The 62481-nt window shown below is 36.9% G+C and overlaps 1 protein-coding gene across 1 annotated transcript; it reads right to left on the minus strand.

The window, feature by feature from the left end:
• Positions 1 to 29711: 29711 nt before the first annotated feature.
• On the minus strand, positions 29712 to 58161 carry LOC140835776 (uncharacterized). Its single transcript, XM_073201186.1, has 7 exons — positions 58143 to 58161; positions 34287 to 34463; positions 33988 to 34069; positions 33616 to 33778; positions 32811 to 33006; positions 30328 to 31043; positions 29712 to 29741 (listed from the first exon to the last, which is right to left on the minus strand). Exons 1-7 carry the CDS (start codon positions 58159 to 58161, stop codon positions 29712 to 29714), a joined length of 1383 nt encoding a protein of 460 aa, XP_073057287.1.
• Between the last annotated feature and the right edge of the window lie 4320 nt (positions 58162 to 62481).

Below are 62481 nucleotides of genomic sequence, written 5' to 3' on the forward strand. Positions count from 1 at the left end.
TTGTTTTATGAAAATATTTTGTAGGAATTAATCCTTCATGTATAACATTTAAATCTGCACCACTATCTATCATAACAATAAAATTCTCTATAAGAATTATCAGTTAATAAGGTAATTTTAGTATACCATTTTTGAGATATTATCATACTCAAAACAGATAAATGTTTTTTATTAGAATCAGGAAAAGAAATATCTTGAATATTTTCAAAACTTTCAGAATGATGAATTGAATTGTTATTATTTTCAATAACTGAAATACGATAATTTAAACTATTATTGTTATGTTGTAAAATTTTTTCTTGTTCTTTAAGATTATCTATTTCTTTAACTAATCCTGTATAGTATATTATATTATTTTATTAATATAATATAATATAATATTTTATTAAAAAAGAAAATGGATTGAGTCGATGCCGAACTCAGCAGAAGCAATAGAAAACAGACGAGAGGTGAGAGAAAAGAAGAGATAAGATTTTTGATTTTCTTTTCGATCTTGCGGCTTATCGGTTTATCCAATCGACAAACTGACTTCACTTCTGGGATCTTTTACACGAGGTCTTCGATTTGAGGTATAAATTTTATATTTTTTGGTGATGTTTGAAATTCGTCAATTTTTGGAATAAATCCGATAAATTGTTAAATCATACAGAAATTGAAGATCGTTGAATAATGTATGATTTTAACGAAGTAGAGAAGATTATAGCGGTGTTATTTTGAATTATTCCTAATTTATTATAATTAGGTGTTATTTTGAATCATTCCTAATTTATTATAATTAGGGGTTTATAATCGTTGGATTGAGATTGAAGAGTTGTTTGTCAGTTGTTATTAGTTCTGATTATATATTCGGAGTCTACGAAGTATAGGCTATACGTTGATATAAAGTTTTCGTAAACTGACGGATGTTGTAAAATAGCCTATTATTTGAAGTTAATTAGTTAGTGTGTATTTAATGGTAGTATTGTGAATTAAATAGACCAGAATATTAAATTGTTGAACGATAAGAATTTATAATTGAGTTTTATATTTTTTTGAATTAATTTTTGTTGGGCTATTTGATGTTATATATATTGAGGCTGTTATGATTGTGTTGATACAGTGACAATGGTCTGATAATTGTTGTTGAATTATTTAGATACACCACAAGCCTCGGGATCAAAGAAATAGCCAGATTTTATATATACTCGATTATCAGGTACGTGTTGATGTACAAGCATATATTGTTATTTTTTAGTATTGATGAATAGTATTGTGTTGAACGATGATAAATCACTGGAATTGGGTGATTTGATATTATATCTGTTGTTGTTTAGTATTGTTGATGTTGTTGGCTCTCGTTTTTGGGAGACATCACGTTGATGTTGTTCGTTCAACGATATTGCTGTCACCGGAGTTGGGGTGCGACGTACAATATCGTTGGTGTTGTTGTTCGTTATTGCTGTCGCCGGAGTTGGGGTGCGACGTATCGTTGATGTTTTTGTTCGTTCGACGATATTGTTGTCGTCGGAGTTGGGGTACGACATATCGTCGATATTATTGTTGCAGTGTGATGTTTTTGAGGTTGTTGATGGCTGATTGTCCAGAAACGACAAATGGGGTATTTCTGTTATGATTTCAATTATATTTTATGTTGTTAATATAACTGTTATGTATTACGATGATGATTGTTGTGTATGTTCACTCATTAGGGGTTATTTCTGTTGGAAATGTTACAGGACTATGCTGTGCGACATGATAGAGGTGAAGGACTAGGTGTGTCTAGTTAAAGAGTCCTGTAGTTGAGAGTAGATAGAGAGAGTATAGTTTATTGTCTTATTTGAGTAGTGTGTATGTATTTATTACACTGTTTCTGCTGCACTGATGTAGATAGTGTGATGGTTGCACTATTTTATCGTATATGCATTATATTATTACGTCGTTGAAAAGAATTTTTATGCATATGACGTCACATGTTGTATGATTACGTGGCGAGGTTTGGGGCGCCCTAATTGGTGGTATCAGAGCATATGTTAGATGTCTGGGATGGTTTGGAGTTGGGTTTGTGATGAGGGAGTTGGATGGAGATATTATTTGCGTGTGCTTGTCCAGTTGATTTGTTCTTGATGATTTCTTGGTATGATTGATTGTTCTTTAGTTGCGTGTGCTTTCGTGCGAAATGTGTGATGATGATTACTGGATTATAATTGTTAAACTAGTATTTAACCCGTGCGATGCACGGGCTGATATTTTTAAAAATCGGTGAAAAATAATTAGATATTTAAATTGAAAAAAAATAATATAATTATAAAAATAAAAATAAAACTATTTTTTCGCTAATTTTAAAAAACTTTCTTAAATACAACGCATGTCGATTAATTTTTTTGCCAAATAAACACTATCATATATCAAAATTTTAGATTGTGTTAGCTTAAGGCAATGAAATGATGGTTATCCTGTTTAATATATTGATATCGACCACCAACCTTAATACATATTTAATTCTTTAATTTTCGAGAAGCTACATAGTATTATTGTTTAACATGTGACAAAAAATTATTTTTGAATCATATTCATTAAAATTAATGAAAATACTTTTTAAAAAATTCAGTAATTTCGTCTAAATCCACATTCACCAACAATTTTGTGGCATGACACGTGTTTGACACATTTGAATGATAACAATAATTGTTTCATCAATATCTTTATCCAAATGGGTTGTGATTTTATTTACAAAATCTCTTCAAAATAAACACAACAGCCTATTATTTCGAAAGAAAAATGAAACGTGTGATCATAAGAAAATTATGTATAAATCAGAAAAGTTATTTTATTAACATTTATTATGTGTATTCCAAAACAATGTCAATATATTTTATGAGGTGCATTCTAATAAGATGTTCACATTCTTTAGAATTGGTTTAATAATTTCCATTACGGGAATTTTATATTATCATGTATCCGTGAACTTTGTAATATAGAAGAATATCACATTAGTAATACATAATAATCAAAATTTTATACAAATAGATGAATAATATTTTTTACTTCTCGATAATGAAATTAAAGATATATTTCAAACTTAATGTCTTGTTGTTCTCGTTGTTTCTATATGCAGGTAATTCATAACAACGAACAAATCTAAATTTAAATGAACATTACATCTTGGTAAGATTCAACTCAATTTTGAATTAGATAAATTTAGTAAGATAAATAGAATAAAAATAGTTCTAATATAATATACAATATTGCATTATTTATAATTTAAAATTCTAATAAGACATCCCAAGGGACAAAAACTATACATTGGATGCTCTTGACGGAATTATACCATACATTAACTCTTTTAAATTATGAAAATCTTGAATTGCATGCATTCGGTGTCAAACATTTCTGATTATTGAGGGTAATATACATGTTTATTGAGAGTAATTTAATGTCAATTTGAAACTATTTTGAATCTATCTCTTTTAGTTTTTTTGTGCTATCTTATTTGAATTTTTAAGAAAATAATTTAAATTATACAATATACATATGGTTTTGGAAGAAAACTACAACGCATTAATTCTTTCAAATTAAGATAATTTTGAAATAATATGTTTTTGGGATAAAAAAATTATGATTACTAAATGATAAATTAATGTTAATTAGAAACCTTGTTGTAGTGATAACTTTTAACACTCAAACAATTTTATTTTTGAAAAATTAAATAAACTAATTAGATATTGTATTTCTTTTTCAGTAAGTAACTTGGGCAGAAAATTACTTAAAATTAAAAAAATTATTTTTGAATGATTTACCTCATGAGTGATACTGAACATTGCAACCATTTGTATTTTAAATTTATTTATGAAGTTTTTAATTAAACTGATTGATATAATCAATGCAAAATTTTAATCTAGTTTATATTTTCAATAAAGTTTAGTTTTAATTTGAGTAAAAAAATAAAAAAAACATATCATACATAAATTCATTTGAAGTAATATAAAATTATTTAAATTTAAAATTGAATTAAATGAAGTGATATAATCAATCCAGACAATAATTGGAGTGATCATTTATTGCAGTACACATATGTCAATATTCATGATAAATATTTCCTTTTTTAAAAATGATATTTTTGCGAGAAATTACTATTTTTGACAAAAACTCTGTTTATATATATATATATATATATATATATATATATATATTTGAGTAAAAAAAATAAAAACATATAATACATAAATTAAATTTGAATTAATATAAAAATTAATTAAATTAAAATTTAATTAAGTGAATTGATACAATCAATACAAACAATAATTAAAGTGATAATTTATTGTAGTACACATATATCAATATTTTCCTTTTTTAGAAATGACATTTTGGCGGGAAATTATTATTTTTTGCAAAAACTCTGCTTTTATATATATATAGATGTTATGATTGACAATTTGATTTCCAGTGATGGCAGCTAGAGAACAGGTACATCCACACGAGGAAACAAAAGAGGTTGACAGTGGGTTTGGACAAATGAATCCATTGCCACCTCCTCCTATGGGAGATGCACCTGCAGATCATCCTTATTGCATGGTGAGTTGACTTTGGCATAGTTTAGCAGATATCTTCCGTCGAGATTTGACAGATTTGAACTGGTGAGCAAGCAGAGGAGTCATTTGAGAGGATAGAGCAGATATTTGTGACTGCTCCATGTTCTAGGTCTGCTTGGTTATGATTGGCTACATTTCAGCTTTCGAGGAATGTACTATTGTGGTGGCAGACGAATGAGGCCGGATTTAGAGCCCAGGGCCGTACTGTTGATTGGGAAGTGTTTCGGTCTCGGTTTCTTGATAAGTATTTTTCTATAGCATCCAGAAAAAAGAAAGAGAGGGAATTCGAGGATTTGAGACAAGGAAGTATGTCTGTTGCTGAGTATGAGACTCGATATTCTGCATTGTTGAAATACGTGCCACATGTTGCTACGAATGTTCATGCTAAGATTAGGCATTTCTTGAGAGGGTTGAAGTTAGAGTTATTTGATCGTGTGGAGTCAAACAACCCAGTATCATTTGAGAATGCAGTGACGAGGGCTGAGATGGCTGAGTTGGTTATGCAGGAGTATGAGGCTCAGGGACGATTATCAGAGCCGACTAGGAAGTCATTGCTACCACAGGGACAGTCTTTTAAATATCAAAATGGTTCATCTTCTTCTTCAGCATCATCTGGGAAGCCTCGATTTGATTCACGACGTGTCGAGAGTCGTGGGGGCAGTTCTCGGTCTGTTCAGGGCAGAGAGGGGAGTCCAGAGCTGTGAGATGTTTTCGTTGTGGGGGACCTCATTTGATCAGAGAGTGTACACAGACCGAGATCACCTGTTTTGAGTGTGGCGGTGTGGGCCATATAGCGAGGTAGTGTCCTAGTAGTGAGGGACAGCGAGAGCCCAGGAGTGATAGAGGTAGATCCTCAGGGAGAGGAGGACGACAGCCTCAACAGTTTACACCATGACCTTCTGGAGGACAACCACGTATGCAGGGTGTGGGGCCCCGGGTCGATATCTAATACTAATAATTTTAAAAGTATCAAACCAAACGATTTAATAAAATACATAATTTCTTGTTCATAAACTGACATAAAACATCGTAAGAATAATTTAAATGTCTCAAATGTTTGAAATAAAATTTTCAACATGCCAAACTAAAGTAGTGAACCAAAGAAATCCAAACATCATCACATAGCTCCTAAGACCCGAGAATCCCACTCTAACTCGTATCTCTTCGCCTGGAGCTGGACTCTGGCATCCCAAGCCTCGCCTCACCTACCGTCAAGCACATGAAAACAAGAGGTAGCCGACATGCCGGTGAGTATAAACCCAGCATAATACAATCAATAACATATGAGAATTAAAATTTTAAATATCTCATATACAATTCATAAAGATGCAATATAATGCAATGCATGATCAGAAGCTGTGGGCTATCAATAAATCTCAAGATCAAGTGAATCATCTGGTCATAGGGTACCAAAGGGAATAGAATCACCCAACAACAACCACCGACTCATCCGCTCGAGGTGGTGTGTTGTGTTCTACAATCCCAAGACTATGGTGCGCCTATAGAGAGTGTTCAGGCCATAGCAGCGACCTCCGCATACACTATGCCAACTCAACTATAGCCTCATACGTCTAACAAATCAATAAATCAAGGCGACCTCCGCCATATCAAATCTGAATAGACAAGTGGCTCAATATGCAATGTAATGATGCAAATCAATATCATCATTTCGATATAATAATAAACTCATCTCAAGGCCACAATCATCATCAAATCACAAATAGTTCATCGAGTCATAGAGTTTTCAATTTAAAAATAAAAATGATACTTTTACCTCGTATGTTATCGACCGTAACATACCTTTCTAATATTACCAAAAGAAGATCGAAATGTGTAGATGAGGAGTCTTCAACCTCTGAATTCTACTATAACTCAAGAACTCGGATCATTTATCAAAACAGAGTAGTTTCTGTTCCAAAATTCATAATCAATTCAAATCAATATCCGCAATTTAGATATTCAAGAAAACTCAAATTCCAACAATTGCGTAAAGAAATAATCCATATCATTTCTTAACCGTAATATGAGATAAAAATATTCATTGAATCATTTTGTCAAACACTTGGCGTGCATGTTAAAGAGTTAGCTCCTCTTCAATTCCATTTCTTATCAAAAATATCAATACATACAATGCCATCAACATCTCAATAATCATCAACACATATCAATTAATCCATAAACCAACACCATCAACAAACCCATAACATCTCCAACACCAAAAACTAAGAACAACCTAGACCAAAAGCTTACCTTAGCTTCCTTGAACCCAAAACTATCTTGATCTCACTTCAATAATCCAACAAAATGCTTGAATCAAAGGAAGGAAATGAAAGGAAAAGGAACCCTAGCTCCCTTGCTCTGAAGAAATCGAGAATGAGGGAAAGAAATGAGGGAAAAATGAACCAACTCATATATTTAAGCACTTAAATCCAAAAACACGACTTTACTGTTCACAGACCGCGGGTGCGCTAAGCCTTGGACCGCGGGTGCGCTGTGCTCTCGGCATCACAAACAAAATTCCAGGGCAAGGACCGCGGGTGCGCTCCTACTTCGGTCCTGCCACCGCGTACTCTGCGCACAGCTTCTTCAAAGATCGCCTCCGAAACACCTCTTCCCGTCCGAATTAGAAAAAGTGGTAAACTATAAAGTTATAGCTCTATGTCTTATCTTGACTCCCTCAAAATGTCAGATCATTTGGAGGTCTGAGTAAAAAGGTATGCCAATTCTCCCAACATGTGTCATTGTAGGAACGACGGTACGCACGACACACTTCGGGGCGCTTTTGGCTCGTCTTCCCTAATGATTTGAACAAAACTCAAAACTGGAAAGTTATAGCCTTATGTCTTATCTTTCTAATGGAAAAGGCCTAACATCAATTGGATCAATATACAAAACATTATGCTGAAAACCACAACTACTGCCACATTTTTCATACCGTTTCTGCACGTCCATTACCTATTTAGCTCAAATTCAACCTTTGATTCTACCCACCCATTATCTATTCCATTCCATAACATCATTATCATTCATACCATAACATAAAGCCAAGAACCATCCCAACTACTGTCATATTATATCAAAATTCGGGCATTACAATTCCTCCCCTCTAAAAATATATTTCGTCCTCGAAATCAATGATCTCTTTCAAGTCTAACATATAATAATCAATACTGAAATTAAAATCGAGAATAGAAGCGTACTTCATTTGAATAACTCCGGATATTTGTGTCTTATTTTATCTTCTAATTCCCAAGTTGCCTCTTCGACACCATGTCTGTTCCACTGTACTTTAATCAACGGTATCAATTTATTTCTGAGTTGTTTATCTTTTCTGTCTAGAATCTGAATCGGTCTCTCAATGTAGCTCAAAGTCTGATCTAATTCAACCTCATCTGGTGGAAGTACATGAGAAGGATCTGGATGATATTTCCTCGACATAGACAATGAAAAACATCATGAACACCTGATAATGCAGGAGGAAGAGCTAATCTATAAGCCAAATCACCAACACGTTCCAAAATCTCATACGGACCTATGAATCTCGGTGATAATTTACCCTTCTTTCCAAATCTAATTGTACCACGGAAAGGAGATATTTTTAGAAAAACTCTGTCACCTTTCTCAAAAATCAACGGCCGTCTCCTGATGTTCGCATACTTAGCCTGCCTATCCTGAGCAGCTCTCATACGACTCTGAATCAATTTCACTTTCTCTGTCATATCTTTTATCATATCAGGTCCTACAATTGGTGCTTTAGATAAATCGTCCCAATATAGAGGAGATCGACATTTCCTGCCATATAATGCTTCAAATGGTGACATTCCAATGCTCACTTGATAACTATTGTTATAAGAAAACTCGACAAGTGGTAATGAATCCTGCCAACCAATACCAAAATCCATCACTACAGCTCTCAGCATATCCTCTAATGTCTGAATAGTACGTTCTGACTGTCCGTCTGTCTGAGGATAATATGCTGTACTCAAATCCAAACGAGTGCCAAGGGCCTCTTGTAAACTCTGCCAAAAATGAGAAGAAAATCTGGGATCACGATCTGATACAATTGACTTAGGAACACCATGCAATCTCAAAACTTCTCTGATGTACAATCTGGCCATCTGATCATGCCTATATGTCATCTGATAAGGAATAAAACATGAAGACTTGGTTAATCTGTCAACGATAACCCAAATTGAATCACAACCCTTCGACGACCTCGGAAATTTCGTGACAAAGTCCATGGTGATATGGTCCCACTTCCATTCTGGAACTTTAAGGCTATGCAAAAGACCTCCTGGTTGCTTTATTTCTGCTTTCACTTGTTGGCAATTCAAACAATGAGATACAAATTCTGCTATATCAGATTTCATTCTTTTCCACCAAAATTGTTTCTTCAAGTCATTGTACATCTTTTTACTTCCAGGGTGTACACTGAACTTACTGCAATGAGCATCACGCAAAATCTGCATCCTCAACTCTGAAATATCAGGAACTACAATACGATCATTCACAAACAAAATACCCTCATTGCTGACCTGAAATTCTGATTGATGTCCTGATTTGACAAGTTCAACTGATTTCTGAATGCTTTGATCTAACCTTTGTGCCTCTTTAATTTTTACAAACAACTCGGGCTCTGCCTGAATCATAAATACTCTTACAGGTTGAGTATTTACCACAAAATCCAAACCAGAAAGACAACATTCTTCTACTAGATCAGATACAGTGCTAGTGATCAAAGACATATTACATACTTTTCTGCTGAAAGCATCGGCTGCTGCATTAGACTTTCCTGGATAATATTTTATTTCGCAATCATAATCTTTCAACAAATCTAACCAACGCCTCTGTCTCATGTTCAACTCTGCTTGTGAAAAGAGGTATTTCAAACTCTTATGATCAGTGAATATCTCAAATTTCTCACCATACAAGTAGTGTCGCCAAATCTTTAGCGCAAAAACCATTGCTGCTAGTTCCAAGTCATGCACTGGGTATCTAGACTCGTGTGGCTTCAACTGTCTTGAAGCATAGGCAACAACACGACCATGTTGCATTAATACACAACCCAATCCTTGAAGTGAAGCATCAGTGTGCACTGTAAATCCTCCTACACCTGATGGAATAGTTAGAACTGGAGCACTGATCAATCTCTTCTTAAGTTCAACAAAACTATTCTCACATGCCGATGACCAAATAAATGGTGCATTCTTTTGTGTCAGTTGGGTAATTGGCCTTGAAATCTGTGAGAATCCTTCAATAAATCTGCGATAATATCCTGCCAAACCCATAAAACTACGTACCTCAGGAACTGATGTCGGTCTAGACCAATTGATGACTGCCTCAACTTTACTCGGATCAACTGATATACCTGCACTTGAAATCACATGCACAAGGAAAACCACTCTATCCAACCAAAACTCGCATTTGGATAATTTAGCATACAACTTTTCAGTTCTCAAAATTTGCAAAACAGCTCTCAAGTGCTCGGCATGCTCAGATTCAGATTTTGAATAAATAAGAATATCATCAATGAAGATCACAACAAATTGATCTATATACCGTTGAAACACACGGTTCATCAAATCCATAAATACCGCAGGTGCATTGGTCAACCCAAAAGGCATAACCAAAAATTCAAAATGCCCATACCTGGTATGAAAAGCAGTCTTAGGCACATCTGCCTCTCTAACTCTTAACTGATGATATCCAGATCTCAAATCAATCTTAAAATATACTGAAGAACCCTGCAACTGGTCAAAGAGATCATCAATCCTTGGCAAAGGATACTTATTCTTTATTGTGGATTTATTCAACTGTCTATAATCGACACAAGCCTCATAGACCCATCTTTCTTATTTACAAATAGAACCGGAGCACCCCAAGGTGAAACAGTTGGTCTTATATATCCTTTAGCCAATAGATCCTCAAGTTGTTCCTTTAGTTCCTTCAGTTCAATTGGCGCCATCTTATAAGGAGCTCTAGAAATAGGCTGTGTACCTGGCATCAACTCAATGTTGAACTCAACCTCTCGGACTGGAGGAAATCCTGGAATCTCATCGGGAAATACATCTGAAAATTCACTAACAATTGGAATATCTGCCAATTTAGGTACTGACCTTGAAATATCAATCGCATAAACCAAGAAACATTCGGCTCCTTTCTGCAACAAACGAGTCATGGACAAAACAGATATCAAAGGAATCTTAGCTCGAGAACCCTTACCATAGAACGTCCAGTGATCTGTCATATCAGGTCTAAACTTAACAACCTTCTGAAAACAATCTACAGTAGCCCTGTATCTTGTCAACATGTCAATGCCAACTATGCAGTCAAAATCAGACATCTCCAATACAATACAATCAAGCTCAATAACATTATCCTCATAACGAAATTCACAACTATTTATCATTTCAGCTGACCTCATCACTTTGCCCAATGGAGTAGAAATAGATAATGTAGATGATAATGGCATAGATTGCAACGAATGCAATGTAACAAAGTGCTCAGCTATGAAAGTATGTGATGCACCAGTATCCATCAAAACATAAGCAGGATAACCTGAGAGAAAACAATTACCTGCAATGACATTATCTGGAGCATTATGTGCCTCATCCTCAGTGAGTGCAAAAACTCGAGCCTGTTGTCTAGGTGGTTGTCCTACCCTGTGGCTACCACTCTGTTTGTTCTGATCTGTCCGGTTTAGCTGATAAGAATGAACTGTAGAGGTCTGACGATTCTGGTGAGGTGTCTGTCTCGATGATCCCCCACTCTGAGATATTTCACTGCCACGATTAGGACACACTCGAGCATAGTGTCCCACCTGGTTACACAAGTGGCAAGCTCCTGAGATTCCTCTACACTGATCAGTATAATGTCTACCACCACACTGACCACAAGTCGGGGCTGAATAACCAGTACTCTGAACTGAACCAGACTGTCTCGATCCACTAGAACTCGAAAAATTACTGCCATGTCTCTTAAATTGCTTCCCTCTAGCTTTGAACTGCTCTCTAATGTTTCCACTGTTACCGCCACTATTACCTTGTCTGAACTGCTGTCTGAACTGTGGCTGTTGGGGTCGTTGCGAATACTGAAAACCTCTCTGCCTAATGATTCCAGTTTCAGCTCCCTTGGCTCGATCAAGAGCCTCAGCAAAAGTGTTAGGCCATCCAGTATTAACCAGGGTAAAGATATCAGGATTAAGACCATTTATGAAGTGATCGGCCTTAGCTTCTTCATCGGATGCTACATGAGGAGCAAATCTCAGTAAATTCGAGAACTTAGCAACATAGTCCTCAATATTCAGATTTCCCTGCTTTAAATTTGCAAACTCGGCCCCCTATCTTTCCTGTAAGAGGTAGGAAAGAAACGCTGATAAAATTCAGATTTAAAAATATCCCAGGTAACAATCGTACCTCGACCCTCTAAAGCTTTCTTTGTCATGATCCACCAACTCTTAGCAACATCCAATAACTAATGAACAACTAATTTGATTCTACGATCATCTAGATACTCAAGAGATTCAAATAACTGATCCATATTCTCCAACCAGTTCTCACACTCTAATGCATTCTCTGTACCCTTCATCATCGGTGGGTGCAAAGACTGAAATCTGGCTAACAGTATCTCCATCGGAGTCGGAGTTATATCCATCTGAGTATGAGTAGCACTACCCTGATCTTGTGCCACTGGTATGTCCTGTCTAGGTCTACCACGACCTCTACCTCGAGTAGCCATGTCTGATATAAAATAGATCAAACACATATAAAATCACAATATCATAATCATCTCAATCTTGTATCAATCATCTCTGGCTCTTGAGACTCAACAATCTCAAAAATCTCGAATAAAGCTCAACAATATAATATCTCAATTTAAATCATGTATTTCACATCATAGCACAATGAAAATGCTAACAAATATATCACATGATCAAACAATTCAAACTGACTCAATCTACCCTGTTCCCAAATATCTTACGCTCTGATACCACCTAATGTGGGGCCTCGGTCCGATATCTAATACTAATAATTTTAAAAGTATCAAACCAAACGATTTAATAAAATACATAATTTCTTGTTCACAAACTGACATAAAACATCGTAAGAATAATTTAAATGTCTCAAATGTTTGAAATAAAATTTTCAACATGCCAAACTAAAGTAGTGAACCAAAGAAATCCAAACATCATCACATAGCTCCTAAGACCCGAGAATCCCACTCTAACTCGTATCTCTTCGCCTGGAGCTGGACTCTGGCATCCCAAGCCTCGCCTCACCTACCGTCAAGCACATGAAAACAAGAGGTAGCCGACATGCCGGTGAGTATAAACCCAGTATGATACAATCAATAACATATGAGAATTAAAATTTTAAATATCTCATGTACAATTCATAAAGATGAAATATAATGCAATGCATGATCAGAAGCTGTGGGCTATCAATAAATCTCAAGATCAAGTGAATCATCTGGTCATAGGGTACCAAAGGGAATATAATCAACCAACAACAACCACCGACTCATCCGCTCGAGGTGGTGTGTTGTGTTCTACAATCCCAAGACTATGGTGCGCCTATAGAGAGTGTTCAGGCCATAGCAGCGACCTCCGCATACACTATGCCAACTCAACTATAGCCCCATACGTCTAACAAATCAATAAATCAAGGCGACCTCCGCCATATCAAATCTGAATAGACAAGTGGCTCAATATGCAATGTAATGATGCAAATCAATATCATCATTTCGATATAATAATAAACTCATCTCAAGGCCACAATCATCATCAAATCACAAATAGTTCATCGAGTCATAGAGTTTTCAATTTAAAAATAAAAATGATACTTTTACCTCGTATGTTATCGACCGTAGCATACCTTTCTAATATTACATAAAGAAGATCGAAATGTGTAGATGAGAAGTCTTCAACCTCTGAATTCTACTATAACTCAAGAACTCGGATCATCTATCAAAACAGAGTAGTTTCTGTTCCAAAATTCATAATCAATTCAAATCAATATCCGCAATTTAGATATTCAAGAAAACTCAAATTCCAACAATTGCGTAAAGAAATCATCCATATCATTTCTTAACCGTAATATCAGATAAAAATATTCATTGAATCATTTTGTCAAACACTTGGCGTGCATGCTAAATAGTTAGCTCCTCTTCAATTCCATTTCTTATCAAAAATATCAATACATACAATGCCATCAACATCTCAATAATCATCAACCCATATCAATTAATCCATAAACCAACACCATCAACAAACCCATAACATCTCCAACACCAAAAACTAAGAACAAACTAGACCAAAAGCTTACCTTAGCTTCCTTGAACCCAAAACTATCTTGATCTCACTTCAATAATCCAACAAAATGCTTGAATCAAAGGAAGGAAATGAAAGGAAAAGGAACCCTAGCTCCCTTGCTCTGAAGAAATCGAGAATGAGGGAAAGAAATGAGGGAAAAATGAACCAACTCATATATTTAAGCACTTAAATCCAAAAACACGACTTTACTGTTCACAGACCGCGGGTGCGCTAAGCCTTGGACCGCGGGTGCGCTGTGCTCTCGGCATCACAAACAAAATTCTAGGGCAAGGACCGCAGGTGCGATCGAAATTGGACCGCGGGTGCGCTCCTGCTTCGGTCCTGCCACCGCATACTCTGCGCACAGCTTCTTCAAAGATCGCCTCCGAAACGCCTCTTTCCGTCCGAATTAGAAAAATGGTAAACTACAAAGTTGTAGCTCTATGTCTTATCTTGACTCCCTCAAAATGTCAGATCATTTGGAGGTCTGAGTAAAACGTTATGCCAATTCTCCCAACATGTGTCATTGTAGGAACGACGGTACGCACGACACACTTCGGGGCGCTTTTGGCTCGTCTTCCCTAATGATTTGAACAAAACTCAAAACTGGAAAGTTATAGCCTTATGTCTTATCTTTTTAATGAAAAAGACCTTACATCAATTGGATCAATATACAAAACATTATGCTAAAAACCACAACTACTGCCACATTTTTCATACCGTTTCTGCACGTCCATTACCTATTTAGCTCAAATTCAACCTTTGATTCTACCCACCCATTATCTATTCCATTCTATAACATCATTATCATTCATACCATAACATAAAGCCAAGAACCATCCCAACTACTGTCATATTATATCAAAATTCGGGCATTACACAGGGAGATGATACGCCTCAGGCACAGGTGTATGCTTTGACACGAGAGTAGGCATAGGAGGCACGAGAGGAGATGATAGCGAGTAAGTGTTATTTGTGTTCTTATCCTGCTTATATTCTTGTTGATACAGGTGCCTCGCATACATTTATATCGAAGAGGTTTGTGGTTGAGCATCATATGCGCCCGTCTCCATTGTCCATGTCTCTTTCGGTTTCGACACCCTCTAGAGTTGATATATCAGTTGTATCTATGATATCAGATGGTATTATTTCTTATGAGGGCTACGAGCTGAAATCTGATATGATTATTTTGGAGATGACTGATTTTGATTGTATTGTGGGAATTAATGTGCTGAGAAGATATTGTACGACTGTTGATTGTTATCAACGGATAGTATATTTTTATACAGATGAGAAAGAGCGTTGGACATTTTATGGGAAGGGTTCTTGTCCCCATGTTCCGTTGGAATCTACTATCTGGATGTCTCGATTATTGGATTATGTCCATGAGGGCTATCTTATTTATGCTGTAGAGGTGACAAAAAGAAGAAGGAGGTGGGAATGGAGGAGATACCTGTAGTTATTGAGTTTGCCGATGTATTTCCTGATGAGATTCCAGGCTTTCCACCAGCCCGTGAGGTGGAGTTTCGGATTGAGTTGATGTCAGGTACTTCCGCTATTTCTCGTACTCCTTACAGAATGACACATTAGAGTTGAGAGAGTTGAAAGCTCAGTTATAGGACTTGCTGGACAAGAGATACATTTGTCCTAGTGTATCGCCTTGGGGTGCACCAGTCTTACTTGTGAGAAAAAAAGATGGAACGATGTGGCTTTGTATTGACTATCGACAGCTGAATAAGGTAACGATTAATAATAAATATCCCCTCCCTCGTATTGATGATTTGTTTGATCAGTTTCAGGGAACCTCAGTGTATTAGAAGATCGATTTGACGTCAGGATATCATCAGATACGAGATAGAGAGGAGGATATCCAGAAGACAGCATTCAGGACCAGATATGAGCATTATGAGTTTTTAGTTGTGCCGTTTGGGTTAACGAATGCTCCAGCTCTGTTCATGAGTTTGATGAATAAAGTATTTCAGCATTATCTCGATCTGTTTGTTATTGTGTTTATTAATGATATATCGAAATATACCAGGAGTGAGGCTGAGCATGCAGGGCCACTTTCATTCAGTATTACAGGTACTGCGAGATAGACAATTGTATGCCAAACTCAGTAAGTGTGAGTTTTGGTTGGATCGAGTCGTCTTCTTGGGTCATGTTATATTGAGAGATGAGATTTCTGTTGATCCAACGAAGGTCGAAGCCATATTATAGTGGTCTGCACCTACATATGTACCAGAGATCCGTAGTTTCTTGGGTTTATCAGGTTATTATCGTAGATTTATCGAGGGATTTTCAACTATTGCTAGACCTTTGGCACAGTTGACTCAAAAGGTGTGTGATTTCAGTGGTGTGAAGCATGTGAGAGGAGTTTTCAGTAGTTAAAGCACCGACTGACAACCGCACCGATGTTGTCAATCCCTACAGAAAATGAGAGGTTTGTTGTTTATACTGTGGTTTGGGATGTTTTTTGATGCAGGATCGACATGATGTGGCATACGCCTCGAGACAGCTGAAACCACTCGAAACAAGGTACCCTGTGCATGATTTGGAGTTGGCAGCCATTATCTTTGCCTTGAAAATATGGAGACACTATCTATATGGTACCTCGTTTACAATTTATATGGATCATAAGAGTTTGAGATTTTTTTCTACTCAGACAGAGTTGAATATGAGACAGAGACGATGAATAGATTTGTTGAAGGATATGAATGTGAAATTGAATATCACCCTGGTTGAGCCAATCTTATAGATGATGCATTGAGTCGTAAAGTTAGCTGTACAGCAGAGGATGTGAGTCGTTTATCAGCTATGATGATGTCTTGTTGTTCCTTGGGATATGATTTTGATATCTCGACGACTCTGATCCAGGTATCTACCTTATTAGCTGAACCTAATATTTATGGTTGCATTCGTGAGGCACAGATGACAGATGAGAGAGTTCGGCGATGGAAGGAGTTAGTTTCTCGGCGACAAGGTACTCGTTTTAGAGTGGTTGATGATGGCCGTTTGAGGATGAATGATAGATGGGTAGTTCCTGATACATCTGAGTTGCACCAGGGCTTGTTGCGGCGTGCACATTGTAGTCGGTATTCTATCCACCCTGGTGGCAAGAAGATGTATAAGAATCTACGCTCTCAGTTTTGGCGGAAGGGAATGAAACGTGATGTGATTGATTTTGTACGTCGATGTCTTAATTTTCAAAAGGTCAAAGCTGAGAAGAAAAGGCCAGGAGGTGAATTGAGGAGTTTAGAAGTGCCGACTTGGAAATGGGAGCACATATCGATGGATTTTGTGACTTATTTGCCAAGAAGCACTGGAACTATTGATGCTATTTGGGTGACTGTTGATCGATTGACGAAAGTTGCACATTTTATACCCTATAGCATGAATAGTACGTACTTGACGATGTCACAGTTGTATATACAAGAGATTGTACGGTTGCATGAGATTCCAGTGTCTATTATTTGTGATAGAGATCCTCGGCTTACTTCTCATTTTTGGGAAGGATTGCAGACTGCGATTGGGACATAGTTGAGATTGAGTACGGCTTATCATCCCCAGACAGATGGTCAGACTGAGCGTGCTATTCAGATGCTGGAGGATATGTTGCGTGCTTATGTTATGGATTTTAAATATGTTTTATCTATTCCATTGGTGGAGTTTGCGTATAACAATAGTTATCAGAGTAGTATTTAGATGGCTCCATTTGAGTCATTGTATGGGAAACGTTGTAGATCTTTGTATACTGGGATGATGTTGATCTAGCTGTAGTCAAAAGTCCTGAGATGATTCATGAAAGCATACAGAAAGCAAAGTTGATATAACAGCGATTGAAAACAGCTCAAGATAGACAGGCCGCCTATGCAAATAAAAGACGGAGACCCTTAGAGTTTCAGCAGGGCGATCGAGTATTTTTTAAATTTTCTCCTTTTTGTGGCACAGTGCGATTTTGTATGAAAGGAAAGTTGGCAACGAGATATGTTGGCCCGTATGAGATATTGCAGCGGATAGGCACTTTGGCTTATCGATTGGCTCTACCTCCATCGTTATCTGGTATTCATGATGTGTTTCATGTGTCGATGTTGCAGAAGTATGAACCAGACCCTTTACATGTGTTGGATATTTTTTTAGGTTCAGTTAGATCCTGATGTGTCTTATGTTGAGAGACCAGTTTGTATTTTGGATCGATCTAAACGGAAGCTTCGTAGTAAGCTTATACCGATGGTGAAGTTTCAGTGGGAGCATAGAGGTGTCGAAGAGGCCACTTGGGAGATAGAACGGCATATGAGGGAGCTCTACACCTATTTATTCTGATGGTATGACATATCTTTATTTACACATGTTATTGTTTCTTTTACTTAATTTCGGGGACGAATTTCATTTAAGAGGGGTAGAAATGTAATGCCTGAAATAAATATCACAAGTTGTTGATTTAGTAATGTGAGATTACTAAATAATTAATTATTTTTAAAGAGGGAAATATGACATATTTTGATCATATGAAGTCCAAATGATTTGAAATTTGGATATAATATAGAAAACCCAAAGATATAGAAGTTCATGTTCTGAATTTTGGAAAATTTGATCGTTTGACTGGTCCAAAGAGATATACCGATGTTAAAATGTTAAATATTATATTATATTATATAATATAATATAATATAATATTTTTTTAAAAATAGAAAATGGATTGGGTCGGTGGAATTCATATTCAGCAGAAGCAATAGAAAACAGACGAGAGGTGAGAGAAAAGAAGAGATAAGATTTTTTATTTTGTTTTCGATCTTGCGACTATTGGTTTATCCAATCGACGAATCGACTTAAATTCTGGAAACGTTGACAAAAGGTCTTCAATTTGAGGTATAAATTATATATTTTTGGTGATGTTTGAAATTCGTCGATTTTTGGAATAAATCCGATAAATTGTTAAATCATATAGAAATTGAAAATTGTTGAATAATGTATGATTTTAACGAAGTAGAGAAGATTATAGTGGTGTTATTTTGAATTATTCACAATTTATTATAATTATGGATTTTTAATCGTTGGATTGAGATTGGAGAGTTGTTTGTTAGTTGTTATTAATTCTGATTATATATTCGGAGTCTACGAAGTATATAGTACACGTTGATATAAAGTTTTCGTAATCTGACAGATGTTGTAAAATAGCCTATTATTTGAAGTTAATTAGTTAGGGTGTATTTGATGGTAGTATTGTGAATTAAATACACCAGAATATTAAATTGTTGAACGACAAGAATTTATAATCGAGTTTTATATTTTGTTGAATTAAATGTTTTGGGCTATTTGATGTTATATATATTGAGGCTGTTATGATTGTGTTGATACAATGACAATGGTTTGATAATTGTTGTTGAATTATTTAGATACATCACAAACCTCGGAATCAAAGAAACAACAAGATTTTATATATACTCGATTATCAGGTACGTGTTGACGTACGAGCATATGTTGTTATTGTTTAGTATTGATGAATAATATTGTGTTGAACGATGATAAATCACTGGAATTGGGTGATTTGATATTATATCTGTTGTTGTTTAGTATTGTTGATGTTGTTGGCTGTCGTTGTTGGGAGGCATCACGTTGATGTTGTTCGTTCAACGATATTGCTGTCACTGGAGTTGAGGTGCGATGTATTGTTGATGTTGTTGTTCGTTCGACGATATTGTTGTCGCCAGATTTGGGGTGCGACGTATCGTTGATGTTGTTGTTCGTTTGACGATATTGCTGTCGTCGGAGTTGGGGTGCGACATATCGTCGATGTTATTGTTGCAGTGTGATGTTGTCGAGGTTGTTTATGGCTGATTGTCCAAAGACGACAAATGGGATATCTATTATGATTTCAGTTATATTTTATGTTGTTAATATAACTGTTATGTATTACGATGATGATGGTTGTGTATGCTCACTCTTTGGGGGCTGTTTCTGTTGGACACATTACATGACTATGCTGTGAGACATGATAGAGGTGAAGCACTAGGTGCGTCTAGTCAATCAGTCCTGTAGTTGATGGTAGATATAGACAGTATAGTTTATTGTCTTATTTGAGTTGTGTGTATATATTTATTATACTGTTTCTGCTACACTGATGTAGATAGTGTGATGGTTGCACTATTTTGTCGTATATGTATTATATTATTACGTCGTTGGAAAGAAAATTTTTATGCATATGACGTCACATGTTGTATGATTACGTGGCGAGGTTTGGGGCGCCACACGGCAACAACATAAGTAGTAGGAGCAGAAACTCTTACATCACAGCGCAAGATCGGCCGTAACCCATCAATAAAATGCCTCGTCATCTCCTAGGCGTCATTTGCAATTAGGGGTACAAAGTGACACCCCCTTTCAAATTTCTTGACAAACTCTGCCACGCTGTTGTCCCCTTGTTGTAACGTCATGAACTCCCTGGTCAGGCGAGAGGTACTTCCTCAGTGAAGTACTTAGAGTAGAATACTTCCTTAAAACCATCCCAAGTCAGTGTTCGCAAATTCACTGACACAGATGCACTCTCGCACCATAGTCTGGTGTCTCCTGTCAGCAGGAAAGTGGCCCACCTGACCCTGTCTGCATCCTGCAGCTCCATGAAAGAAAAAATTACCTCGATGGACTTAATCCATCCCTCAGCTATCATCGGGTCCGTAGTCCCCGAGAACACCTTCGGGACCATCCTCCTGAACTTCTCATACACAGCCTCTGGCCTGGGCCTCGCCCATGTATCTAACTGTGCGAAAACTGAGTCATCCCTGCAATCATCTGAGCTTGCATCACTTGGGGTGGATGAGTAGGAGTGGCCCTCTCCCCATCCCGAGTTTCACTATTCTCATCCATTGCTCCATGAGCAACCATACGTCTAGGATGCATACTATTTCAATATTTACCCAACACGTAATCCCAACATGCATGAACATAATATCTATATCGTAAGATGAACGTAATTCGAGCTTAAAACATGTACATGCTGAAATCATGACTTGATGCTTACTACATAAAAGAATTTAAAACTTTAAAAATTACAGACTTGAGGTGTGACTACGTGAGCTTCTGCAACTGGCAGTAGGCATAACCCTTTACAAGAACACCGCTCTGATACCAACTGTAATGTACCGTATTTTTCAACTAATTGAAATTTACAGAAAAATAAAAATTTTTCTTAAATAAATAATAATTTTTCAAATGGCGATAAAATAATCTGCTCGTCTAAAAATATTTGACATAAAAACTTTTGCAAATTTTTTTTGCAAAAAAGTAAACGTTTAAACATCGTAAACAATCTCATGAAAATCAGAGTATTTGAAACATGCATAAAGTCTTCAAAACGTAGGTGGTCCTCTGCTTTAGCCCCTGCGCAGTCCGAGCCGGCTGAATGGTCCTCCACCCCTCGTCTCCTCAAACTCGTCCTCACCTGCATCGACCAAGTCTAGTGAGTCTAAAGACTCAACATGTATAAACTGGGAATAACAAATAATACGTAATAAAACCACATGCATTTTAAAGTAGGACATACATATTTAAACTTGAATGTACTTATATAAACATAGACGTGCCATCATATCGTAAAACTTTTCATAAACATAATTGCATCATACATACTTTAACATGCATAACTTTATTTTGTGTAGAGATATGTTTCAAAGCAAGTGACCCATACATAAATGCACCTGATCAGACTAAACCACAGTACTAGGTCGACAAGGATGTCCATTACCACATACATGAGATCCTGGGTCATTATTTATCGGGTGGATTGGTCCTTGGTCATGCCTTACTGCTTTCCAAATCCGTTCATATTTGGTCCCAAAACATTTCGCATACCTAAAATACATAAACATTTTCTTTTGCACGTCAAACATACTAATACATTATGCATGCCTGCCCAAGACAAAAATTTAATTTTTTGTTTCCATAATGCTTGGCGCTCGGGCGGTAAAATCTTACCGCCCGAGTGCCGCCCTACGGCACAGGAAGAACACTACTTTTTTTTAAACATCAGAGTTTGAGCAGTCACACAAAGATGATCATAACTCACTCATTTCTTGTCCAAAATTACGAATTAACTGTCAAATCGAATGTATCAAAAAGCAATACGTTTTATATGTTGAAAGTTTTTCCAGAAAATCAACCAAAAATGTACAATAATAAAAATGGCAGCAAACTCGGTTTTTAAGATCTAAAAATCGTTTCAAAATCGATCCAACCATTTTGCTCAAACTTTGCATAACATACATGGATTTTTGTACAAAATACTCATGAAAATACTTACTACGACAAGATCGATGCAAAAATAAAAGAATATACATGTCTTTGATGAATATACTCACGAAACAACGATACCAAAGAGGATAGATGTGAGGGTTGATCCGGGACGACTTGTGGCACGTTTTCTTGAAGAAAAATGGGCGAGGGATTGCTGGAAAATTGTAGGGAAAGGGAAAGGGTTGTGGCTGCTGAAAGAAAACCTTGAACCCTAGCTATCATTTTAAAAAATGAAGGCAAGGTGTGTGTGAATTGTGTGTGTAAAAACTTGTAAGTGTGTGTGTGTGAGATTAATTAGGGGTAATTAGGGGCTAATTAGCTTAATTAAATAATTGCCTGAATCATGAAACTCAAAGAAACATTTTAACGTGCATCACAGAAGCATTAATAATACAAATAAGGCAAATTCATAAATCATGCATCGCTAAAATCATTTTAAACTTAAATAAATAATTAACAATTTAAATGAATGCATGGATTTTACGTGTACTAATTTTGAGCTCTACAGGATGTCTCTTTGGCTAGATGTCATTGATAGAGAACTTACTCATGTAGCAATTGAAAGACATTATCAATAAAATTTCTATTTCCAATTCATTTATGTCTAGATGTTATTGAGAGAGAACTTACTCATGTAGCAATTGAAAGATATTATCAATAAAATTTCTATTTCCAATTCATTTATGTTTTCGTTTTTCATACTAACTGATGATCAGTTTGATTAAATAAAATTGACTAACTGATGATCAGTTGAATAAAGAGCAACTGACTAACTGAACAATAATTAGCACCAACTGACGTGATTAGATTAAAATTAAATCAGAGATTTCCTTCTAATTAAATTGCATAAAAGTAAAATGATTCTTATCCTTGTAAGATGAATCGTCGAAATATGACAAATGCGTCTCTTCTGATGGCTGCAAAGCTAATCTATAAATAAGAATGGAGAGATTAGTCACAATATCAGTTGGGTATCTGAGCAGATAGCAAAAATTATCATAACAGCAAATAGATTCCACAGGTAGTTCTTGACAACCAGATATATCTGAGGAATTTAAGCAGTCCATTGAAGCTATGCAAAAGCTGAAGATAGAAGACCTTGTCTTCGAGAAGACTTTGTCAACCTGGTCAAAAATCCAGGAGCTGCAATCTTCCCGAGAGGAATAAGTGAAGGTCAATCGAAGAAGAGTGTCAAATAAAGCTAAATATATGATTCGACTTGGTGTTGCTCAAGCTTCAGAAATTTTCACAGACGAAGGTACCCTTCATCTTATGCTACGCTAAGAGCAGAAGGTTCTAAAAAAGATTGCTCTTTCAGATGAGTTTACGAGTCTGCCACCGGCAAATTGTAGCCTGGATGAACTTTTGGTTGGAAGCAGTAGAAATAGAAATGACCAATGTAATAGTTAATAGTTTCAATCCATGAAAAGTTCATTTCAGTTAATGTTTGTCTACTTTATTATTTCTGCACACTAATTGATACTAATCTTAAAGATAGTCAGTGAAAGTTAAACAATCTACTTACTGATATATCTAACTGATATAACAAATCAACTAATATTAAGACAAATCAATCAAACAAAGAATATTTCGAAAGTAAGAAAACTTAGTCTTGGGTAATGGCTGTGTGAAGATGTCGGCTGCTTGTTGTTCAGTTGAAACGTATTCCAGCCTGATTGCCTTCTTTAGAGCATGATCTCTGATGAAGTGATGTCTGACATCAATGTGCTTGGCCCAGAGTGAAGGACTGGATTATATTTAATCGCAATTGTGCTAGTATTATCACAGAAGATGGGTGAGTCTTCTGCAATGACTCTATAGTCTTTCAGTTGTTGCTGAAACCAGATCAGTTTAGCGCAACAACTTCCAGAAGCTAGATATTCTGCTTCAGTTGTGGAAGTTGCTATGGATGTTTGCTTCTTGCTGAACCATGAAATCAGTCTGTCTCCTAGAAACTGACATGATCCATTGTGCTTTTACATTCTAGCTTATACCATGCATAATCTGCATCTGAATATCCAAATAAATTGAAAGAGAGTCCTTATCATACCATAAGCCCACATTTTGTGTGTCTTTAAGATATTTCAATATACATTTGGCAGCTGAAAAATGCGATTGCTTAGGATTTGCCTGAAATCTAGCGCACATGAAAACAACAAATACAACATCAGGATGACTAGCAGTTTGGTATAATAAAGAACCTATTAAATCCCTGTAGAGTGTCGTCTCAACTTATATTCCCTCTTCATCTTTATCTAATTTAATAGATGAACTCATGGGAGTACTTGCAGCTGAACATGTTTCCATGCCAAATTTCTTGATCAGTTCCTTCGTGTATTTGGTTTGACTGATAAAAGTACCAGTTTCCAGTTGCTTCACTTGAAAACCGAGAAAGAACGTCAGTTGACCCATCACTCATCTCAAATTTTTCCTGCATTAACTTGGTAAATTTCTCGCATAATTTGGGGTTAGTTGACCCAAAAATAATAACATCAACATATATTTGCACAAGTAAAATATGATCATTCTTTGAAAATTTGAACAGAGTCTTGTCAACTGATCCAACAGTAAAGTCATGATCAATTACAAATTTTAAGAGCGTTTCATACTAAGCTCTTGGAGCTTGTTTAAGACCGTAAAGAGCTTTGTTCAAATGATAAACGTGATCATGAAGAGAGTGATTAACAAAACCTGGTAGTTGTTATACATATACTTCTTCCTACAACTGACCATTTAGGAATGCACTCTTGACATCCATTTTTCAGACTTTAAAGTTTTTGAATGAGGCATAAGCAAGGAATATTATGATTGCTTCCAGTCGTGCAACTGGTGCATATGTCTCGTCATAATCTATCCCTTCTTTTGGCCTATATCTTTGTGCTACAAGCGTCGATTTGATCCGCACAACTGAACTTTCTTCGTTCAGTTTGTTTCTGTAATCAACTTTGTACCTATAATGGTTTTAGAAATTGGTCTTGGAACTAAGTTCCAGACATTGTAATGGATAAAATGATTTAGCTCTTCTTGCATATCATTTATCCAGTTATATCAGCAAGAGCTTGACCAGTATTTTTGGGTTCCAGTTGGGAAACAAAAGCTGAATGAATAAATAAATTAATTTGATTTTGAGTTCTTACTGGATCAGATGGATTACATATTACCAATTCTGGTGGGTGTGATTTCTTCCATCTATATTCAGCATTGGTTGGATCGATTTCAGCAACTGGTTCAGTTGGTAACTGAATGTTTTCTCTAGTTTCAGTTATGGCTGTTGCGACTTTGATTGTTGCACTCCCAAGAGCAGGTTGTCCAAAAGTAGTATAATTTGGTGAGTCTGAATATCGTATCCACGAGGAAGCTAAGGTAATTACAAGTCTACTACAATGTCTTTTTGTTTATTTGTTCTTTTAGTTGTTTGAATCATTAATTGGTAATTTTTAATTGTTCAAATTTTAATTTAAGTAGTTGAGATTAAAGGATCCACTCTTGGTATTTTAATAAAGTTAACATTAACGAACATTATTGAAATCCACTTAATAAAATGGTTCCAATATATTAAATAATCATATTTATATTATGTTATATATTATTATCTTATATGTATATAATATATACCAAAACTTATAAATGTTGTCAAGTATTTATTGTGCTATATATATTTGTAAACACTAAATCAAGGTTCCCACATTAAATGGTTGGTAAAACCAAACTAACATTTAAATGGTACCAAGAAATTAATATTATGCTATATTTATATATAGTAAATCAAGGTTCCCACTTTAAATGGTTGGTAAAACCAAACAAACATTTAAATGGTTCCAAGAATTTAATATTATAATATATTCATATATAATAAATCAAGGCATCCACTTTAAATGGTTGGTAATACCAAACTAACATTTAAATGGTTCCAAGAATATAGTGTAACATATAGCAACAATAAATCAAAACTCCCACTTATAAGTAGGGTATAAAAATGCTTAAAGAAATAAATATAACATAAACAATAAATAATGATTAAATAATATAAAACATAGATTCTTACCTTTTAGTAACCTTATTATCATACCAAGAGTTTCACATTTTCATCTCAACTTTAGGAAGTTAGCTATTCATTATTCAAAGTGTAAAACTTTGAATATGAAATTAACATGCTAATTATATTTAAATGAATAAATAATGGAAAAATATAGAGAGAAATATTATGAACTCAAAGGTTTGTTCATAGAATGAGGGATATCTCAATACATTACAATGCACCCCTATTTATAGCCAAATTTGGGGAGACAACCACAAATAAAATATTATTTTTTTACACAAAAGTCTTCATTGATGTTCCAAGATATTATATTATATTACACATCACTTTTGAAAATCTTCTTCTCCGAATTTGCTTTTTCACATAAAAAGAAACATGTGGATAATTGAGTTGTCTAGTTGTATTATTTTTTTCAAACCATTTGACCAGGTAATTTGAGAGATATGGTCAAAATACTAGAGCATGGTAAAACTGCCACTCTTTTGGTAACTTTATTTGTTGCTTAATTTGATCCCACTTGTGAGAAGATTTTTATCTCATGCTTGCCATCAATATTATAGATATTAACATCAACTTTCTACAGGTCCAAGAATCATCTTAATCCCATTTGAAACGCCAAGTTTATTCTTGTTTTATCGAACCTGTAAAAAATAGTAAAAACTTGTAATTACACAACAACTTATATTTTATATAATTTATTATAAAACATATAATATTTAAACATTTAATAAAACAAAAACTATATATTCATATAATAAAATATTTAATTAATGTACAATTTTTATGTTTATCACACCTCCCAACCAGCTTATTGCTAGTCCCTAGCAATTTAAGCGTTAATAGCAATACAACATATTGATTAATTTAAATAGATATGTAATCAGAACTATCTAAGTGTTTAAATTAAATTTGAAAAATGTCAAAGTTATATCAAGATCATCATAATTATAATTTATGAAATAATTTGAGATGATCAATTCAAAGCTTATTTCAGGTAGTTAAATGTACACGGCCATCAGAAATTCCTAGTAAGAGTCTCAACTCCATATCCTCACAGGTTAATAAATGTTTCAATTTATGGCAACGATTTCTCTCATGGAGTTGGAATACAGATAAATGCTCAGAAAAATGGTTTACAGAATGCAGACAGACAGACGAGCCAAACTAATCAAAAGATAGAAAATCCATTGATTCAAAATCTAGTTGTTCTTATTATATATTTTTTTCCTGATATATTTTTTTCTTTTTTTTTTCATAACATCATGGAATCAGACTAAGTTTATGCTTCTTGACCACATATTTATTTAATTTGTACAATAAATTTCTCTCTTTCTTTTTTTTTATGAGAGATATACGGGTCGTAGCATATAACTTAAAAATTACATAGATCTTCAATATCTTTCTTTTTGTATTTTTCTCCTCTTTTTTTTTCAGGAAATATCATTTTTTTTTCAAAATAAGAACTCAAGATCTAAACAATAGATAGTCTCTCTCATGATCAATAAAGGCTCGAAAGCTGTTTTCTCACTCCTCTCCACTCACTCACAAAATATGTGTGAGTCTAAAATTTTAGGCACTCTTATAAGGTATATCTTGGGCCATATACTTTAATACCTGATTTTATCACAATGGTTAATCACCCAAAAAGATTTCATAAATCATATTTTTATATTGATCAGAATATTAAAATTGACTTTTTTTTCAAATAAAAATTAAACATCCTTAGATAGATTAATACATTTTCTAATTTAAACCTTTCAAATATGTAATGTATGATATTTTTGCAAAAATTACAAAGATACAAGCAATAAACATGATTTTATTATAAAATAATATATATATATTTTTTTAATTTTTTTTTTATAAGTTTGTTCTCCCCCCAATCAGAATATAACATTGTCCCTAATGTCAAAATAACTATTAATAAAGAGTACATAATGAAAGAGATATCACCTGGAATTTTATTGAAGATAACAAACTGAAACAAACGCAAACCAATCTATGACTTTTGAATAAATGATCCAACTTTCTTTTCTTACTGCTTGATTGCGACCAATTGATCTTTGTTATCATCGGATCAGGATTATGAACAAAAGCTTCCAAATTATCAATTAATTGGTCGGCAGTCGAAGCACAGATGAGCATCCGTCGTGAATTTTTTGAAATGAAATTTTGTTCAACAGCTTTATCAAGAAATGTCAACAAACTGTCATAATAATTATTGATATTCAACAAGCCCACAGGTTTATTATGGATATTAAGTTGTGCCCAAGAAACAGTGTGAAAAATTTCTTCTAATGTACCAAAACCACCTGGTAGTGCGATAAAAGCATCAGAATTTTCAATCATTTGAGTAATTCTTTCATACATAGAAGAAACTTTTAATTCCTCCTCAATCGTAACACCTGTAATATTTCTTTCAGCTAAAGCTGTAGGAATAATACCCAAAACCTGACTACCTCCAAGATGAGCAGATGTTGAAATAGATCCCATTAACCCAATATTACCTCCCCCATATACCAAGTGAATTTTTCTCTCAGCCAATATCTTTCCAAGATTCTTCGCTGCTTCTACAAACACTTCATTTTTTTCCAGAATTCGACCCACAAAATAAAAAAAAAATTTCAATGTTTGTGTAGAGGATCCAGCCATGTTTTTACTTTCTTTTTTGGTCTGCGAAAATAGAGAGAAAGATGAGAGATTTTATAGGGGTAATATGTTATCATAACAAAACTATGGGTCACAGCTGTAAATAGAATAAATAGTAAAAACAATAATGACACACATGCATATAAACAGTAGTGTGATTGTGGCTCACAATTTTCCTCTGGTTTACGTCCAGAAACGGCTTCAACGCCTTCTATGAGTCGAGGATATGCTTCCCATCCAATTTTCTTATAAATTGGCAAACAAGATCTTTTTTAGTCGGATTCCCAAGACTATGACGCTCATCTTGGAATTGTTTCCATAAACGGAGAAGTTCAATATGCACATCTCCACTAGAACGCGTCTCAAGAGTCAATAAGATGTTATCTAAAGACTCCTTACTCAGCTCATTCTCAATGAAACCAATTTTATCTTCTCTGTTATTGGAAACACATCCCAAAGATCTGCATCGTTTGTCACAAGTCCATCTTGCACACTTATGACAAATCCCTAAACTTTTGGCCCTTCGTTTTTTCGTATAAGTGTTTTTTCCTAATCCAGGCAAATACCGAATGAGCAATGATTGTGGAACTTCTCCTCCTAATCGGACCTTAGCTTCTATTAGAAGACTAATATCTTCTGGAATTCCTTTTTTGCATTAGCAATCTCAATCTTTCACACCTTCCTGCATATATTTTTCTTAGAATATTTTCAGAAACAGAGGAAAAATATTTACAAATTTTTGAGAGAATTTCATCCTTTTGAAAAGAAAAGAAATGATTTTTTTTTAATTTTTATATCAGCAATTATGGGAAACTGATTTAACCGACTATGAGAGTCACGGAGTACCGTTATCCACCATTTAACCGGGAAATAAATAGATTAAAGAAACCTGAAATAAAAACAAACAAAATTAAATGCAACATAAAAATTTAAGGATCAGAAAGGGAAATAAACTTCTTGAAAGATTTCATTTTCCAAAAATGGTTTAAGCCTTTGTCAATTCACTTTAAAAACATAACCATTTTTAGGATTTTCAATATCCAGAGCTCCATAAAGATATACATGCTTTACATCATATGGGCATGTCCATCTTGATCGTAATTTTCCTGGGAATATGTGAAGTCGAGAATTATAAAACAAACTTTTTTACCAATCTCAAAAGATTTTCTAAGAATTGTTTTATCATGAAATGACTTGATTTTTACTTTATAAATCCTTGAATTCTAATACGCGTCATTTCTGAGTTCATCAAGTTGATTAAGTTGCAATTTACGCAATTTGTTGGCATCATCAATGCTTGAATTTAAAGTTTTGATCGCCCAATAAGCTTTATGTTCCAATTCCACAGGCAAATGACAATGTTTTCCATAAACCAACCTATAGGGAGACATATTCAATGAATTTTTAAAAGTTGTTTGATATGCGCAAAGTGCATCACTAAGTCGCAGAGACCAATCTTTTCTATTTGAGTTAACAGTTTTTTCCAAAATTTGCTTTATCTCCCTATTAGCTAATTCAACTTGTCCATTTGTTTGAGGATGATAAGGAGTAGTTACTTTATGAGTAATACCATATTTTTTCATTAATGAAGCAAATGGTTTATTAACAAAGTGAGTTCCTCCATCACTTATCATGGCTCGAGGAATTCCAAATCTACTAAAGATATTTTCTTTTAAAAATTTGATGACGATTTTATGATCATTTGTTCGACATGGAATTGCCTCTATCCATTTGGAAACATAATCAGCTGCAACTAAAATATAAAAGTATCCAAACGACTGTGGAAAAGGTCCCATAAAATCAATTCCCCAACATTCAAAGATTTCAATTTCAATGATAGGATTCAAAGGCATCATGTTTCTTTTTGAAATCGCACCCAATTTTTGACAATTTTCACAGATCTTGCAGATTTCGTGAGTGTCTTTAAACAAAGTGGGCCAATAAAATCCACACTGCAAGATTTTTGCAGCCGTTTTCTTTGAAGAAAAATGTCCTCCGCATGCTTCTGAATGACAAAATTTAATGACACTACTTACCTCATTGTCGGGTATGCAACGCCGAAAAATTTGATCTGGACAGTACTTGAACAGATACGGATCATCCCAATAAAAGTTTTTTACCTCATTCAAAAATTTTCTTTTGTCTTGGGAACTCCATTGCGGTGGCATTTTTCCTGTCACAAGAAAATTTACTATGTTAGAAAACCAAGGTGTAGTAGCAACTGAAAATAGATGTTCATCAGGAAAATTATCGTTAATTGGTGTCATTTCACAAGATGATCCTGTTACTAGTCTCGATAAATGATCGGCTACGACATTCTCGGTTCCTTTTTTATCTTTGATCACAATGTCAAATTCTTGGAGCAACAAAATCCAGCGTATCAGTCGTGGCTTTGCATCCTATTTGGTCAACAAATATCTAATAGCAGAATGATCAGTAGACACAATAGTAGTTGATCCAATAAAATAAGAACGAAATTTATCTAATGCAAATATTACATCAAGTAGTTCTTTTTCAGTTGTGGAGTAATTCATTTGAGCATTGTTTAAAGTTCTACTTGCATAATATATCACATAAGGCTTACCATTTCTTCTTTGACCCAGTACTGCACGGACTACATAATCACTCGCATCACACATGATTTCAAATGGTAAAGACCAATCAGGAGGTTGAATGATAGGAGCTGATGTTAAATGTCGAATAATTTTATCAAAAGCATTTTGACATTCTTGAGTCCACTCAAATGCAGTGTCTTTTGTTAAGAGGTTACAAATGGGTTTAGAGATTAAACTAAAGTCCTTTATAAACCTCCTATAAAATCCAGCATGTCCCAAAAATGAGCGAATTTCTTTAATGGTTTTTGGAGGGGGTAAATTGGCAATGACATCAACTTTTGCTTTATCAACTTCAATTCCATGAGATGACACGACATGTCCCAAAACAATTCCAGAAGTAATCATGTAATGACATTTTTCCCAATTTAAAATAAGACCTTTTTCCTCGCATCTTTTTAAAACTTTTTCCAAATTTTCAAGACAATTATCAAATGTATTCCCAAAGACAGTTAAATCATCAATGAAAATTTCCAAACAATTTCCAACCATGTCGCAAAAAATTCTTAGCATACATATTTGAAATGTTGCTGGGGCATTGCATATTCCAAATGACATCTTTCTAAATGCAAATGTTCCAAAAGGACATGTGAATGTAGTTTTATCTTGATCTTCAAGTGCAATGGAAATTTGATAATAACATGAATATCCATCAAGAAAACAGTAGTATGGATGACCTGCTACTCTTTCTAAAATTTGATCCAAAAATGGTAATGGAAAATGATCTTTTCTTGTGGCGTCATTTAATTTTCTATAATCAATACACATCCGCCAACTAGATGGGACTCGACTTGTTAACAATTCACCTTTTTCATTTTTTATCACTGTGATGCCAGATTTTTTTTGGAACTACTTGTGTTGGACTTACCCACTTACTATCAGAAATAGGGTAGATAATCCCAACATCGAGTAGTTTGAGAACTTCAGTTTTCACAACATCTTTCATGTGTGGATTTAATCTCCTTTGTGGTTGTTGAGATACTTTAGCATTTTCTTCTAAGTGAATTTTGTGAGTGCAAATTAGTGGTTAATGCCCTTAAGATCTTTTAGTGTCCAACCAATTGCATTTTTATGTCTTTTAAGCATATCAATTAATTTACCTTCTTGATTACTTGATAGTTTGGAAGAAATTACCACCGGATATGTTTCCTCTTCTCCAAGAAATGCATACTTCAATTCTTCTGGCAAGGGTTTTAACTCCAATAAGGGTGGTTCGTCTTTGTTCTCATATTTTGCCTCAAATTCTTTCTCTGATCCTGGTAACGAGTGATACCTGATAAAATCATCAAGATCAATTTCAATATTTTCTTTAACAGTATCGATTGAACAAATATCTAATTTGTCACGAGTACTCCCTTCTTGAATGTTTTCTTCCACAAGAGTTTCAATAAGATTTTCATCTTCACTTTCATCTCCTTTGTCATGTGGTTGCTTACAAAGATTAAACACATTAAGCTCCAAGGTCATGTTACCAAATGACAACTTCATTATTCCATTCCTGCAATTTATAAGAGCATTAGAAGTTGCTAAAAATGGACGACCTAAAATTACAGGAATTGCATTACAAGCTTCAATAGGTTGTGTATCTAAAACTATGAAATCGACAGGATATACAAAGTTATCAACTTGGACCAACACGTCTTCTACCATACCTCTTGGCACTTTAACAGATCTATCAGCAAGTAAAAGTGTTACCGAAGTAGGTTTTAACTCGCCTAGATTGAGTTCTTGATAAACTGAATATGGAAGTAAATTCACACTAGCTCCAAGGTCAAGCAATGCTTTTTTAATTTTTCGTTCTCCAATAATACAAGAAATAGTAGGACAAACAGGGTCTTTGTATTTCAAAGTATTATTATTTTGAATGGTTGCACTTACTTGTTCGGCTAAAATTGATTTCTTTTTCACATTCAATTTTCTTTTCACAGTGCACAAGTGTTTCAAAAATTTGGCATATGATGGTACCTGTTTTATTACATCTAATAAAGGAATATTAACTTTTACTTGTTTAAAAATATCATATATATCAGAATTCAAATTTGATTTTTTTGTATTTTTCAATGCATGAGGGAATGGTGGTGACACTGTCTGTTGAACCTCCTCTTCGCAAGTTATGGGTTCCACTTCCTTACTCTTTGAAGTTGATTTATCATCATCTTCACAAGGTTCAAGAATGGATTTTTCCACAACCTTACCACTTCGAAGGGTAATAACAGATTTTACCTGATCCATCGGTTGAGTTCCAGAAGTTCCAGTTTGTGAATGATGATCCTTGGGATTAGGCAGAGGTTGTGAAGGAAATTTACCTTTTTCATGAACATTAAGTGAAGATGCAAATTTAGCTAGAGTATCTTTCAAATCTGTCATGGTTTGAGCAGTTTGAGTATTGATAGACTCTTGCTTTGCAATTAAAGAATTCAATAAATCTTCCAAATTCCTTTTAGGTGGAGGAATATAAGGTGCATAATTTTGAAAATTTTGTTGATTTTGAAAATGTGGTTGCGGAAATTGTGCAGCATTATCATTCCTCCAACTAAAATTTGGATGATTTCGCCAACCTGGATTGTAATTTTGAGAAAATGGTTCAAAATTTGGCCTTTTGAAATTGTTCAAAACATTGGCTTGTTCATGGAGACATTCTTTAAAAGTGGGCAAAGTGGGACAATCTTTTGTAAAATGATCACTTGTATCACAGATGTGACACACTATTTCTTGAACAGATTTTAATTGACCATTCTTTTTCAATTCAAGTGCCTCAACTTTTCTTGCCAAAGAGGTAAATCTAGCTTGAAGATCATGTTCATCTTTGAGAGTGTACATACCTCCACCAGATGTAGGAGATTGAATCTTGTTTGAGGGTTCGATTGTACCTATAGTGTCCCAATTTTGAGCATTTTCAGCTAATGAATCGAGATACTCAATTGTCTCGTTTGGATCTTTATCTTCAAATGTTCCATTACACATAAATTCAACAATTTGCCTATCTTTAGGTGTTAAGCCTTCATAAAATTGAGAAACAACTCTCCAAATTTCAAAACCACGATGTGGACAAAGATTAAGCAATTCTTTGTATCTATCCCAACACTGATAAAAAATTTCTCCTTGTTTTTGACTGAAAGTGATGATTTGCCTTTTGAAAGAATTTGTTCTATGAGATGGAAAAAACTTTTTCAAAAATTGTTGTTGCAATTCATCCCAAGTTCGAATGGATCCTGATCTAAGATTTTGTAGCCAAGTTTTAGCTTTATATTTTAAAGAAAAAGGAAAAAGCTTAAGTCGAATGGTGTTTATGCTACAATTTAGATCATTATATGTGTTGCACACTTCTTCAAACTCTCGTAAATGCATGTATGGATTTTCAGAATCTAAGCCATGAAAGTTGGGTAAAAGTTGGATAATACTAGGCTTAAAATTGAAATGAGATGCATCAGGGGGAAAAACTAGACATGAAGGTGCACTAGTACGTGTAGGATTCATGTGATCTCTAAGTGTTCTTCGTCTATCATGATCATGTTGAGATTGAATTTCATCTTCATTTTCTAGGATGGGTTCTTCCGCCATGTTTTGTAAAAATAAAAGGTTATTTCGAATGAGTCGACCACTAAGTGTACGTGACCAAATGCTCATGCAAATGCAAATGGAAAAGAATAAAAACACGCAAAAGCAATAAAAATTCAAATAAAGAAAAATAAAATATAAACAAAATTAAATAGACTTGAAATTAAATTATACTTCCTCGGCAACGGCGCCAAAAACTTGTTGCGACTTTGATTGTTGCACTCCCAAGAGCAGGTTGTCCACAAGTAGTATAATTCGGTGAGTCCGAATATCGTATCCACTAGGAAGCTAAGGTAATTACAAGTCCACTACAATGTCTTTTTGTTTATTTTTTCTTTTAGTTGTTTGAATCTTTAATTGGTCATTTTTAATTGTTCAAATTTTAATTTAAGTAGTTGAGATTAAAGGATCCACTCTTGGTATTTTAATAAAGTTAACATTAACGAACATTATTGAAATCCACTTAATAAAATGGTTCCAATATATTAAATAATCATATTTATATTATGTTATATATTATTATCTTATAAGTATATAATATATACCAAAACTTATAAATGTTGTCAAGTATTTATTGTGCTATATATATTTGTAAACACTAAATCAAGGTTCCCACATTAAATGGTTGGTAAAACCAAACTAACATTTAAATGGTACCAAGAAATTAATATTATGATATTTTATATATAGTAAATCAAGGTTTCCACTTTAAATGGTTGGTAAAACCAAACAAACATTTAAATGGTTTCAAGAATTTAATATTATAATATATTCATATATAATAAATCAAGGCATCCACTTTAAATGGTTGGTAATACCAAACTAACATTTAAATGGTTCCAAGAATTTAGTGTAACATATAGCAACAATAAATCAAAACTCCCACTTATAAGTAGGGTATAAAAATGCTTAAAGAAATAAATATAACATAAACAATAAATAATGATTAAATAATATAAAACATAGATTCTTACCTTTTAGTAACCTTATTATCATACCAAGAGTTTCACCTTTTCATCTCAACTTTAGGAAGTTAGCTATTCATTATTCAAAGTGTAAAACTTTGAATATGAAATTAACATGCTAATTATATTTAAATGAAGAAATAATGGAAAAATATAGAGAGAAATATTATGAACTCAAAGGTTTGTTCATAGAATGAGGGATATCTCAATACATTACAGTGCACCCCTATTTATAGCCAAATTTGGGGAGACAACCACAAATAAAATATTATTTTTTTTACACAAAAGTCTTCATTGGTGTTCCAAGATATTATATTATATTACACATCACTTTTGAAAATCTTCTTCTCCGAATTTGCTTCTTCACATAAAAAGAAACATGTGGATAATTGAGTTGTCTAGTTGTGGTATTTTTTTCAAACCATTTGACCAAGTAATTTGAGAGATATGGTCAAAATACTTGAGCATGGTAAAACTGCCACTCCTTTGGTAACTTTATTTGTTGCTTAATTTGATCCCACTTGTGAGAAGATTTTTATCTCATGCTTGCCATCAATATTATAGATATTAACATCAACTTTCTACAGGTCCAAGAATCATCTTAATCCCATTTGAAACGCCAAGTTTATTCTTGTTTTATCGAACCTTTAAAAAATAGTAAAAACTTGTAATTACACAACAACTTATATTTTATACAATTTATTATAAAACATATAATATTTAAACATTTAATAAAACAAAAACTATATATTTATATTATAAAACATTTAATTAATGTAAAATTTTTATGTTTATCAATGGCTGCTTTAGTGGATATTTGAATCTCATAATTTTGTTCCGTCAACTGATGATTAGGGACAATTTCTCGTTCAACCGATTGATCCAATATCTATGGTTCAGGTGCTTGAAAGAGATTTCGATTGATATGAACTTCTTCTTCACTATCATCCTCCAAACTGATGTTTGTAAAGTGATCAACTAGCTCAACCAGATCAGTTGGCTTATCAGTTAGTGTAGATTCATCAAATATGACATGAATAGATTCTTCTACATTCAAAGTAAATTTCTTAAATACTCTATAAGCTTTAGCAACTGATGAATAACCCCGAAATATTCCTTCTGCAGACTTTGTATCAAATAATTTTAAATGATTTTTGCCATTATCGTGAATAAAACATCTGCAGCCGAATATTCTAAAGTAAGATACCATATTTTTATGTCCATGCCAGATCTCATATGGATTTTTTAAATGATTTTTGTTAATCATTGATCTGTTCTGAGTGTAACATGAAATGTTTACTGCTTCTGCCCAAAATCTTTGAGAAATACCAGAATTAGCATGTTAGAGTAGGTGCCCGTCGAGCCAAATATTGGCCGAGAGTTCATGTTTAAACTTTATGTATGAACAGTCTTTATTTTAATAATATTTGAAATTATTATATTGTCACTTCTTTATCTGTATACCCATGCTAGTTGCATAGATAAAGCCCTTGAATATACAAATAGTAGAAAGAATATGAGATGCTCATATGATGAGTATCATGAAACTCATATTTGTACTACTGTATATTCTAAACGGTTTCTAGTCGATTCAGCCGCCACTAAGAAGGATATAGGCCGCTCGAGTTAGAGACTAGTCTCTGCGATGTGAGTACCATGTTTCATTGGTAAGGGACATTGTGATGTCCGAGCATGCAGATAGGTGCTCCTGGTAGAGTGCACTGAACAACCCTCCATAAAAGGACTTTCCAAGTGGTTCTCACTTATCGAGTGGAAAAGTCCTAGTTTATGGTTGTACACCATTAGTCCTTATGACCCGGGACAACATTGAGACTCTATGTGCTAGAATTACACTTTGACTTGTTTACTGACTCTCATGGGGTCATCAGGTGGCAAGGTTGGATGTTCTGTCGAAACATATAGGAGTCGATGCATTGTAGTCGGGGATTCACATATCTTATGTGTTATCATGTGTATGTAGTTTGAAATCTCTAATCAGAGTATGGTGGTAATTATGAAAGGGGTTTCATAGATTACACCATCGATGCAACTACGACATGACACATAGTATCGATTCATTGACAACTCTCGATAAACCGATGGTTGTCGAATCGGTCGGGATATATGAGTTGAAGGGACCGTACTGTACGCTAACCATAATTGAATGGTTATTGCAGGCACTATCATTTGATACCTAGGGAATCATGTAAGCGATGCTGCTAGGCGTTTAACATGATTGGTTGGGTACTATAAGACTTGAGTTCTGACGTTCTTGTTATCAAGGAGTTGATAAGTAAGAATGGAGCAATTGGGGTATGCTCATATAAGGACATGTTTAGTCCGAATCACATGGAGATGTGAACCCACGGCTAGTTGTATCAATGAACCATTGAGGGCCACACAAGTACTAGATTTCTAGATCCCGTTGAGAAGTAAAAATAGTTCAATGTGTTGAACGGCTTATAAATGAGTTTATAAGCGTAGAGAAAAATAGAAGTATGACTTCTATGAGATAAATGTAATTTTTAATTTATGAATGTGTTCCTAAATTAAAAAAAGGCCAAGTGAATAATGTACTTGAAAATGGTGATTTTCATAAACATTATTATGGACTAAATTAAATTAATTCAAGTGTTGAATTAATTAAGCACTAGTGGGCCTAGTAGAGTCCAAATAATTAAATAAAATTCAAGTTTTGAATTAATTAAATAACATTGGGCCTTGTAGAGTCCAATTGGAAATAATTATTTAGCTAGTGGGCTTGAGTAAAATCAAGTAAATTCTAATTGGGCTCAAATGTGTTTGAGACAATTTAAATTAAAAGTCTATGGGCCCTTTGTAAATGTTACAAGACCTTTAGGTTTTGCATGCTTGGAAGATGAAGAGTTGTGAATAGTTTTGATTAAAATATTACAAGGCATGCAACTCTTGCTTTTGACTTTTTGCACAACCAAGAAAACACATCACTCCTCCCATTCACTCACATGGCCGAAATTTTGTTCCCTATTCTCTCAAGTTTTTCTCTTCTTTTCTTCTTCAAGTGTTGAGGAAAAATATACTTCTCTTTGAAAAATCCTCTTAATTTTCTAGTGCAAATTAAGAGGGGATTTACCTAGCAAGTGGTGGGCCTAATTTTTGAAGGAAGGATAGCTTGTAGACTTGTCATCCTTGAAGAGCCAAGTTGTTTACAACTTGGTTGGTGCAATTCATCAATCTCTTGAGATTGATAGGTAAACTCTAAAACACCCTATGTATGACATTATGTGTTTTTATTGTATTTGCTACACACATATCAGGGTGGCCGAAAATATTCCTTAAATATTCGATTTTTAAACTTCCGTTGCGCTTCCGGTCACTGTAACCGATCCCCTTTCAAGTGGTATCCGAGCTATGGTTACGATTTTGTGTAGCATTTACAAGATATTATATTGAGATTGAATTCTAACCGCATGAGAATGAAATTTGCAACAAAAATCAAGGCATGACAAAGGGGTATTTCGGGCAGCATGTTGCTGCCCGTTTCGGGCAGCTCGGGCTACTCGAGGGGCTGCCCGTTTCAGGCAGCAAGGGCATCCCGAGAGGCTGCCCGAACCCCTCTATCGAAAATTAAAAAAAATTGTTGCCGTAATCAGGCGACGGAGCTCCGGTGACGGCGATGACGACTAGGGTTTCCAAAAGTGTTTTGGAATATCAAAGTGTCACGGACCTTGAGTTGTTGGGCCATTGGATTGCTAACTTATTTGTGAATTTTAAATAGGCCAAAATGTTTTTGGTGAAAAATAAGTTTTTTTGGGCCCTTAAGTTTAAAATTACAAAAGTTGTAAATTTTTCTCATAAAATAAATAATTCAAGTTGGACTTTAATTATTTATAATAAATTTTGATTTATAAGAAATTCGGTTATAAATAAATTAATTGAAAAGTAGACAAAGGTGTTTGTATACTTTGTTAATTTAGTTTTCGTGGCGGTTAGTGATTGGATAAAGATATATAATATTGGATCAATTAATTATTGTGATAATTAATTGATGGTCTATGATATGTGATATTGTGCATGAAGGATTATCAAAAGCCCAAGCCCAATTTACTAGGTATATGTTAGAATATTTTGTGTTGAATGATTGTAATAATTATCAATTGATAAAGTGGGCTGAGTTTATGGCCCGTTCCCACCCCATGAGATGTATCCCTATTTGCCATGGATATTTATTTGTAAATATTAGTATAGTGGATGATCAAGATTGGAAGATGGTGGCCATGATGATTATGAAGATCGAAAACATGTAAATATTGGAAGCTAATATAATAGTTGCATTTGCATCCCATGCATTTCCCTAGGGTTGGACCTAGGCCCGTGTTTAGCTCACACGGGCCATTAGTATTGGGTCGATTGATCATCCTTGTTTGTTTACTGTTTATAATATATGCATGATATGTTATAAATAATGAGTATGTTTGTTATTATTATGATAATAACAAAGTTGCATGAATCCGGCAAACATACGATCAAACATGGCGAGCTTTTAAATAAAATTAATGATGAGACCTTTCAAAATTAAAAACCCTCATTTTGAATAAGATTCAAAATTAATATAAAGCCCGAAAAGAGGAATTATAAATTTGTTTATAATTTCCATGTCTTCCATCGACAATGGGTGCATGATGAATGCTACCCGTACTCGGGGCTCGGCTCATATTATTGGGGGGGCTCTGGGTGCCGGAAAGCTGTGACATCCATTGACATGGTGATGTGAACTACGTGGAACTCCCATGATTTCGGCTCATATTATTGGGGGAACTAATGGCGACCGTCCATTAAGGTTCAACATCGATGGGTAAGGCTTGACACGTAAAGATGAACGACGTCATATTATTGGGTCTTAATCAAACGTGAGACAAAAGTTTACGTAGAGGGTTGCATTGTGATGCAATTGGAAACTACCTTTTAGGAATTATGATTGGCTTATATTATTCGGGATCATAATTCGCTAATTGTACCTTACGTACCTATTGAGGAAAGGAGTTTCCCGTTTTTACTAGAGGGTAGTGAAAATGTCAAAACAGTGGGAGCAAAAATTTATAAAGTTAAAGTCCAAACTTTATATCTTATTAAATATTTTAAAATAGTCATTAACATTTATCTATTTTACTTTTCAGTACAAAACTTTGACAATGTCTTCGATTCGCAACCAGCTATCCGCTATACTCGAAAAACATGTGTTAACCGGACCTAACTATCTCACTTGGCTAAGAAATCTGAAAATCGTCCTAAACTCGGAAAAGATTGCATATACACTGGTTGGGTCGCCCCCTGCTGAGGCTCCGACTAGCTGCACTCCTGAGGAATTGCATACCTACAAGGATTGGTGTGACCATGACTTAAAGGCTAGGTGTTATATGCAGGCTTCTATGAATGATGAGCTGCAGAGGCGTTTCGAGGATGCAAAGAATGCTGCTGACTTTCATATGCACCTCAAGGAGCTCTTTGGTGAGCAGACTCGACCTCTCAGGCATGCTACCGTCAAGGAGTTGATCACTATGCGCATGCGAGATGGGGCCTCGGTCCATGAGCATGGCTTGAAGATGATTGGGCTCGTTGAGAAGCTCGTTGGCATGGATCTGATCTTGCCTTCGGAGTTGACCACCGACGTGTTGCTCTTATCGCTGCCTAGCTCATTTGATCCTTTTGTGGTGAACTTCAATATGAACAAGATGGAGCCGACCCTTGAGGAGTTGGTGAACATGCTTGTGACCTTTGAGTCCACCATCAAGAAAGAGAAGCCGGTTCTTTTTCTGGGCTCTTCATCTGGTACGAAGACCGGTCCACCTGGGAAGGGAAAGAAGTGTTCTTTCCAACGTCCCAAGAAGAGCGTGCCCTTGAAGAGGCAGAATCCGGGTCCCATAGTGGCAGACACACCAGTGAAGACTGTTGACATCTGTCATCACTGCAAGAAGCCTGGACATTGGAGGCGCAACAGCAGGGAATATCTTACCCAGAAGAGTTCTGGAAACGTATGTTCTATATCGAAGTAAACATTTCAATTAACTCTACTTCTTGGGTATTGGATACCGGCTGTGGCTCACATCTCTGTAATGATTTGCAGGTGATGGGAAGAAGTAGGAGGCTCAGGGAAGGTGAGACCTTCTTGAGTATGGTCAATGGGGCAAGGGTTGCTGCCAAAGCTATTGGAGATGTTACTTTACTTTTGAACAATGATTTTAAGTTAATGTTAAGAGACGTTTTATTTGTATCTGAGTTGGTGAAAAACATTATTTCCATTTCTATGTTAGATAAAGATGGATTTTCTTGTTTATTTAGAAAAGGTGTTTGCAACATTTACAAGAATGAATGTTTAGTTGGTACCGGAGAACTTGAAAACAATCTCTATAACTTAAAATTGAAAGATATTCCACTAAACAATGTCCAAGCGATAACAACAACAAACAAGCGCAAACAAGATACTCTTAATATGGCACAATTATGGCATGCTCGATTAGGACATATTTCCCTAAGAAGGATGAACAAGCTAGTGGGAGTTGGCATGTTTGATATGTCTGATATTAATGCTCGCACAACTTGTGAATCCTGTCTAAAAGGAAAGATGACCAAAATTCCCTTTAAGGGCCATGTGGAGCGAGCCAAAGGGTTACTGGATTTGATCCATACCGATGTGTGCGGTCCGCTTAGCATCACCACTAAGCATGGACATGCCTATTTTATCACCTTTACTGATGATTTTTCAAGGTATGGGTATGTGTATTTGATTAAATACAAGTCTGAAGCCTTTGAAAGGTTCAAAGAATTCAGAAATGAAGTAGAGAAGCAATTGGGACGAAGCATCAAGACACTTCGATCGGATCGAGGTGGTGAGTACTTGAGTGCCGAGTTCCAAGACTATCTTAGAGAAAATGGGATTCTCTCACAGTGGACTCCGCCCGCTACACCACAGTTGAATGGTGTTTCGGAGTATCGTAACCGAACTTTGATGGACATGGTTCAGTCTATGATGGGGTTTACGGAGTTGCCGCCATCTTTCTGGGGATATGCGCTTGAGACAGCGGCAATGTTGTTGAACAATGTCCATACAAAGGCAGTTGACAAGACACCATATGAGATATGGATGGGTAAGCCACCCAAATATTCTTATCTTAGAATATGGGGGTGCCCTGCTTATGTGAAGCAGGTAGTGGGAGATAAATTGGATAGTCGATCCATTTTATGTTACTTTGTGGGATATCCAAAGAATTCTGTTGGATACTACTTCTATCATCCCCAAGAAACAAAGGTGTTTGTTTCTAGGAATGCAACCTTTTTAGAAAAAAATTTTCTATTAGATAGAAAAGGCGAGATGATAGAACTCGAAGAGCTTCGAGAGACACCCACAGTTGTAGAACCCACACCCGAGGAGCCAAGAGAGGAGATATAAGATCCTAGAAGATCCGAGAGAGTCTCGAGACCACCTATGAGGTATGGTCTGCTTCTTGAAGAGGGCATTGATGAGCCTAACCATGGATGTGATCCAAGGACCTTCAAGGAAGCATTATCTGATGCCGATTCATCCAAGTGGCTTGAAGCGATGGAAGTGAGCATATGGTATGCAAACTTCAAAGATCTATTTATGGTCTAAAGCAGGCATCTACGAGTTGGAACCTCAAATTCGATAGTACAATCAAAGAGTTTGGTTTTGCTAAGAATCCTGAGGAACCCTGTGTGTATAAGATGGTCAGTGGGAGTGCTGTGACATTCCTGGTGTTGTATGTTGATGACATTCTACTCATTGGGAATGATGTAGGAATGTTGCAATCAACTAAGATATGGTTAGCGAATAAGTTCTCGATGCAAGACTTGGGTGAAGCATCTTTTGTATTGGGAATACAAATCTATAGGGATAGATAAAAAAGATTGCTTGGTCTCACCCAGTCCACATACATTGATACCATCGTGAAGCGGTTCTCGATGGATGAGTCCAAGAGAGGACATCTACCAATGTGTCATGGCGTGTCCCTATCCAAGTCTATGTCTCCCAAGACTGATGTAGAGATAGCGGCGATGACAAGCATTCCTTATGCATCTGCGATTGGTAGCATCATGTATGGGATGATATCTAAACGTCCTGTCGTGGCTTTTGCACTAAGTGTAGTGAGTAGATATCAATTCAACCCTTGTCTTCCACACTGGAAAGCTGTGAAAGACATCCTCAAGTATTTGAGAAGGACCAATAAGTTGTTCTTGGTCTATGGGGGTGGAGAACTGAAATTGGAAGGCTATACCGACTCTAGCTTCCAAAGCGATATCGATGACTCGAAGTCAACCTCTGGATTCATATTCATGCTCAATGGTGCTGCTGTCTTTTGGAAGAGTTCCAAACAAGACAGTACTGCGGATTTCACCACTGAGGCAGAATACATTGCTGCATCAGCTACAGCAAAGGAGGCAGTTTGGATAAGGAATTTCGACCAAGAGTTGGGCGTCATTCCTAATGGAGTTACTCTTGTCCCGGTGTTTTGTGACAACACGGGAGCCATTGCTCAAGCAAAGGAGCCGAGGTCTCATCAGAAGTCCAAACACGTATTGAGAAAGTACCACATCCTCAGAGAGATCGTGGAAAGAGGAGATGTCATGATTGACAAAGTCGGCTCCGCAGATAATGTTGTTGATCCGCTAACTAAGCCTTTACCTTGACCATTATTCGAAAAGCATCGCGAATCGATGGGTTTGAAGCATATGGGTAGTTGGCTCTAGTGCAAGTGGGAGATTGTTAGAGTAGGTGCCCGTCGAGCCAAATGTTGGTCGAGGGTTCATGTTTAAACTCTATGTATGAACAGTCTTTATTTTAATAATATTTGAAATTATTATTTTGGCACTTCTTTATCTGTATACCCATGCTAGTTGCATAGATAAAGCCCTTGAATATACAAATAGTAGAAAGAATATGAGATGCTCATATGATGAGTATCATGAAACTCATATTTGTAATACTGTATATTCTAAACGGTTCCTAGTCGATTCAGCCGCCACTAAGAAGGATATAGGCCGCTCGAGTTAGAGACTAGTATCTGCAATGTGAGTACATTTTTTATTGGTAAGGGACATTGTGATGTCCGAGCATGCAGATAGGTTGTAATGCCCAAGAATTTGATCCTATTAATCTGTGATTATTGATTTATAATTTGACATGATTATAAGAGGATTAATCGGGACACGGTTTGAATTCGATATAAAAGATGTATGTGCGAGGACGAAGCTCTCACGCATATGCGTGTCCTGGCAGGCGCATATGCGCGAGGTGTCCAGAGGGCCTCGTGCATATGCGCGACGTGCATCCGCGCATATGCGCGAGACAACCCGAGAGTTGGAAATTTGAGAAAAGGCCTCGCGCATATGCGCCAAGATGTGTCGCGCATATGCGCGAGCCACCGTGTAGACACGCGCCGAGACATTATGTCTCGCGCATATGCGCCGAGATAGGTCACGCATATGCGCGAGACTTGCAGCACAAAGGCATGGGCCACGTTTTGGGAAACATGCACGGTATATATATATATATATATATATATATATATATATATATATATATATATATATATATATATATATATATATATATATATATATATATACACACACACACACACACATACGAAGGTAAATGAAAAATCGGAGGAAAAAGAAGCAATCGAGACCCCTTTTCCAATTTGATTTTAGAATTCGATTTGTGAGAAATCTGTCCGTATGATTTTGAATCTGACTTCAGTACTGTGTTCCTATCAACGCAGCCTACTACAGGCGTAAGTTTTATTACGTTTTGACATATTTTTAAATTATCATGTTGTTGGAATTGAATACACGTCGTATATGTTGTTCTTGACATGTTAGACGGTGTAGAATCGAAGTCAGATTAAGAAACAGACTGAATATGAAATTGTTATGATTTTCAGAATGAGATTGACTAGAATTGATGTCAGATTTGTACGGTGGTTGATTGTGAATTATTGGAATTAGTAGATAATGGTTTGGTATCACCGGTATCGCAGGATTGTACTATTGTGCTGTCAGAATTTGATAAAAAAGAGATGTCGTGATTTGATTAGAATATTGATACAGTATATTGATATTGTCATTGCCAGATTGAACAGTGACAGACTTTGAGTCAAGACTTCGATTGTATCAAAGCGACAACAAGAAAGGTATAAATAAATGTTGATTCGGGATTGCACAACTCGAGTTAGGTTTGACTTGAGTTTCCCAAAATCACATACTTTATTTTTTTGCATTGATATTTGTAGATTATCAGATTGATATGTTTAGTCTATTGAATTATAGCAGAGCCAGAGTATGAGTCTGGGGCAGATCAGCCTAGCTAGGGCAGAACCGCCGAGTCTTTGTCAGAACCGCTGAGACTCTAGACTTACGGTGTATCGATGAGCTTAGATGTAGATCGAATTCTATAGTAGAAATTCGATACAGCATGCCGAAGTCTAAATTAGATCGGGATCCCTGGGTTAGAAATAAGTTGAGATAAGATAACAAGTCATTGACTTAAATACATATTGGTATTGATTCATGTAGTCAGATTGGATACATGTTTTAATGATTGTTTATGCTTTTATATATGTTTTATATGATTGCATTGATACGTTGTTTATACTGGGATATTTATATCTCACCGGAGTTATCCGGCTGTTGTCGTGTTTGTATGTGTGCATGGCAACAGGTGGGACAGGTTCAGGGTCACAGAGGTGAAGAAAGATCGAGATTAGAATGGAGACTACGGACTTGGACTAGAGATAGGGTTTAAACACTTGATAGTTAGTTGTTAAACCTGAGATGTAAATGATTGTATGTTGCATCAGATTTATACTTTTATACTGATATGTATAGGAGTTTGATTCCATTACGTTCCGCATTTTTTTAAAAAAAATTTAGACCCTGTTTATTGTAATTAATTAAATTAGTCCCAATTACGATTAAGAAGATGATTAGCGTCCGGGTCCCCACAACAGGTGGTATCGGAGCGATTGATCCTTTAGATGAAGATAGAAGAGGCTAGTGAGCAGGGTAGATTGAGGTTTTCTTTCCTGCTTTTGAATGCTAGCATGTCTTATTGCTTTAATACATGTTACTTGCTTATCTGATTTGATATAGTAATATGTTTTATGGAGACTGGATCAGCACCGATTCTAGATCAGCAGTAAGATGTTCAGAGGAGGATTGAAAGAGAATTGTTGTATTTGTTACTAATTGTGACACCCTGACCCGTAACGATAAAAATACAGCGGAATTTAAAATTTTCTTTCAAATGGAAGGAGTTTCAAAATACATTTCATAAAATGTTTACAAAATAAATACATGATCATTCAAATGATATACAAAATGCAAAACAATCATTCATATGATCATGTCCCAAATGATAACAAAAACATCATCCTTCCAATCTCGTATGCATATGACCTCTGACCACAGTCAACGTCCTGGTTTGTCGCTCTTATCTGCATCACATGAAAATAACTGAAATGAGTATAAAAAAACTCAGCAAGTGGAACTCTACATAGCAATGATACATAGTATACTCTGTAAAACATGACTTGAAATCATAAATACCATCAACTCTGAAACATGAATACTGTAGCAATAAATGTAGCAATAACATAGCAATAGATAGCAATACGATGGTATTTCTCTTTTCTCTGGTTGGATTGATATCAATAGTATCTCTGACTGTGGTTGCAAATATCCCATCGATATAAATCGATAACTGTGAGGGATAAAAGCCTATGGTTGTTGATCAACTAATTGCATGCAATGCTCTGACTATGATTCAATCAATCCAATAAAAACATATGAATTCTCAATAGCATTTAAACAATCACTTTGGAAACTATATCTTTTCTCTTGTATTCCCTTTTCAATAAATGAGACATACAATGCCTCCAATAGATAATCAATGGAATCAATACATAACAATTGATCAATTGAAGGGAATAACACTTTGAAACCTTTGAAATAAAATACATATAACATCATGTGAGCAAAGGGATGAAATTCCACTTACAACCAATAGAACACCTCCAAACTATACTCTTGGTACACCACCTACAACAATAATCCATAAATAATACCAAAATCAACTCTATATCCAAAAATACAAGTCAAATAATCCATTAAACCAACCAATACATCAACCTATAGCATCTCATTACCAAAAACCATGATAGAACTCAACCAAAAACTTACCTAAGCTTCCTAGCACCAAGGAGAACCTCGATCTCAAGTCGAAAATCGAACTAGATCCACGAATCGAAGATAGGAAGCAAAAGAAAATGGAGAAAACCCTTGGAAGAAGAGAGAAATCTCGAAAATGAGGGAAAGATAAGGATAAGGTATGGCCAACAACTCCAAAAAGTAACTTAAAAATTCGTCCATACCTAGACCGCGGGTGCGTCAACACAAGGGCCGCGGGTGCGCTGAGCTCACGGCAATCCACAAAAATCCTGAACCACGAACACCGCGGGTGCGGCACTGTAAGCACCGCGGGTGCGGTGAACACCGCGGGTGCGGTCCTTGCACTACCGCGGGTGCGGTGATGCTACGGCCTCCCAAACCAAAATCATGAACAGTACACCGCGGGGGCACTCCTCTAAGAGCGCGGGTGCACTCTTGCTACGGCAATGAACAAAACCAGCGCAACTAAAATCGATCCGAAACTCTGAAACGAACAACCAACAACAACTAACACCTCAAGAACAATAATAACCAATAATACTATGGCCCAAAACACAACTCTAAACATCTAATCACTTAACCCAAATAACAAACGGAACTTAAATAGTACCGTACACCGGGCTCGGCTATTACAATCTCCCCTCCTTAGAGGAATTTCGTCCGCGAAATTGACGTCACTGCACGAACAACTCAGGATACTTCTCTCTCATCCCATCCTCTGGTTCCCACGTAGCCTCTTCGATCAAATGGTTCCTCCAAAGGACTTTAACAATGCCGATCTCTTTGTTCCTCAAAACTCTAACTGTGCGATCCAGAATCTGAATCGGAATCTCTTGGTACGTCAAACTCGGCGTCAAGTCCAATGGTTCGTGGTGAAGAACATGGGAAGGATTCGCAACATACTTCCTGAGCATCGATACGTGAAACACATTGTGAACTCTGTCAAGATCAGGCGGTAGGGCTAATCTGTAGGCTCGATCACCAACTCTGTCCAAAATCTCAAATGGACCAATAAACCTCGGACTCAACTTGCCCTTCTTGCCAAATCTCATCACACCCTTGAGAGGTGCAATCTTCAGAAACACGTGATCGCCAACCTCGAACTGCAAAGGCCTACGACGAACATCTGCATAGCTCTTCTGTCTCGATTGCGCAGTCTTCATCCTCTCTCTGATCACAGCAACAACATTGGCCGTCTGCTGGACCAACTCTGGTCCCAACATCTTCCTCTCACCAACCTCATCCCAATACAAGGGCGATCTGCACTTCCTACCATAAAGTTCCTCATACGGTACCATGCCAATCGTCGCCTGGTAGCTATTGTTGTACGTGAACTCCACAAGTGGCAATTTAGAATCCCAGCTACCAGAATAATCAATAGTACAAGCTCTGAGCATATCCTCAAGAATCTGAATGACTCTCTCTGACTGACCGTCGCTCTGAGGGTGATAAACTGTACTGAATGCTAACCGTGATCCCATAGCTCTGTGCATACTCTTCCAAAACTCGGAGGTAAATCTAGGATCACGATCAGACACGATCGACACAGGGACACCATGAAGTCTAACAATCTCTGCAATATAATTCTCGGCATACTGATTCATGGAGTACGTCGTCTTGACTGGGAGAAAGTGCGCTGACTTGGTCAACCGATCAACAATGACCCAAATGGAATTATAACCTTTCTGCACTCTGGGAAGACCAGTCACGAAATCCATCGTAATGTGCTCCCACTTCCACTGAGGAATCGGCAAAGATAGCAATGTCCCAGCAGGTCTCTGATGCTCAATCTTCACCTGCTGACAAGTAAGGCACTGAGAAATAAACAAAGCAATATCTTTCTTCATACCTGGCCACCAGTAGAGTCGACGAAGAACTTGATACATCTTCGTACTGCCTGGATGAATAGAATATGGCGCGGTATGAGCCTCTGTCAGAATGTCTCGTCGAATATCATCGCCAATAGGAACACAAATACGGCCTCTGAAAGTCACCAAACCATCACCATTCGAACCAAACTCTGAGTTACCCCTCTCTTCAGCTCTAGCTCTCAACTCTGACAACTGCAAATCAGTCGCCTGCTCTCTACGGATCATGTCCGTCAAAGTAGTCCGAATGACCAACGCTGAAAGGCGAGCAATGGTTCCCGGAACTACCAAAGAAATATCCTCTCGCTGCAAATCCATCAACAATGGCCTCTGAATCAAAGAACTCAAAGAAGCACTCGATTTGCGACTCAACGCATCTGCCACAACGTTCGCCTTCCCTGGGTGGTAACTGATAGTCACATCATAATCTTTGACAAGCTCTAACCACCTCCTCTGTCGCATATTGAGCTCTTTCTGAGAGTACAGATACTTCAAACTCTTGTGGTCTGTGAAGATCTCACACTTTTCGCCATACAAGTAATGTCTCCAAATCTTCAGGGCGAAAACCACAGCTGCTAGCTCCAAATCGTGCGTCGGATAATTCCTCTCGTAATCCTTCAACTGGCGAGAAGCATAGGCAATGACCTTACCTCGCTGCATCAGCACTGCACCAAGGCCTCTCTTCGACGCATCGGTATAGACAACAAAATCCTCAGAACCACTGGGCAATGAAAGAACAGGAGCTGTCGTCAATCTATCCTTCAGCTCTTGGAATGCACTCTGGCAATCGATGGACCACTCAAACTTCACAGTCTTCCTCGTCAGATTGGACAATGGCAGGGCAATCTTGGAAAAATCTGAAATGAAACGACGATAATAACCCGTCAAACCAAGGAAACTGCGTACCTCTGAAACAGTAGTAGGAATAGGCCAATTCTGAATCGCCTCTATCTTCAATGGATCAACAGCAATGCCATCCCTCGAAACAACATGGCCTAGGAAAGAAATCTGATCCAGCCAAAACTCACACTTCTTCAGCTTGGCAAACAACCTTTCCTCTCGCAACAACTGAAGAACCACTCTGAGATGCTCTGCATGAAGCTCTCTGGTCTTGGAATAGATCAAGATATCGTCGATAAAGACAATGACGAAGCTATCCAGATAAGGCTTGAACACACGGTTCATCAGATCCATAAAGACTGAAGGGGCATTGGTCAGACCAAAAGACATAACCATAAACTCATAGTGACCGTACCTGGTCCGGAACGCTGTCTTAGGGATATCAGACTCCCTAACCTTCAACTGATAGTAGCCAGACCGAAGATCAATCTTCGAAAAGACAGTGACACCATGGAGCTGGTCAAATAGGTCGTCAATCCGTGGCAACGGATACTTGTTCTGGACAGTCACTTTGTTGAGCTCTCTGTAGTCGATACACAGACGCAAAGAACCATCCTTCTTCTTGACAAAAAGGACCGGAGCTCCCCAAGGCGAATAACTCGGTCGAATGAAACCCTTGTCCACTAGATCCTGCAATTGCGCCTTCAACTCCTTCATCTCGGTAGGGGCCATCCTGTACGGAGCCTTAGAAATAGGAACCGTACCTGGAGCTAAATCGATCGAAAACTCAACATCCCTATCCGGCGGCAAACCCGGAACATCATCCTCAAACACATCAGCAAACTCCCTCACAACATCGATATCATCAATATTCAACTTAATCAGTCTATCCACATCCACAATAGAAGCCATAAACACATCACAACCTCTACACATCAACTTCTCAGCCTCAAGACAAGAAATAAAAGGAAGGACCAGCGAAAGTACCTGTGCTGGCGAGAACTCCTCCCTGGCCATCATCTGCAAAAGTCACCTTCCCTTGGCTAGCTCCTCGTGGACAATCTCTGGCAACGTGGCCTGCCGTGCCACAACGATAGCAAGAATGAGTGCCAAATCTGCACTCTCCTCGATGATGCTTGCCACACTTAGGACACAGTGGCTTCTCGGGATCAACTGGAACTGACGGTGGTCTAGGACTCGACTCCATCTTGCCCTTGCCCTTGAAACGATCCCTGCCCCTCTGATTCGAGCCTTGGCCTCTCTGAGCAACAGCTTGGTGACTCTCCTGCCTCTCTCTAGTGATGTCCTTCTCGTCTTGCTCGGCCAACAAAGCTTTGGACACGATCTCCTTGAAAGTCACGGCCTTGGACATGCTGATATCACGACGAATCTCAGCTCTAAGGCCTCGAATGAAATGAGCGCCTTTGTCTTTGTCATTGGAAGCAATGTAAGGAGCAAACAAGCAACCCTCCTCAAACTTCAGAATATACTCACCAACATCCAAGCTCCCCTGTCGAAGCTCCAAGAACTCCGTAACCTTCCTCGCTCGAAGTGCGTCGGGAAAATACTTGTCATAGAACAAGTCTGTGAACTCTGACCACTTCAATGTCGCAACATCAACTCCAACTTTCGTCGCATTCCACCAAATGCGGGCAGCCTTAACCAACATGAAAACGGCACAGCTGATCCTGTCTTTGTCCTCGTACTGGAGGTGATCGAAGATCGCCTCTAAAGCCTTGACCCACTCGACAACAACTAAAGGATCGGTGCTACCTGCGAATTCCGGTGGATCCATTCTCTTGAAAGCAGAAAAGACGGCATCAGTGCCAACAGCCTGAGCAACTGGAACTCTACCTTGGCCTCTACCCTGTCCTGTTCCTTGCAATCGAAGCAGCTGCTGAATCTGCTCACTATGGACCTTGGCCTGCTCCTTAAGCAACTTGCCGAACTCATCGACAACTCTAGAGGAAGAACTATCCTCACCCTCTACTGCTTTCCTCTTAGGTGGCATACTCTACAATTGCTCACAAGACACCAATCAATAGATAACAATGAATAAATAGATGCAAAGAAAACATACCCGGACAGTTGAAAGTAGACGAAGTCATATGCATTGGTTCGAAGAACACCGCTCTGATACCACTAAATGTGACACCCTGACCCGTAACGATAAAAATACAGCGGAATTTAAAATTTTCTTTCAAATGGAAGGAGTTTCAAAATACATTTCATAAAATGTTTACAAAATAATACATGATCATTCAAATGATATACAAAATGCAAAACAATCATTCATATGATCATGTCCCAAATGATAACAAAAACATCATCCTTCCAATCTTCGTATGCATATGACCTCTGACCACAGTCAACGTCCTGGTCTGTCGCTCTTATCTGCATCACATGAAAATAACTGAAATGAGTATAAAAAAACTCAGCAAGTGGAACTCTACATAGCAATGATACATAGTATACTCTGTAAAACATGACTTGAAATCATAAATACCATCAACTCTGAAACATGAATACTGTAGCAATAACTGTAGCAATAACATAGCAATAGATAGCAATACGATGGTATTTCTCTTTTCTCTGGTTGGATTGATATCAATAGTATCTCTGACTGTGGTTGCAAATATCCCATCGATATAAATCGATAACTGTGAGAGATAAAAGCCTATGGTTGTTGATCAACTAATTGCATGCAATGCTCTGACTATGATTCAATCAATCCAATAAAAACATTTGAATTCTCAATAGCATTTAAACAATCACTTTGGAAACTATATCTTTTCTCTTGTATTCCCTTTTTCAATAAATGAGACATACAATGCCTCCAATAGATAATCAATGGAATCAATACATAACAATTGATCAATTGAAGGGAATAACACTTTGAAACCTTTGAAATACAATACATATAACATCATGTGAGCAAAGGGATGAAATTCCACTTACAACCAATAGAACACCTCCAAACTATACTCTTGGTACACCACCTACAACAATAATCCATAAATAATACCAAAATCAACTCTATATCCAAAAATACAAGTCAAATAATCCATTAAACCAACCAATACATCAACCTATAGCATCTCATTACCAAAAACCATGATAGAACTCAACCAAAAACTTACCTAAGCTTCCTAGCACCAAGGAGAACCTCGATCTCAAGTCGAAAATCGAACTAGATCCACGAATCGAAGATAGGAAGCAAAAGAAAATGGAGAAAACCCTTGGAAGAAGAGAGAAATCTCGAAAATGAGAGAAAGATAAGGATAAGGTATGGCCAACAACTCCAAAAAGTAACTTAAAAACTCGCCCATACCTAGACCGCGGGTGCGTCAACACAAGGGCCGCGGGTGCGCTGAGCTCACGCCAATCCACAAAAATCCTGAATCACGAACACCGCGGGTGCGGCACTGTAAGCACCGCGGGTGCGGTGCACACCGTGGGTGCGGTCCTTGCACTACCGCGGGTGCGGTGATGTTACGGCCTCCCAAAACCAAAATCATGAACAGTACACCGCGGGGGCACTCCTCTAAGAGCGCGGGTGCACTCTTGCTACGGCAATGAACAAAACCAACGCAACTAAAATCGATCCGAAACTCTGAAACGAACAACCAACAACAACTAACACCTCAAGAACAATAATAACCAATAATACTATGGCCCAAAACACAACTCTAAACATCTAATCACATAACCCAAATAACAAACGGAACTTAAATCGTACCGTACACCGGGCTCGGCTATTACACTAATCTATTTGATTAGCAGATATGCCTCCCAGACGAATCCCAGAACAGGGAAGTACATCAAATCCTCCAATGGATGTCACACCGACTCCAATGGAAACGTTACTGAAACGATTTCAGTCATTTCATCCGCCAACTTTGAAAGGAACAGAGAACGCTGTGGAATGCGAGAGTTGGCTTGATGATATTGAAATGCTGTTTGAATCATTGGAGTATACAGATGAACGGCGAATTCGATTGATTGGACACCAATTACACGATGTAGCAAAGAACTGGTGGATTACGATAAAGAGGGCCTTGGAGCATAGAGGTACGACTATTACCTCGAATGTTTTTTAGAACTGAATTTTACCAACGATTCTTTCTTGTGTCGTACCGAAAGGACAAAGGGGTGGAGTTTGCCAATTTAAAGTAGGGGCAGATGAACATAGAAGAGTACGTGTCAAAGTTCGTCACCTTGTTGAAATTTGCTCCACATGTGGCTCACAGCGAGGAAGCTACTGCTGACCAGTTCATCAATGGCTTGAACCCATAGATTTTCACATTGGTGAACACAGGGCGACCGAATAATTTTACTGACGCCCTGAACAGAGCTAAGGGAGCAGAAGTCGGTATGATGAGACAGAAAAGGGCTTCATTTGTGCCTCCAGCACCGAGACCACAACAACCACCTCCCAGATTTGAGGGTGGCAGCAGCAGTGGAGGGAAGAAGGAATTTTTGAAAGCCAAAGGAAAGCAATTTAAGAAATCGGGCAGCAGTTCTTCCAGCTCCGGTGGGTCCAGACAGAGCCAAAGTTACACTGGAATTTATTGTAGGACTTGCGGAGGAAGACATGCAACTGAGTAATGCCAGGGAGTGACTGCTAGTTGCAACATCTGTAAACAGCCGGGACACTTTGCTAAAGTGTGTCCACAGAGAGGTTCTCAAAGATCTCATGGAACCGAGTCATCGGGATCAGCAGCACAGACTGAGAGACGATCAGCTGCTGTTCACACATTCCAGCCAGCGCCAGCTCAGTCACAGCAGAGGCCAGGAGGTAGCCAGACTGTTAGCCAGCCTCCTAGACAGCAGGCCAGAATATTCGCTTTGACAGAGGAGCAGGCCCAGGAAGCACCAGATGACGTTGTTGCAGGTAACTGTTCTTTATGTGGTTACTCTGCTTATGTATTGATTGATACCGGTGCTTCATATACATTTATTTCTGAACGATTTGCATTAAGTCATGCATTGCCTGTAGAGTCTTTAGCTACTGTAGTGTCTGTCTCTTTGCCTTTGGGGACAGTTTTGATATCCGTAAATTCTGTAAAACATTGTGTACAACAGTATGACGGGCATGAGATTGAATTAGAATTCATCGTACTTGGGTTGTCCGATTTTGATTGTATTATCGGTATTGATATGCTGACTAAGTACAGAGCGATTGTTGATTGTTTCCACAAGATAGTGAGATTCAGACCAGATATGGCTAAAGAGTGGAAAATTTACGGTAAGGGTTCTAGATCAAGAATTCCTTTAATATCCGTATTATCTATGACTCGATTGTTATAGAAAGGAGCAGAGGGGTTCCTTGTATATTCGGTAGATTTACTGAAGTCGAGTCCATCATTGGCTGATTTGCCAGTGGTACGTGAGTTTGCTGACGTCTTTTCAGATGAGATCCCGGGATTACCTCCAGTTAGAGAGATAGACTTCAGCATTGAATTGATGTCAGGTACAGTGCCGATCTCTAGAGCTCCGTACAGAATGGCACCAGTTGAATGGAAAGAATTGAAGAATCAGCTGGAAGACTTACTGGCCAAGGGGTACATCAGACCGAGTGTTTCTCCTTGGGGTGCTCCAGTACTGTTCGTAAGGAAGAAAGACGGTTCGATGAGAATCTACATCGACTATCGACAACTGAACAAGGCAATGATAAAGAATGAATATCCTTTGCCTCGTATTGATGATTTATTCGATCAGTTGCAGGGTTCTTCAGTATATTCTAAAATTGATTTAAGATCAGGATATCATCAGCTGAGAGTCAGAGATTCTGATATCTCAAAGACAGTATTCGGAACCAGGTATGGACACTATGAATTTATTGTCATGCCATTTGGTTTGACGAATGCTCCCGCTGTGTTTATGGGATTGATGAACCGTATCTTTCAGAAATATCTCGATGATTTTGTGATTAATTTCATCGATGATATTTTGATTTATTCAAAGAATATGAGTGAGCATGCTGAGCATTTAAGAACTGTGTTGCGAATTTTAAGGGCTGAGAAGTTATATGCTAAACTGTCAAAATGTGAGTTTTGGTTAAGACAGGTAGTATTTCTGGGTCATATTATATCCGGAGACAGGATATCAGTGGATCCCAGTAAAGTGGAAGCACTGATTTCTTGGCCAAGACCGACGTCCGTGCCCGAAATTCGCAGTTTCATGGGTTTAGCGAGATATTACCGTCGTTTCATTAAAGATTTCTCGAGTATAGCTAAACCAGTTACTTAGCTGACTCAGAAGAATGCTCCATTTGTTTGGTCTGAATAATGCGAGACCAGTTTTCTGGAGCTGAAAAAGAGATTGACCAGTGCTCCGGTATTGACTATCCCATCCGGTACTGGTGATTTTGTGGTTTATTTCGACGCTTCTCACAGAGGGTTGGAATGTGTTCTGATGCAGCGAGGGCATGTTATTGCTTATGCCTCAAGACATCTTAAACCATATGAAACCCGTTATCCAATTCATGATCTTGAATTGGCAGCCATTGTCTTTGTATTAAAGATATGGCGACACTACCTTTACGGGGAGAAGTTTGAGATATATTCTGATCATAAGAGTTTGAAATATCTGTTTTCACAGTCTGAATTGAATATGAGACAACGAAGATGGCTTGATTTGCTTAAAGATTTTGATTGTGAAATCAAATATTATCCAGGAAAATCTAATGCAGCAGCTGATGCACTAAGTCGAAAGGCATGTTCTTTATCCTTGTCGACGATCGGTATTTCAAATTTGATAGAAAACTGCTGTTTATCTGGATTAGCATTTGAAACAGATTATAAACCATTGAGACTTTATACGGTGCAAGTAGAACCCGAGCTGATCTTAAGAATTAAGGCAGCTCAGAAAGTTGATCAGAATGTACAGAAATCAGTGTCAATGGTCAGGATTGGACATCGATCGGAGTATCAGGTACGTGATAACGTCTTGTATGAGAATAATCGTCTGGTTGTGCCAAATATTTCAGATTTGAAACGACAGATATTGTCAGAAGCGCACAACAGTCGATTTATTATTCATCCTGGTGGCAGAAAGATGTATAATGATTTGAAAAGACAGTTCTAGTGGCAAGATGCATTGCCACTTTGTGAATTTTCGTACAACAACAGCTATCAGACGAGTATTGAGATGGCACCATTTGAAGCGTTGTACGGAAAGAAGTGTCCATCCCCTCTCTATTGGGATGATATATCTAAAGTACCTGAAATTGGACCTGACATGATCAGAGATATGACAGACAAAGTAAAGCTAATTCGAAAGAAAATAAAGGCAGCGCAAGACAGACATGCCAAATATGCCAATGTGCGACGTAGAGCGTTGGTATTTGAGGTAGGAGATCGAGTATTTCTAAAGATTTCACCTTTCAGAGGAGTTGTCAGATTTGGCAAGAAAGGGAAACTGTCTCCACGATACATTGGGCCTTATGAAATTCTCGAGAAGATAGGAGATCGTGCCTATCGACTCGCTTTACCGCCTTCATTATCTGGGATACATGATGTCTTTCATGTATCGTTATTAATGTAAGGTCCAAAATTAGACGACGTAATCCAACTGCATGCGAATCTAGGAAATAATGAAAAATGAGTAATTAATTGATTTTAATTGCTAATTAATTATGTGACATACTTGGTTATTTGCTAAATGAGATTTTATTGTCATCATGCATAAAAAGGTATTTTTAGGAATATTCAAGCGACGATCGAGGAACGGGAACCGAGGGCTGAAAAATGTAAAATATTTTTATTAAATAATTATTTTTAATTATTTAAAAGATGGTCGATGCTTTTTAGTATTTTTGTGAAATTAAGGGTTTTGTGGTGATTTTATACGCCGAGGCATAATTTTATCGGTGTTGGTTTTCAACTAAAATACGAGCTTTTTGGCAACCCGGCTAATAAATTCAAATACTTAATTAAAGAAAAAGTTTGGTATTATTTTATTTAAATCCTAATTTAACTAATGGGCTTAATTTCATGGCTTAATAGGCCTAAAGCCTACTTAGGGATTTAATTAGTATTTAAAGTGTAAAAAATTACAAAACCTAGTCTAATTTGCACACAATAAATCGGCCACCTAGTTTTTATTTCTGAAAATTCCCCACCCCTCTCCCTTAAACTCACGGCTGTGCACACACAAACAAATTGAAAGGAGTTCTTGAGGGTTTCGAAGGTATCAAGAAGAAACAAGCCACCGTTTGCGTCCCGTTCTTCGTCGTCAACACGTATTCGAGCGTATTTAACGCAAAGGCACACCATAAATCTCATTTCCTCATCCATCATATCATAATATTGTCTGAATTATTGTATGCATGAAGTTCATAGAAAAATATTCAGAAAATTTCGGTATATGGCATGTGTACATCATGAACTCGATTTTTTTGAATCCAATAATATGTTTATTGTTTAGTTAAGGGGCTGCCATGATTAGGGTAAGATCAAGTAAGGTTTTATATGTTTTTGAGTCCCATACACCACTCAACAACCGGTTAAACAAAGAAGAAGCAAGCGAACAAACCAAAAACCAGAAAGTTGTTGTCATGGGGTAAGGGTGATCGGGTTGCTTGAGGGAAGGCTTGGCTTGATCTTGGCTTGGGCCAGGACTTGGATAGAGCATGTCATGGGTCTGTGGGAGAGTCCTAGCCAAACTAGGACTCACGGTAAGGGCTGGGGAAGAGTCCTAGCCATGCTAGGACTCTACCCGAGAAGTGGCAGCAACAGCGCGCAGAAGTGCGCAGCTTCCTGGGAGGAAAGGGCTTGGTCCAGGGCTCATGGGCCGGGCTAGGGCAAGTCCTTAGGGTCTTAGGTAGGTGTCCTAGAAGTTGGTTCAAGGTTGGGAGCGCCGGCTAGGTCCCTAAGTGCACAAAGAAGAGTCCTAGTCACTATGGGAGTTCTCGGCCAGCATGGGTTTGGGGTGAGGGGCTTCGTTTTTGGCTTTAGGTTGGTTTTCTTGGTGGTCCAAGGGTCCAGTAGGTTAATTTAGGATGTTGGTCAAGTTTTGGATCAACATGGTTCGGGGTCGAAGTTTAGGTGTCAATTAGGGTGTTTAAAATAAAGAAAAATTGAAAAAGGGCTCACGGGGGTTGAGTCGTGGTCCATAAGGGCTAAAATAATATAAAAAGACTAAATTTAGAATTTAGAAATTTTATATTAAAGTTTGGCATTTTTCGGGATTAAAACATTGTTAAAACAACTAAGAAAAGATAAATGAAAAAGTCTAACATTTAAGCCAAATAAAATTATGAAAAAATTCACGTAAGCTTAAATAATTATTTGGGACATGTTAGAGTCATGAAATCAAGAAAAAAGTAGAAAAAGTAAAATGTCGAGTCCAGGGGTAAAACGGTCTTTTTACACCGGGAAATTAGTAAGAGTCATGGCAGTGCCCGAAATGATGTTTTATGGTGTTATGATTATTTTTAAATGTTTATGAAATGTTCATGATTTAATTATGATTTTTAAATGTCTATTTGATATTTATGATTGAGGGAAGACATTTAAAATCCATGTTGCATGCTTGGTTTCAAAAAAAAAAAATGTTATGTTATCCATGATTTTTATAAAGTGATGTGAGTGAATTACGTTGAAGGAAGTGAAGTGATTGTGACTAGTTCGTTAATAATGGCGATGTCGTGAGGGTGAGGTTTCCATTATTACGAACATGAGGTTATGAGGATATGAGGTTTGAGGTAAGAATGGGAATATCGTGAGGGGAGAAAGCCCCAGAGGGAGCCCATTTATGGGAGAAGGCCACAAAAAGAGCCCCGACGATCATATTTCTATTCGATAATGCTTGGCCAGGGCCCAGTTGACCGGTGAGAGTTGCTGGTGTCCCCCGCCGCCCAGTACTGTGGTTACATGTAGATGGATCCATCGACTTTTGAGGATTGAGGAAAGTCACAATTAACGATCTGAATTCAACAAAGGAAAAAAGAAATGATCATGATTATGTTTAAGGTTTTATGTCATGTTATGTTGAGGAAAGAGGAAATTCATGTTTGCATGTCATGAAAATGGTTATGTTAAAGTTTTAGGCATCATGAAAATATTTATGAAAATGTTTATGTTTAAACTTATGCATCTTCATGAAAACATATTTTTAGTACAAGTATTTTTCACCGTTATATGTTGATTGTATTATGTATTACTCGTTATAAAGATTATGGTGTGTTGAGTCTTTAAACTCACTAGGTGTGATGGATGCAGGTGGTATAGAGGGAGGACTTGATGAGTGATTTGACTGGACTGATGGCGCACACAACCCGAGGACCAGCGCTACATTTTCCACATTATGCTTTTCGTTTTAAGTTAAAGATTTTTAAAATTATTTATTTACGCTTTTGAGAGATTTTTGAGAGATTTAGTATGGGCTTTACTTTTCAAATTATTGTTTTTTAGGTTTGGTAAACCAATAGACGATTTTACTTTACGATTACTTCACTTGAATTTTTAAATACTAGTTGATTGGGGTTTTATTTTAAAAAGGGCAAAATATTTTATAAAAATATTTTCATGTATTAAGTGAGTTGGCCGAAAAAAAAATTTCTAGTACTTTTAAAGCAATAAAAAAGGGTAGACGTTTCAGTTGGTATCATAGCAAAGGTCCTGTAAAGGGTTGTGCCACCATCAGCGCCGGGAAGATCAGTCGTCAAGCCTCAATTTGTAAGTTTACATTCTTTATATGATTTTATGATTTAACCTGCATGAAGTTATGGATATTATGTTTATGATGCATGTTTATTAGCTTTTTGAGTATTTATGCTTTGCATGCTTAAATTGATAAAATGAATTAGGACATGTCGCATGATTAGGAAACTTAGATTTAAATGCACGTTGGTTACGATAGAATTTGGAAAACATTCAGATATAATGCCTCCTAGATGTGCACCCGTTCATGAGAATCAAGCCGAGAATAATGTTAATCGTCGAGGGAACAGTCAAGGAAATCCACCACCCCCACCTGGGGATCCTGCTACTCGTGCATTAGAGGGCATGGCTCGTCTTTTCAAGCAACAGTTACAGCAGCAGCAGTTACAGCAGATGCAGCAGCAGCCGCCACCTAGGCCATATCAGGATATCTATGAGCAGTTCCGGAGGCTAGGGCCGAAGGAATTTTCTGGCACCACCAATCCATTTGCTGCTGAGAGTTGGATCCGTTCACTTGAGGTACATTTTCGCTATCTGGACATGGGAGATGCCGACAGGGTTAGGTGTACTACTTATCTACTTAGGGACGACGCTTCTTTATGGTGGGAAGAAGCCGAGCATGGTGTTGACCTTGCTACACTCACTTGGGCACAGTTCAAGATAAAATTCTATGAGAAATACTTTACTGCTGATGTCCGAAGTCGGATAAAGAGGGAATTCATGACTCTCCGTCAGGGAGACGTATCTGTTGTTGAATTTGTGAAGAAGTTTGATAGGGGTTGTCACTTTGTGCCCCTTATTGCTGGTGATGCGGAGGAAAAGCTTAGGCATTTCATGGATGGCCTACGACCTACCGTTCGGGATAAGGTTATGATGATGCGTCCGGGAGAATTATGC

This window comes from Primulina eburnea, chromosome 7 (assembly GCF_022965805.1).
Source record: "Primulina eburnea isolate SZY01 chromosome 7, ASM2296580v1, whole genome shotgun sequence".
NCBI lineage: Eukaryota > Viridiplantae > Streptophyta > Magnoliopsida > Lamiales > Gesneriaceae > Primulina > Primulina eburnea.

Coding starts and splice junctions, on each gene's coding strand:
- LOC140835776 (XM_073201186.1), bottom strand. Junction 34,070..34,286: donor ATCTCCTACATCTGGTGGAG/GTATGTACACTC, acceptor TGTTTTGAACAA/TTTCAAAAGGCCAAATTTTG. Junction 31,044..32,810: donor CATTCAAGAAGGGAGTACTC/GTGACAAATTAG, acceptor TTTCTAACATAG/TAAATTTTCTTGTGACAGGA.